The sequence below is a fragment of the Gopherus flavomarginatus genome, chromosome 13 (assembly GCF_025201925.1).
Source record: "Gopherus flavomarginatus isolate rGopFla2 chromosome 13, rGopFla2.mat.asm, whole genome shotgun sequence".
Lineage (NCBI taxonomy): Eukaryota > Metazoa > Chordata > Testudines > Testudinidae > Gopherus > Gopherus flavomarginatus.
In genome coordinates this window covers 6,119,400-6,189,822 of record NC_066629.1, presented here as the reverse complement: position 1 = coordinate 6,189,822, position 70,423 = coordinate 6,119,400, and the positions used below count along the sequence as shown (strand labels likewise).

At 51.9% G+C, this 70,423-nt stretch overlaps 2 protein-coding genes and 1 pseudogene across 2 annotated transcripts in view; 2 read left to right on the top strand and 1 right to left on the bottom strand.

Annotated features, from left to right (window-relative positions):
• Nucleotides 1–660, top strand: part of LOC127033658 (coxsackievirus and adenovirus receptor homolog) — a 5,049-nt gene extending 4,389 nt beyond the window's left edge. The window contains exons 5-6 of the mRNA XM_050921740.1: nucleotides 1–64; nucleotides 471–660. The exon at nucleotides 1–64 is cut by the window's left edge and continues 75 nt beyond it. Of these exons, the coding sequence (XP_050777697.1) occupies nucleotides 1–64; nucleotides 471–660 (254 nt within the window). The remainder of the gene's footprint in view (nucleotides 65–470) is intronic.
• A 34,565-nt stretch (nucleotides 661–35,225) lies between these two features.
• LOC127033542 (uncharacterized) lies at nucleotides 35,226–53,223 on the top strand. The gene is made up of 5 exons (XM_050921481.1): nucleotides 35,226–35,269; nucleotides 36,484–37,055; nucleotides 37,416–37,589; nucleotides 52,659–52,772; nucleotides 53,147–53,223. The coding sequence occupies exons 1-5, from the start codon at nucleotides 35,235–35,237 to the stop codon at nucleotides 53,221–53,223; spliced, it is 972 nt and encodes a 323-aa protein (XP_050777438.1). The 5' UTR covers nucleotides 35,226–35,234.
• Nucleotides 53,224–57,274: 4,051 nt separating this feature from the next.
• The window catches only part of LOC127033541 (uncharacterized), an 18,215-nt pseudogene continuing 5,066 nt past the window's right edge, over nucleotides 57,275–70,423 (bottom strand).

Here is a 70,423-nt window from a genome sequence, read left to right as displayed (position 1 = left end):
TCTTCTGTTGCTGTAAGAAACGTAAAGAGAAAAAATATGAAGAAGAAGTGCGTCATGATATTAGGTAATGGCCCATCATCTTTACCCTTTGAACTATAATATCTGAAATTAGAAAATAACTTCCTCTTAATGTTTTCTTGTGGGTAATATATTCATTATGGCTGATTAGAATTCTGCATTGACGTAAGCCAGTACATTAAACCAGTGTGACAGCTAAGCCTAAAACCTTATGCTTTTAATGTAGTATACATTAATATGCCTGTATCCTATTTTCTGATATTTCAATATTTTGTTCAGTTAAAAAGGATTCTGAAAGTGGTAAATATTTGAATTTTTTTTTAAAGTAAAACAATATTACTGTTTTTACACTTTTATTTTTGTAATAGAAAAAAACAGTAGAAATTTTATAAATCTCTCAAAGCACCAATAAATTCTTGGTTTAAACCATTTTTATTTTTAACTATTTTCAGAGTGGATGCTTCTCCTCCAAAGAGTCGTACTTCAACAGCCCGCAGCTATATAGGCAGCAATCGTTCCTCTCTGGGTTCAATGTCTCCCGCCAATATGGAAGGATATGCCACAACTCCATATAATCAAGTACCAAGTGAAGACCTTAAACGTTCTCCTGGTCAAAACCCAAACTTTCCACATCAAAGGTAGCTGCACCTAATCTAAGTAGAATGGGAGCTGTCCCTGTGATGATTCCAGCACAAAGCAAGGATGGGTCCATAGTATAGAATGGTGTTAATTTATGCTTTTTTTTTTATTCTATGCAAATATTAAAAAAAACCAAACACAACAAAACCTTGTTCCAACTTACATTCAAAAAGTGCACAAAATTGTCCTTAAAGAAAATAAACAGTTTGTTTGAACAACCATCACTTTTGCTTATTAATTTTGAACTGTTATTAAAATATATTAATTAATTGCTTCAGCAAAAGCATTTAAGTTCTGAATGAGACATAAAACGATGGAGGTATTTGTTTTTTCATCTAAAATTCACCATATCAGCTAGATGTGGAATTCTGAATATGAAACACAACGTTGTATGTTTTTGACAGTGAAAAGACATTGCAACTGTACTCCATGAAATTAGATTTCCAGAGACTTCACCCTCAAAATTTTGAATGACTTAAATATTTTGACTCCTTTAGCCATTCTGTGATAATGGCCACAGTGGCTGAAGTACTTGAATGATCTAAATATTTGACTGAAAGTCTGTGGAAATCTTTAACTTTTGTAATGTGCTTTTGGGGTGTTGGGGACCCTTGTACCCCAAACGGCAAAGTTGGTTGTCTGACCGCGAGAGACAGGCAACACTAGCAAGGTTCAATAAAATGCTCTTTACTGAAGGGTGCACAACGACAATAGAGAGCAAGCTCATCTCTTAAGAGAACCAGCTTACCCCTCACAAAAGAAACTAAGCATATATAGACAGTTTCGTTGCGTCACTGTGCATCACTGATTATTCAATTAAGTAACCTAAGCAATTAGAAACTAATAACTACTATACATGCATTCTTATGTTTTACAAGATTCAGTGAGTCACTTGATTAATGATACTTTAACAATCAGGAATGTAATGATTGAGAATAAACAAAGAACAAAAACAGAGTTTTTATTGCCCAGGGAGTCTGGGGTCTGGGGCTTCTCATCAGTTCCTTACACAAACTGTTCCTGACACAGTACTTCCTGTGTTAAGAAAGAAATGACATTTCCAGTTTCTCATGGTTACCTAACTCTGTGAAAGACAGGCAACTCCCAGGTGTTTCCCACCTTTTAATTACCCAGAACCCTCTTTGAATTACCCAGAAACCTTGTTAGCCTAACTTTGTTCAGGCTGCCATAACTGGCTTTGTGCTACACTCGTATTCAGGCCTAACAATCCCCCCTTTGTCCCTAGAGGACCGTAACGGGACTCTTGGGACAACCAATTTATGGTGTAGAGCACAGTCAGGTGCCTATCCAACAGCCACCTTTGATTATAACGTAGAGAACTGTAAGCCCACAGATTATTACAACTGCGCTACAGAGCAAGTTGTGCAGCCATCCACCTATATTTGGGAACCAATTATATAAGTCTCTCCACCAAGACTCAGTTCGCTCCCCTCCGTGATCCTATGCCACCTGTATGATGTGATTTGCCCTTTCCCATGTGGCATTGTACATATCAGGGATATAGACACAGCACTCTTGTCCGATTAATGCACATGTCCCCCTTGTGAGGCAAGCAGGATATCTAGCGCCAGGTGATTCTGGAGGACCATTTGCCTTAGTTTTTTCTGTTCAGTTGCCAAACCTACCAGGGCAGTGGCAGTATCATTGGCCATGATTTCTAAAAACCCCTGGAGTCTCATCACTCCTTCCCCAATTCGCCAAGTGGTTCCCCCACAAGCAAACACAAATCCTGCATACGCACCTGTTCAATCATTCAGAGCCCGCCAAGTAAGGGGATGATATTTTTTGACATCCTTCTCCGCCCCTCTTACATTCCTAATTTTCCCTCTGGGCAAATGTGAGCGGTAAACTATAGGTGGCTCCAACCAGGCTAAATAACAAGATCCACTCCATGCGGGAGGAAGAGCCAGATATGCCTTGTTACCGCATACTCAATATACTCCAAAGAGAGTGGGAAGAATCTTGGCTGTCTTGCAATGACTTATCCACTTATACCATCCTGTCCATGCTGAAAAAAGGGAGAATTCGGCTGGGGAAGAAGTGCTAATACCCATGGAAGAGTTAGCAGTACACAAACATAAAGTACGATTTGGGAAATTATACTGGAGCGTGCAAGTGAAGATATAATCTTCTATCAACTTGTGATCTTCATACAAGAAATGATGTTCTCCATGTATGATACACTTATTACCAGGAAAACTATGCCATGCAGAGGAGCAAGACTTTGCCCCATCCAAAAGAGATATGTTAGGACCCCGCTTCACTCCATAGTGAGTGCCGTTGTAATAAGCCTTACACTCACTATTTCCTAGGGCTATTCTCCGTTCACTTAGAATGCATCACTGGCCAACCCTTTTCCAAACCATTAGGTACCTATCTTCGGAGATACCAGCGTCAGCCCAGGTAATATTCAAATCCCCTGAGGTATCCTTCCAAGAGGGAGTCCTTGTCATATTCATACACTAAGGGGAATAGGGAGCATGGGGAGACCTTTTTGGCTATCGGCTGGCATTGGTGAACACACCCAGCATGAGGTATTCAGCAAAGCTGGCATTCAAGCTTTCATTTCATGGGCAAGATGTATAAATGTGTTAGAACTATGGGATTCTAAAGTTTCAACTTGCCAGAACCCCAAAAAAGGATAACAATAAACAAAATAAAAACAGGAAGACCCATGCTAATAAGTTGGGCCGTCCTTTTGGAAAAAGACACAACCAGGTTATGGTTTCTTCAGTTGCAGTCGAAGCTTCAGGTTGCCCACAGGGGTAACGGTCCATTGGTCTGAAGCTCTGATGCCGTCTGTTTCTGGTTCACCCAGTTCACGGTGGGGTGACCGTGCGTGGCTCCCTTGAAGTCCGACGTCATCTGCTTCTGGGGAACCCTTTACCAGGTCAAGTTCCCGAGCAGTGCTCCTCTTGATTCTGGTGTGATGAATCCAAGTGGGTAGCTCCTTCACTCGAATGGCAGCAGGGCTTACCAGGAGGATCTCGAAAGGTCCCAACCACTGTGGTTGAAGTGAAGTTTTCTTGTATGCTTTTACCCACATGGAATCACCTGGTAAAAAAGAATGAACAGCTTCCCACAGTGGTAAGGATTGGGAATGTGCAGAGTGCTGTTGTAATGTCACTAGATGGCGCTGTAACTCCTTTACATAGATTTCTTTTTCATTTGTCATGTTGGAGTCTCTAGGAACTGATATCAAAGGAGCAAAGGTTGGAGGCACATGTCCAAACAACAGTTCATAGGGGGCCAGCCTAGTCCTAGCATTAGGAGTTGTTCGGATAGTATAGAGTGCAAGAAGTAGAACCTTAGTCCATTTCAGCTTGAGCTCTTGGCACAGTTTTGTCAAAAGATTTTTTAAGGTTCCATTCATATGCTCCACTTGGCCCGAGCTCTGGGAGTGCCAGGGAGTGTGAAAAGCCCATTTTGTTCCTACGGCTGCGGTAAGTTCTTTACAAATCCTTGCTGTGAAATGAGTGCCTTGATCAGAGTCAATTACCTCAGGAGGGCCAAACCTTGGGATTACTTCATTAAGTAAGATTTTGCATACAGTAGTTGCAGTAGCTTGGGCTGTAGGATAGGCTTCCACCCATCCCATAAGCTGGTCGACTATAACTAGCAAATGCCACTTCCCTTCAGAGGGAGGTAAATCAGTGAAATCAATCTGTAGGTGCTGCATAGGTCTGTGAGCCCATCTGCGTCCCCTAGGCGGTGCTTGTTTGCTCACCCCCTTTGGATTGCATTGCTGACGCAGAGCGCAGTTCTCTACTATTCTCCTGGCTACCTCATAACGTCCTGGAGAAACAAACTTTTAGGACAATTTGGGCCATTTTATTTGCTCCCAAGTGTGTTGTTGTGAATCTGTTGCACTACCTCACTCTGATAACTTTTAGGCAACACATAGCGACCATCACATTCCCAAAGCCCTGTTGAGTTAGGCTTAGCTCCCCACTTTTCCCAGATTGTCTTTTCACCCTCCGAGGCTTGCTGTTGCCAATTTAGAAGAGGAGAAATTGCAGTCAATTGTGTATTTTGTAGGGCAGCTGCCTTAGCAGCTTCATCTGCAAGCTGGTTTCCTGCTGATACAGGATCAGTTTGTTTAGTATGCGCTTGGCAGTGAATAACCGCAATCTCTTTAGGGGCTTGAATAGCTTGCAACAATTTAGCTATTTCTTTTCCATGGGCAATCTGTGATCCTGAGGAAGTAATGAATCCTCGCTCCTTCCAAATGGCTCCAGTAGCATGACACACCCCAAAAGCATATTTAGTCAGTATAAATGTTAACCCTTTTCCCTCTAGCGTACAAACAGGCAGCTGTTAAAGCCTGTAATTCAGTAGACTGAGCGCTTGTCCCCAGTGACAAAGGTTTTCCTATCAGTACTGTGCGACCATCTGTAACAATATCCAGAGTGTCAATCGCCATTCTGCACAAAGGCAGAACCATCTACAAACAACTCTAGCTCAGGATCAATTAGAGAAACATCAGTCAAATCAGATCGCGGAATAGAGACCTGATCCAAAACCTGCAAACAATCATGTATTGTTTCCAGACTCCCTTCATGAGGTAGCAAGGAAGCTGGGTTTAAATTTGCACACCTTTTTAAGGTAACCCCATGAGTCATTAGTAGAGTCACTTTGTATTTTGACAACCTTTGATTAGTTAGATGTTTGTGCTGCTGTGAATTTAACAAGCTTGCCACTGCATGGGGAGTGTGCACTGTTAAAGGATGTCCCAAGACAATCTCCTGAGCTTTCTCCACTAATAATGCTGCTGCTGCCACATTCCTACGGCAGCCAAGGTGTCCCTTAGCCACTGGATCCAGCTGTCCTGAAAGGTACACCACTGGTCTCTAAGCATTTCCAAATGACTGCGTCAGTACTCCCGAGGCTACCCCTTCACTTCATGTACATACAAATCAAAAGGCTTACTGTAATTGGGTAGCCCTAACGCAGGAGCTCGAATGAGAGATTCTTTCAGTGATTTAAAGGCTTTTAGTTGCTCAGAGTTTGGACGTAGGGGCTCTTCAGCCTCCTCCTTCATTAGTTCATGTAATGGCTTCAGCCAGTCTCCTGCTGAAATAATCCAAGGGCGACAGAACTCAATCATGCCAATAAAACCCCGCATGCCTCGCTTAGTGATAGGGAATGGGATATTAACAATAGCTTCAATTCGTTTGGAGTCCAAACTACGCACCCCGGGTGTCCCCGAGATACTTTACTCCTGTTGGGCCCATTGCAACTTTGTGGGGCTGACCTGATGTCCTTTCACTGCCAACTGATTGAGTAAATAGATAAGAGTCAATTTCATTATTCTCTCGAGTCCTTGAAGCGACCAAAATATCTTCAACACAGGTCACTAGGGTAGAAGCAGCTGGACATCTTTTAAATCCTCTGCTAAAACTCTGGCAAAGACACCCGGGGTTTCCACACAACCCTGAGGCATTCTAGTGCAAGTGAGTTGTCTGGGGAAGACCTTTCATTTTTTCCTGCTGTGCCAGGGATTCCCCAAGTGAATGCAAAAAGGTACTGTTTTTCTGTGGCCACTGGTACAGAGAAAAAGGCATTTATCAAGTCCATACATGTAAACCATTCCGCTTCAGGTGGCACCATTGCGAAAATAGTACTTGGGTTTGGTACCACAGGATGTTCTGCAATCACATACTGATTAATAAGTCATAGGTCCTGAACCATGCTATATACAGGTTTTCCATCAGGGCCAAGCTGTGGTGTTTTTACAGCCAGAATGGGAGTATTACATGGGGAAACACATGGCACTAAGAGTCCTTTGTTCCTGAAATCCTGCACAAGGGGCTCAAGTCCACGTATAGCCTCAATTTTAAGAGGATATTGCCTCTGAGCTGGTGGAGGCATATTAGCTTTTATCGTCGGATTTAAAGGTGAGGCAGACTTTACCAATCCCATATCATACTTTCCCCCTCACATTATAGGATTAACTTCATTCTGGACTCGGAGGGGAAGCATTTCACAATTGCTATCAGTTAACTGCATTAACAGATAAGCTTTTTCCACCGGGAATCGAAGAGAAATACTTTCAGGAGTACAGAAGATTTGAGCATGCAGTTTACACAACAAATCCCTTCCCAGCAGATTCACTGGACTATTCATTAGCAGAAAGGAATGCTGAACTGAAATAGGACCTAAGGTAGCCATACAACCATTTGTCATAAAATGCCATTCAGGCTTCCCAGTAACCCCTATTTTTCAGCATTTTTCAGTTCTGGTTTTTGGTGCCGCTCCCTTGGGTATAGCCGAATGAGTGGCCCCTGTATCTACTAACAATTCAAAAGTCTTTTGTCCTAATTTCAGGAGGACTACTGGGAATCATGCAGCACATTTAAATTGTACCATTCCGGCTTCATAAACCTCAGGGCCCCAGGGGAGCGGCGCCTCCCTTCATTCATGATCCACAGAGAACTGACCCGCTACAGGTTTGCAATCAGCTCTTAGTCTGAGGGGGCATTCTCTCTGCCAGTTTCCTTCTTCACTACACTGATAACACCCGGTATTACAGAAGCTCACACCTCCACCTCGTCCATGTCCCCTTCCGAATCCACCTCCTCGTCCACCCCTGAAACCATGATTCCAGCCCCGGCCCCTTGTCTGCCTCCCGTCATAGCCACTGCCAACAAGGATGCTTGATCTTTTAGATCCTTCTGTTTTTCCTTTTTTCTTTCCTTTTCTTTTAATTCTTCTCTCCCATTAAACACTCTGGTAGCAATGCTCACCACTTCAGACAAACTTTTCCCTTGCATCCCATCCGGGTGTTCCCTGAACCTTTTTGCAATATCCTCTGCACATTGTGCCATATATACCAGCTTAATCATTTCTTTCCCAGAGTCTGATTCTAAGTCCAAATTACTGTGCTTTCTCATTTCACTTGTCAATCGAGTGCAAAACTCAGAGGGATGTTCGTTTGGAAATTGAACACATGCAGTAACCTTACTCCAATTAGGGGTAACCTCCCCTGCTGCTTTTAACCCATGCAAAACAGCCTGTCGGTATTGACTCAATTCTTCCTTACCCCCATCTGTATTTGGGTCCCAACCTGGATCATCTCTAGGCATTGCTTTATTGTGAGACCTGTCATAAACTGCAGCAGCTTTTTCCTTGATTTTTTGATGCTCATCCTCAGTTAGCAGGGTATCTAATAATTGATTCACATCTGCCCATGTTGGTAAGTGAATAGAGAATATAGTTCGAAACATTCTTTCCACTGCCTCGGGATCATCCCGAAGACGTGGCATAGATTTCTGCCAATTTAGCAAATCTACAGTTGGGAATGGCGTGTGTGTGTGGACACCATCAAGGGCAACCCATTAGTCCAAGGTACAGGATAAGCTCGTAAAGGAGCCTGAAGTGTTGTTTCACCCCTAGAAGCTGTCCTTCCTTCCCGAGCCCCCTCTTCCGTCTCTGCTTTACCACCATCATCCTTATCCCTTAATCTAGAGCTTCGTTGTAAAGGAACTCCGATTGGAATATATCTAACTTCTTCTTCTGCCTGAGCTACCGGGGCATAGGGTGGGGGTTTCTTAACAGAGTCATCCAGGCAAACTGCTTCAAAGGCTGTGCGTCCTTTCTTTGGCTTATAATTATACCAGACAAATAAATAGTCCATTTGTCCAGGTCTAAGATCAACCAGAATATCCCTTAGGGGATTCATCCTGTCTGCGGAAAAGGTTCCGCAGCTCGGCCAGTCCTTAGTCGGGGACAAATGAGCAGTAAAGGAAGGCCATTGAATTTGACATAAATTTCTCATTTCAGATTTAGCTAAACCAGTAGTCCCAGAAATTTCCTTCCAATCCCTAAGTATCAGAGACAGTGGAGTGTCCCCCGGGCACTTACTGCCAAATTGTCCCATTTTGATGAAGGGACTCTGACCCCTTTTTCCCGCGTTGAGGTAAAGGGACTTTAACCCCCACCTCCCTGTGTCGAGTGCTCGCTTACCTCTCCAGGGACTCGAACACCTGGACTGCGACTCAAACCCAGAGAAGGATCCTGCACAAACCCGGATTGGGACTCAAACCCAGGCAACCTGGATCCTGCTCAAGGGGTAGGTAGACGTTGCTGGATTATTTTTACGAGCTTCAGCTGGTTCACAGAACTCACCTTATCGCCGACACAGAGATCAGATCACCAGGCAAGGCTCCTCTAAGCCAGAGGATGCGCGCTGTGTTGCCTCAGTGTCCGATCCCCTGCTGGAGAGTCAGATGAGTCCCGGCGGAGTCGCCAGAGTTGTTGGGGACCCTTGTACCCCAAACGGCAAAGTTCGTTGTCTGACCACGAGAGACAGGTAACACCAGCAAGGTTCAATAAAATGCTCTTTATTGAAGGGTGCACAACGACAATAGAGAGCAAGCTCGTCTCCTAAGAGAACCAGCTTACCCCTCACAACAGAACCTAAACATATATAGACAGTTTCGTTGCGTCACTGCACATCACTGATTATTCAATTAAGTAACCTAAAGAATTAGAAACTAATAACTTCTACTATACATGCATTCTTATGTCTTACAAGATTCAATGAATTACTTGATTAATGATACTTTAACAATCAGGAATGTAACGTTTAGGAATAAACAAAGAACAAAAACAGGGAGTTTTTATTGCCCGGGAAGCCTGGGAGTCTGGGGTCTGGGGCTTGTCATCAGTTCCGAACTGTTCCTGACACAGTACTTCCTGTGTTAAACTGGGAATGTCGTTTCTTTCTTATCTCATGGTTGCCTAACTCTGTGAAAGTCAGGCAACTCCCAGATGTTTTACAACTTTTAATTACCCAGAACCCTCTTTGAATTACCCAGAAACCTCGTTAGCCTAACTTTGTCCAGGCTGCCGTAACTGGCTTTGTGCTGCATTCTTATTCAGGCCTAACACCATATATGGAAAGATTAACTCTGATTGGTTAGAGGTTCATGTTATGTAACTTATTATGTAAGTGCCATGTGCTCTAAAATAGCAAGGGGAGGGGCTCCTTGCTGGAGGGAGCTGCCTGAGCTTTGTACCAGGGGCTCTCCTTTTGTTTACACAGGTGTGTGCGGAGGGGCATCCGGGCCAAACCTGCATGGCACTGCCCCGGGACCTCTGCAATTCCAGCAGGCTCTGTGCTCCAAACATTTCTCCTGTTGCTGGCAAATGCACTTTAACACAGGACTCTGGGGCAAGAGAGGGGCTGTTTGTGAAGTGACACCCCTCCCTCCTTGAAGGGAAGGGCACGAGCCAGGAGCTGAGGGGTTCCCAGTGGATTCTTTACCGAGCACTGCCAGTGTGCTCAGCGCTGCACGGGGCCATCTCTGTCCCAGTCCCCCAGACCAGCCATGCAGCTCTGCCCCGGGCTTCATCTCCCACCAGCCGCGAGGAGGGCTGCGGGGGAGCGGGTTTGCAGGTGTGATCTGACCACAGAGAGGACGGTCACTGGGCCTGGCCGTCGGGGCCCAGCAAGAAGCAGAAGGCAGGGAGTGTGGGCTGGGAGCGAAGGGCTGACACCGCCTTTAGGATGATGTGCTGCTCCTGCTGCTGGGACCCAGACTCCATCCATGTCAGCTGCCTGGCGAGCTTTCTTCCCTGGGACACAGCCCGGCTCTGGCCTTGCCGAGGGTGGCTCCCGTGTGATCCCCAGTATGAGAGCAAATGCCTCCAGCCCCTCAGCCAGGGAGTTCACAGGCCACTCACCTCTCCAGTTCCTTGGGCACCAGCTTTTACTGATCCCTGAGCTGCTCGCAGGGCAGAATAACTCCGCATGTCCCTGGGCACCAAGCAGGGAGGGATGGGAGGAAATGGAGAAGTATCTACCCAGGGTATTTATCCAGCTCCCTTGACTGGCTAAGCATCTCTCCTGGATTTAAATCCATGCCCCTGTAAGGTGGGGCAGTGCCCTTCTCCCCTGTACAGATGAGCGCTTGTGGTTGTGAAGAAAAGCTTGAAAAATGGCCCAAGCATGGCCAACATAGCCCCCATCTGCCTGAGTCTGCAGAGAGCCTGAGCCTATCACTGTGCGGGTGGAGCTGCCCCACATGACTGACAGAGCGATGCTGCCCAACTCTGCGGACAGCCCAAACAAGGAAGAGTGTCCAGTGAATCTCAAAGGGGTGATAATAGCAAGCCCGATTGCTCTGGGGGCACCTATCCCACCCCAGCAGTGACAGCCCAGGTCCTGGGGGAAAGAACTGGGGGCCCCTGCTGCTCCCAGCGGGAGAGGGACTCAGCTACCCATCCTGGGGGGAAGAAGGAACCCTGTGCAGCTGTCCCTGCCTTTCCAAGACGTTTAACTGAAATCGATTAGGAACAGGTTGGAACTGGTCTGTCCCGAGCCCCTCTGAAACCCAAATCAGAGCATCCACATGGCCTTTGCTCCGGTTTCAGTTTGCCCCATTGGTCAAACTGTTGACACTTTCCCATGCAGAGAAGATCTGAGAGTAAAGGCTTGAAACCCCGGGGAGCCTCTGGCTCAGTGAGGGGGCTGGCTGTTCTCAGAGTGCCTGAGAACCACACCCCCACGAGTCCTGATGTCCCTCTGCTCTGCCCATGGGGATGTACAGCTCTGAATCCTGCTGAGCATGGGGTGAGCGGGGTGGGCCAGGGACACATGGGGGAGCACAGGAGCGACAGGCCCGGAGTGGGGGGCTGGTGTAAAGGGGTTACTCCATGTTAGCCCATAGGATCCTGACACCCCCTTGCCTGCCACCCAGGCCTGGATGGGGCCATGCTTTCGCCCTCCAGGCTCTGCTACACTGCTGTGGGCGTGGCTAACGCAGTGGGCGGAGGCCTTGGGAGCCAGACATGTGGCAGGCAGCTTGGGGCAGGCTGCAGGCAGCTGTGTCTGGAGTCAGTTCTGGGACAGAGGTAAGGGCAGCTGGCTGGGGGCCTCTGGCAGGGGCCTGGTCTGAAATGCAGGGCTGGTGCTGCCCGCTCCCCAGCTGGTTTAAAAGCTCCCCTGGAGGAAGCAGCCCTGGTAGGGGTGCCTGGTGCTGGCTCCACACGGGGGGCTGAACCCATGATGGCTCCAGCCCCACATGGCCTGAGTTTGTCTTGGGGGGCGCTGGACACTGTGTAACACTGGCAGGGCTGGAGCCAGGCGGCTGTGGAAGATGCCAGCAGGATGGGCTGGGTGCTGGGGGGAGATCAGCCTGGATTCCCTGCCCCCAGCTGGGCCTTTGGCCCCAGTCTGGATGGGCTGGGGTGATTCTCCTGAGGGGCCAGCTGGCTTCTGCTCTCCCAGCACCACCTGGTTAGGGGCAGGGGGTTGGAGCGAGCGAGTTTAGGGGCCTGGGGCTCATGGGCTGTGCTTGTGTAGGCCTCGCCCTGGCTTGTTGGTGTAGCTGGCCGCTGGGCTGCAATTCAGTCAATGCTGAAATGTCAGGGAATATTCCAGGCACCCCGGCTGATCTGGGGGCACATGGAGCCCTGCCCCTGCCATCTCTTTAGCCCACCAGAGCTCCAGCTACCTGGGCAGTTGCCTAGAGCTCAGACTGGCTGATTGCACCCATTAGCCCCTCGCAGGATAACAGTAGCCGGCCCATCCTCCCGCACACTGAATGCTTATCTCCCCAGGGTGGGGGAATGGGGGCATGGCCTGGGCACACCCTACTTTGGCTGGGGGAGGCTGGTGTGGAGGGAAGGGGCCTGGGGGACCCAGAAAGGTGAGAATGGGGGTGCACACAGACACCCGGGTCTGGGAAAGGGGGTGCAGACAGCTGCTGGCATGAGCCTGGTATGGGAGGGAGCACACAGCCCCCTGTCAGGGGGAGTAGTGGGGAGTCCCTGGAATAATAGGGGGCAGGGAGGGGGGCTCCTGGAAGGAACGGGGAGATGCATGGCACCCCGGTTACGCAGTAAGCTCTGCGGCATGGCCCCTTGGCACTTTTCTGAGGGCATTAGCACCAGCACCTGCAGGCCTCTGAGCAGCCAGCCCCTGTGTGGGGACTGGCCAGCCCCCGCCGCATGGCTGCACTGACCATGTAATCCAGGGCTTGCCCCTCCTTGGGTCCCAGCATCTCCGCTGGTGGCTTGCCCTGCGAGCTCCCTGGGTGCAGACACCCCCTGACGCTTTCCTGCCTCCCCCACAACTGCAGCCGCTGCACCGTGGCCCCATGAGCCAGACTCAGCTCCAGATCCTGGTGCTCTGCCCCGAGGCCTCTGGGAAATCCACCATGACCAGACGCCTGCTCTGCGAAGAGGGCGACAGCTGGAAGAGTCTGGAGACAGCCCAGAAAGAGGTAACTGTGGCCAGGGCGTGTCCGCAGGCAGACGAGTGTCCTTTAGCCCCGTTCCCCACCTCTCGCTACCAGAGCCTGGGCTGGACGGTGTGGGTGGGAGCTCTACCATGAGACAGTCCATGAGGTCCCTCGGCCTAACGCCCGTTCTATGGTGGACCCACAAACAGCGGGGCTGGGGTTAGGCCCCTCGCTGCTGCCTGGACAGGCAAAGTGAGCCTCAGCCTCCACGTCAAAGAGAAGTGTTTCCACAGCGCCCCCCTTGCTGGCAGAGTGACCCGGGGTCTCCCTTCTCTGGGCAGCTGGAGTCACTGGGCGATGCTCTGGAACTGCTCCCCACCAAGCCAGGCAGGACTCTGGGGAGCCTCCTCTCCCTTGGAGCAGACTTGTTCAGGGCAATAAGCTCACACGTCTTCACCTCCTGGGTCTCTCCTTGGAGCATTCAGCATCCTCTGCCCCTCCGTGTGCTTCCCACCGCGAGCCCGCCCCAGCGAGGTCCTGGGGAAGCCACAGGGTCCTGCACCCCCACTTTGCAGTCAGATGTGATTCAGCCAGCCAGTAAAACAGAGATTTATTCGATGACAGGAACACGATCTAAAACAGAACTTGTAGATACAACGAACCGGACCCCTCAGCCGGGTCCATTCCGGGGGGCAGTGAGCCAGACCCCCACATCTGCACTTCACTCCTCATCCCCAGCCAGCTCCAGACTAACAACTCCCTCCAGCCCCTCCTCTCTGCTCAGCTCCTTTCCCGGGCCAGGAGGTCACCAGACCTCTTTGTCTCCAACACCTGCAGCTGGCACCTTTGCAGGGGAGGGGCCCAGGCCATCAGTTGCTAGGAGACAGAGTGTCAGGCATTTAGGTGCACTGGCCCCTTCCTCTGCAGCAATCACACACCCTTATTCCACCACCTAGATATTAAGAACTGCATAGGGGACACTGAGGCACCAACACAGTATTCAGAGAAAACGTTAAGAACATTCCCAGTTCATCACAGTCCTGCCAAGTGAGGATTTCTCAGCCCTCACGCCAAGGGGAAGGGGAGTGGGAGCCTGACAGAGCTCTTGTCTAACACAATTGCAACCCTTCCAATGTGGCAGGCAGCTAGTCTCAGCCCGAGAATAGTGTCTGTGCAACTGTACCGACAGCTATTCTCCGAGGGGGCGAGTAACTGGGGTTGTGTCAAGGGGTGGCTCTGGCCATTTCGCTGCCCCAAGCACGGCGGCACGCCACAGGGGGTGCACTGCCAGTCGCCAGTCCCATGGCTCTGGTGGACCTCCCGCAGACGTGCCTGCGGAGGGTCCGCTGGTCCCGCGACTCCGATGGACCTCCCACAAGCGTGCCTGCGGATGCTTCACCGAAGCCGCGGGACCAGCAGACCCTCCACAGGGACGCCTGTGGGAGGCCCACTGGAGCCGCCTGCCACCCTCCCGGCGACTGGCAGAGCGCCCCCAACGGCGTGCCGCCCCAAGCATGCACTTGGTGTGCTGGGGTCTGGAGCCACCCCTGGTTTTGCCAGTGTAACTCTTACGGTCAAAATCACCCCTCACCGGCAGCAATGCCCCAGGACGAGGTCTGTGCCTAGAGCAGGCTAGTGAAACAGACGGGCCAAACAAAAGTGGGTTAGGAGCTGTGAAATTGACTCCCCTCGAGGCCTGAGCTGGGGGTCGCTTCTTTGGCCTTGGAGTTCCAGGAGCTCCCCAGTTGCCCAGGGAGGTTCCCAGGGAAATGAGGCTTCCCTTTCAAGTGTAACAAAACTGAACACTTGGTGCTGGAACACCCTGCCCAGCCTCCATCCAGCACAGCAGCGAGTAGCCACAAGAGCCCAGTGTTTCCCCTTCTGTGGAGCTTTGCAGCCCCAGCCCCTGGCTGGGCGAGGATGGCCCGTCTGCTCTCTGTAGCGCATGGGGAGGGGAAGATCAGTAGTTCTGGGTGCCACAGACCTGGCTGAGCCCCTGGGGGCGTGACTCTGAGGTCCACGCTTGAGAATCGAGCCCAAGCATGTCTCAAAATGCATGCCCCGAACCAGTGCCCACCGCTGGGAATTCAGCCCCAAGACCAGTGCTTCATTTGGGCCAGGGCTGAGCCCTGACACCTCTGGGTTTGCTGCATCAATTATGAATGTAAAACAACTGCTTAAGCCCCGCCACCTCTTTCCTTACAAATTAAGCACTGCCCAGGGCCAGCAGCTGGTGGCAGAAGCAGGAGCAGAACCACCGACTCCTAGGCCCATGTGTGTTTTTCAGCCAAGCTGCCCCAGCGTGAGCTCGCTGTCCCATAGTGAGAGAACATCCCGGTTGTGCCAGGTGCATCAGACAAAAGGCAACTTTCCCGAGGAGATTGGTCTCTGGGACACCCACAAGGTCCCCATTCCCAGAGACTCCTGGCATGGAGACACCATGGGTGGCATGTCTACTGCATGCCAGGGAGGGGGTGGGTAATGAGCAGGGGAGTGAAAGGAGGCTGAGTTTTGCTGTGGCTGGTTGCTTTGCGAGCACCTCATCTAAGACAGGTGGCTCTCATTGGCTTCTACGAGAACTGTAACCAGCGTCCTCCCCATGCAGACAGGGAAGAGCCCCTCCACGCCTGCCCGGATGCTGGACAGGCCAAGAGCAGAACAGCGACAGGGCACAGCCCCTAGTCACCTCCTGCAGCCCTTCAAGACCCCAAAGCACGAGGTCATTGTTGTCGATTCCCTGGAGCCTGGGGTCTGCCCGGTAACCCGTTCTCAGGCAGCGCTCCGGTAAGTGCCAGGCCGGAGGGTGCATTACCAGAATGGCTGGGGCTGGCTGGTTGGTGGGGAGCTCACTGACAAACCCAGGATCAGCTGGCTGGGTGCTGACGCAGGATAGAAACTCACCCAGGGCTGTGGGGGCAAGGAGCGTGGTCTTCCAGCACTTGGAGGCTCTGTCAAGGCTGGGTCTCCGGCAGAAGGCTGGCTGGGAAGATTTAACCATCTCTTCCGGCCTCAAAACTCTAGATCTTGCTTTAAATGCTTCCCGCCGCTAACCCGCTTTAACCTGTGTCCGTGTGCTGGTTATCGGAACGCTGGCCAAGGCTCGGTCAGATGCTGGGCCGTGGCCACCCAGGTACCTCTCACAGCTGAAAAGGGGGCTCGGCCATGGTGCCTTTTGTCTGACCAGCCATCTCTTGGCTGACGGTAATTCTGCTGCTGCCCTTTAATTCCCCCCCCCCGGGAGGTCGTGGGGCACGTGGCCCTAGCAGTAAATAAATGTTCAGGGCGGATGTGCAGGGTGTGTTGTCAGGCCATGGCTGGTGGCCCTTGGCTTCTCTACTGCTTCCTCCCCGCCACACACCTCATTCGTGTCTCCTTCCTCCATTTCCTCTTCTCTAGGGGAAAAAGGGGTTTGCCCCCCTAGTCACTGTGCCCCTCACCCAGCACTCCCAGCCCACCCCAAAGAGGGTATCTGCATCCTGCCCTGCAGCAGAATCCCTACACCTGCCTCCCTGCCCTGTGGCCGTGCCCGGCACCGGATCAAGCACCCAGCCCCAGTGGGTGTGGGCCACGCACCCAGCACGAGGCCCCAGTGGGCGTGGGCTGCTCTGTGCTCTGGATGGGCGGCTGTTACGTAGCTGGTGCGTTACCCCAGCGCTCATGTCTGTGTTTCCCTGGCTTCGTGTGCATCGCGTCTGTGACACTCGGGTTGCTCTGGGCATTAACCAGTTCTCGTCTCCCCCAGGCCAGCGCTGCTGTGCTGCTGGTCCCTGCGGCCAGGGGACAGCATGAGGCCAGCTGCGTTGTCATCTGCCAGCAGGTCCTCTTGGCCTGCAATCTGCCAGCCAAGCAGCTCGTCGTCTGTGTGAACAAGATGGATGCCACGGATCCTCCCTACAGTTGCCAGCGCTACCAGGAGATTGGCCAGGAAGTGTGCGCCTGCCTCCGGCAGCTGGGCAAGAACCCAGCAACTGTGGCTTATCTCCCAATCTCGGGCTTGCATGGGGACAACCTGCTGGAACCCAGCTCCAGGGTAAGTCTGGGGCCTAGCCACCCTGGGAAGGGCTGCAGGGCATTGGGCCAGACAGCCCCCCTTGTTGGAATGGCTTAGCCAGGCCGCTGGCTTGTCCGTCCTAGCGGCTGTCTAAGACTGGCTTTCATGATGCCACGTCTCTTTGCCTGCAGGCCCGGTGCCTTGGGGAAAGCAGGGGCTGGTACCGTGGTTCCCAGGCCAGCTGCATGCAGAGGAGGTGGTGCTGCGGGCCCAGACCCACTGAGGCATTTAGGCACCTAGCACTCACCAAAATCAATGGGTGCCAAGCAGCAGGGTACCTCTGGGGAGCAGGACCGTAATGCCGAGTCTGTCTCCTGTCCCTGGTCCTCCAGGCCGCAGCATTAAACTGGCCCTGCTGTGCCGGCCGGCCCACCAGCCAGGGCCCAGTCTCTCCTGTTCCAAGCACAGGAGGCCTGTGGCTCTGAGGGGAAACAGGTTCCTGACCCTGGCTCTCAGCTGGCCACCCTTCTCCCTGGTCACCCTCCACAGTGTGTCCGCAGAGCTTCCTGGGGCAGGAACTGTCTGGGCTGTGTCTGTGACGGGCCTTGGGCCACCGCTGGGGCTGCTAGACGTGCCAGGGAGTCAGTAGTATTGTCTCCTCTCCCTCGCCACACAGAGGCCATTAAACCCCGGGAGAGGTCAGGGGCATAACGCATGGCTGGAAGGAGCTTGATGCTATGGTGATGGGCACGGGATGGAAACCTCCGTGGGTTAATAGATCCCTAGATTCCAAGGCCAGAAGGGACCACTGTGATCTGTGACCTCAAGAGACCTGCCTTGAAATAATTCCTACAGCAGATCATAAGAACGACCAGACTGGGTCAGACCAAAGGTCCATCGAGCCCAGTGTCCTGTCTGCCGACAGTGGCCAATGCCAAGTGCCCCAGAGGGAGTGAACAGAACAGGGCAACTTATCAAGTGATCCATCCCGTCGCCCATTCCCAGCTTCTGGCAGTGAGAATTTTAGGGACACCCAGAGCATGGGGCTGTGCCACTGACCATTGATGGACCTGTCCTCCAGGAACTGATCTAGGTCTTTTTTGAACCCTGTTATAGTCTTGGCCTTCACAACATCCTCTGGCAAGGAGTTTCCTTTTGTTTGTTTTTAAACCTGCTGCCAATTAATTTCACTGAGTGTCCCTGGTTCTTGTGTTTATGAGAAGAAAAGCATCCAATCTGGATTTGAAACTGGTCAGTGATGGAGAATCCATTATGACCCTTGGTTCCGATGGTTAATAACCCTCACAGTCAAAAATATACACTTTGTTCTAATCTGAATGTGTCTAGCTTCGACTTGCAGCCATTGAGCCATTCCAGCAGGCGGAGGAGACGAGATCATTGACTGGGCGAGGTTCCCCTCAAGCTCGGGAATCTGCCCTCGTTACCCAGACAGTAACACTGAAATCCTGCCCTTTGCAGATGCCCTGGTTCCGAGGCTGGGCAGGCACTAGGAAGCGAGGTGGTACCATGGCCACCAGCCTGCAACAGGTCCTGGATTCTCTTGTCCCTGGGTGGCCCCAGAGGGACTCCAACTACACATGTGGAGGTGGGTGGTAATTTGCCTTGTTAGGCTGGCGGGAGGGGGTGGGGGTCTCCTGCACAATGCTGGGGACGGGCCTGAGTCGCACACGCTCACAGGAAAGTCTGCTTGGGCTGCAGTGACTGATGTGGCCACCCGTGGGCCTAGAGGTGCTATATCACCAGTTAGCTTCATTCACTTCCAAAGCTAAACTTGGAATAAATCACTCAATTCAGAATAAGAGCGTTCACACGGGAAGCTAATCCAGAATAACTATTCTGCCTTAAATTTGTACCCACCCTTAATCTGAATTAACCTCTCAGTGGAGACAAGCCCTTTATGACCTGGCATTAATATGTGGAGGGACAGATGGCTGGCACGGCGGGGGTGGCTGCCTGCTGTTCTCCTCAGAAGACTCTGGCCATGTACGTACCAAGCCCAGACAGTCCCACGAGCACTGACTGACACCAGGCTCCCAGAGAAGTGCCAGCCCCAGGCAAAGATCTGAGCGAGTGGGCCCTGAAGCTGGGACCCCTGTGGAGTAGTGGGGGAAGCCAGGCCTGGCCCAGGGCCTTGCTCTGAGGCAATTCTTGTGACTGTCTGCTCATGTGCCCCATCAAATCTCGCCTGCGAGGCTGGGCGCTCCAAGGGGCAGGACACCCCAGGAAAATCAGCCTGGGGAACTGCACCTGGAAACCCCACCCCCAGCCTGGGCCTGGCTTTTAATGGCGCCCTGGGAGGGAAGCCCCTGACTTAACTGGGCCTTTGTATGGGGCTGTAGGAAGGCAGGGGGCCTTGTCCCAGCAAGGGACAGGACAGGGCAGGCTGAGCTCCTGCTCCTGCCTCCAGGGGCGGCTCCAGGCACCAGCACGCCAAGCACGTGCCTGAGACAGCAAGCCACAAGGGGCGCTCTGCCGGTCGCCGCGAGAGCAGCAGACAGGTTGCCTTTGGTGGCATGCCTGTGGAGGGTCCACTGATCCCACGCTTCGGCAGACCTCCCGCAGGCGCGCCGCTGAATCCGCGGGACCAGGGACATCCCGCAGGCATGCCACCGAAGGCAGCCTGCCTGCCGTGCTTGGGGCAGCAAAATACCTAGAGCTGCTCCTGCCTGCCTCTGCCTGTGACTGACAGGCAACTCAGGCCAGTGCCATCCGAAAACGGCCACTGGCTTCGGCTGCCTTGTAAGCCCAGCTCGAGACCCCAGGGGCCTGACTTCTCAGGTGTCCAAAAGCAGATGCACCCGAGTGCCAGGGCTGTAAACCCAGTGGGACGGGCTGTGTTCCCAGGCGGCTCAGTCGGGCCTGAGCCTGCCTGGGGCCTGCAGGCGTTGTCGTAACACAGCCAGCCTGTGTCTGCGCACGATCGCTAGCTCCTGCTCTGGATCCTCACCCTGGTCTCTGCTTCTCCGCAGGACTGGAGGGTGACCCTGTGAGAATGAGCAGCACCCCCATGTCCTGCTTAGAGGAGCCACTGACCCTCCCATCCTCCCTCATGGTACCACGTCAGCCGGCCTGAAGAGGAAGGACTTGGAGAGCCCTGTTCTGCAGCTGCTGAAGAAGCCCCGAGGGGAATCCCTTCACACTGGCATGCAGTGGCTGGCACCATCCCAGGCGAGTGACCTTGACACAGCACTAAACTGGGAAAAACAGATCCTGGAGACCCAGTGCCCCCTCGCTTCCACCCCACTCACACAGCCCTCCCACTGGCTGCAGGCCCCACCTCTCCAGCTCCCATCCTCCCCCACCCGCTGGCCGCAGGACCCACCTCTCCAGCTCCCATCCTCCCCCACCCGCTGGCCACAGGCCCCACCTCTCCAGCTCCCATCCTCCCCCACCCGCTGGCCGCAGGACCCACCTCTCCAGCTCCCATCCTCCCCCACCCGCTGGCCGCAGGACCCACCTCTCCAGCTCCCATCCTCCCCCACCCGCTGGCCGCAGGACCCACCTCTCCAGCTCCCATCCTCCCCCACCCGCTGGCCGCAGGACCCACCTCTCCAGCTCCCATCCTCCCCCACCCGCTGGCCGTAGAACCCACCTCTCCAGCTCCCATCCTCCCCCACCCGCTGGCCGCAGGGCCCACCGCTCCAGCTCCCATCCTCCCCCACCCGCTGGCCGCAGGGCCCACCGCTCCAGCTCCCATCCTCCCCCACCCGCTGGCCGCAGGACCCACCCCTCCAGCTCCCATCCTCCCCCACCCGCTGGCCGCAGGACCCACCTCTCCAGCTCCCATCCTCCCCCACCCGCTGGCTGCAGAACCCACTTCTCCAGCTCCCATCCTCCCCCACCCGCTGGCCGCAGGCCCCTCCTCTCCAGCTCCCATCCTCCCCCACCCGCTGGCCGCAGGACCCACCTCTCCAGCTCCCATCCTCCCCCACCCGCTGGCCGCAGGACCCACCCCTCCAGCTCCCATCCTCCCCCACCCGCTGGCCGCAGGACCCACCTCTCCAGCTCCCATCCTCCCCCACCCGCTGGCCGCAGGACCCACTTCTCCAGCTCCCATCCTCCCCCACCCGCTGGCCGCAGGCCCCTCCTCTCCAGCTCCCATCCTCCCCCACCCGCTGGCCGCAGGACCCACCTCTCCAGCTCCCATCCTCCCCCACCCGCTGACCGCAGGACCCACCTCTCCAGCTCCCATCCTCCCCCACCCGCTGACCGCAGGACCCACCTCTCCAGCTCCCATCCTCCCCCACCCGCTGACCGCAGGACCCACCTCTCCAGCTCACCTCCTCCCCCACCCGCTGGCCGCAGGACCCACCTCTCCAGCTCACCTCCTCCCCCACCCGCTGGCCGCAGGACCCACCTCTCCAGCTCCCATTCTCCCCCACCCGCTGGCCGCAGGACCCTCCTTTCCAGCTCCCATCCTCCCCCACCCGCTGGCCGCAGGACCCACCTCTCCAGCTCCCATCCTCCCCCACCCGCTGGCCGCAGGACCCACCCCTCCAGCTCCCATCCTCCCCCACCCGCTGGCCGCAGGACCCACCTCTCCAGCTCCCATCCTCCCCCACCCGCTGGCCACAGGCCCCTCCTCTCCAGCTCCCATCCTCCCCCACCCGCTGGCCGCAGGACCCACCTCTCCAGCTCCCATCCTCCCCCACCCGCTGACCGCAGGACCCACCTCTCCAGCTCCCATCCTCCCCCACCCGCTGACCGCAGGACCCACCTCTCCAGCTCACCTCCTCCCCCACCCGCTGGCCGCAGGACCCACCTCTCCAGCTCCCATTCTCCCCCACCCGCTGGCCGCAGGACCCTCCTTTCCAGCTCCCATCCTCCCCCACCCGCTGGCCGCAGGACCCACTTCTCCAGCTCCCATCCTCCCCCACCCGCTGGCCGCAGGCCCCTCCTCTCCAGCTCCCATCCTCCCCCACCCGCTGGCCGCAGGACCCACCTCTCCAGCTCCCATCCTCCCCCACCCGCTGACCGCAGGACCCACCTCTCCAGCTCCCATCCTCCCCCACCCGCTGACCGCAGGACCCACCTCTCCAGCTCACCTCCTCCCCCACCCGCTGGCCGCAGGACCCACCTCTCCAGCTCCCATTCTCCCCCACCCGCTGGCCGCAGGACCCTCCTTTCCAGCTCCCATCCTCCCCCACCCGCTGGCCGCAGGACCCACTTCTCCAGCTCCCATCCTCCCCCACCCGCTGGCCGCAGGCCCCTCCTCTCCAGCTCCCATCCTCCCCCACCCGCTGGCCGCAGGACCCACCTCTCCAGCTCCCATCCTCCCCCACCCGCTGACCGCAGGACCCACCTCTCCAGCTCCCATCCTCCCCCACCCGCTGACCGCAGGACCCACCTCTCCAGCTCACCTCCTCCCCCACCCGCTGGCCGCAGGACCCACCTCTCCAGCTCCCATTCTCCCCCACCCGCTGGCCGCAGGACCCTCCTTTCCAGCTCCCATCCTCCCCCACCCGCTGGCCACAGGACCCACCCCTCCAGCTCCCATCCTCCCCCACCCGCTGGCCGCAGGACCCACCCCTCCAGCTCCCATCCTCCCCCACCCGCTGGCCGCAGGACCCACCTCTCCAGCTCCCATCCTCCCCCACCCGCTGGCCGCAGGACCCACCTCTCCAGCTCCCATCCTCCCCCACCCGCTGGCCGCAGGACCCACCCCTTCAGCTCCCATCCTCCCCCACCCGCTGGCCGCAGGACCCACCCCTCCAGCTCCCATCCTCCCCCACCCGCTGGCCGCAGGACCCACCTCTCCAGCTCCCATCCTCCCCCACCCGCTGGCCGCAGGACCCACCCCTTCAGCTCCCATCCTCCCCCACCCGCTGGCCGCAGGACCCACCCCTTCAGCTCCCATCCTCCCCCACCCACTGGCCGCAGGACCCACCCCTCCAGCTCCCATCCTCCCCCACCCGCTGGCCGCAGGCCCCTCCTCTCCAGCTCCCATCCTCCCCCACCTGCTACCCGCAGGCCCCTCCCCTCCAGCTCCCATCCTCCCCCACCCGCTGGCCGCAGGCCCCTCAGTTGTGCCACCAGTGCACCTCCCTGCTCCTAGCCTGGTCAAGGCAGCACTGGCAGGCCCCACCTCAGCAGCTGCCCCCGCAGCCAGAGCAGCACAAGCAGGCCCTTCCCGTGCATCCCAAGTACACGCAGTTGCTCCCAGTCCCGTCCTGGCCACCCAATCTGCTGCAGCTGGCGGCTTCCACTCTCCAGTGTCTGTCCCCTCCGCAGCCCTGCCAGCTGGCCCTGTCTCCCCCGGCGCCCCAGCACCCGCAGCCAAGGCCTGCCTGCTCGAACATCCCTTCTCGACAGCCGCCCCTTGCTGCAGGCTCTCTGCAGGTCACTCAGTACCACTGACCTGCCCTGATGGCTCGGGTGCTGGCTCGCAGGCTGGACTTGCCAGGGCATTGCCCCCCACAGGCAGCCAAGGGCTGTGCCTTGCATCCCTCCAGTCCTGCTCAGGCCCCCTGGGCTCTAGCCGGGGGAAGGGGCTCTTGGAGCTGGCTCTGGGCCGGGCAGGGGTACTCCACGCTGGTGAATCTGGCCCCAAATGGCCACAGGACAGCCGCGGCTCAGGCCTGCAGGTTGGTGGCTTCCAGCTGTGCTTTGTGTTGGTTAGTGACAATAAAGTGTTTTCCAAAGTCCTGGCTCTGGGATTTTCTGCCTCCCTCTATCCCACACCAGCTGAGGGCAAATAGAGGCTTGCTCAGCCCTAGCCACGATAGAGACAATCACAGGGGCCAGGGCTCCGGCACAGCCACCAAGTGTTCACATGTGGGACAGAGGTGGGGTTTGGCTGCCCCTTTGGCCGATGAGTGCCAGAAGCTGAGCTGGAGGGTAAGTGCAGTGGGGCAGGGACTTGTGGTCACTGAAGGGGGCTGGACTCCTGAAGGAGGCTTCTAGCTGTCACTGCAAAACACACGGCTACTGGCACGGGCGTCCCTTAGGGCTGGACTCAGCAGTGCTGAGCACCCACCTGTGAGGACCCGCACCTCTCAAATTAGGCCTTTCCATGGCAGCACAGTCCAGCTGCCCCATGCTCTCTGCTGTGCTCCTGTGCAGGAACAAAGGGGGTTCAGCTGGCGGAGAGCTGGGATGCCTTTTGGCTGGGAGTCAGGACTCCTAGGTCCTGCTCTTCGCACTGGAGTGGTCTGCAGGGCATGGCTGTGTCTGTGCACCCAGCTGCCATGGGCTACCAGCCTGGGAGATGTACTAAGGAGAACAACTACAAACCTCCCTGCAAGGGTCTGGCTGAGCCCTCCCTATGCCAGGCTCTCTGCCTCTGCCACCCTGGCTGCCCCTGTGAGAGCTGAGTGCCTAATGGCAGACACCTAGCCCTAGAGTGGGCATCTTGCCAAACAGCCTGCTGCATAGAGGGGCTGTGCCTCAGTTTCCCCCTCAGTTACACCATGGTTTTGCTGGCTCTACTGCTATGTTGATGCTTAATGAGATGAGCAATGGGCCCTGCCCAGAGTTCACAACCCAGTGGCACCGTTCACCCTCCCATGGGTCTGTTCCTGTGGCTGGGGGGAGGGGGCTGAAGGAATCATTGGGGATGTGAGTGCAAATCCCTCCATGCTTTGCCTGGGGAGAGCTGGCTGCTTTAACCCTTTGTACACCAGCTCTTCTTGTGCCAGCCAGGGAGTGCTGGCCTGCCCTGGAGCAGGCCACCAGTCTATCTATCTATCATTCATTCACATGCAAGGGGACAGATCCCCAGGGCTCTGCACTGGGACCAGTGCTGTTCACATAGCTATCAATGATCTGGAAAACGGGGTAAACAGTCAGCTGGGGTAGGCTGCAGATGATACAAAGTTACTCAAGATAGTCAAGTCCAAAGTCGACTTCGAGGAGTTACAAAGGGACCTCACGTGACTGGGTAACACAACAGATGACATTCAGTGCTGATAAATGCAAAGGAATGCACGCTGGAAAAATCCCAACTGTACATATAAAATGATGGGTCTACATTAGCTGTTACCGCTCAAGAAAGAGATCTTGGAGTCTTTGTGGCTAGTTCTCTGAAAACATCCACTCAGCATGCAGCGGGAGTCAAGAAAGCAAACAGAATGTCAGGAACAATTAGGGACGTGCTGGATAATAAGACAGAAAATATCATAATGCCAGTAAATAAATCCATGGTACACCCACATCTTGAACAGGCATGCAGTTTTGGTTGCTCTGTAAAAATTGGGGTATGGAACAGCTTCTCTGTGAAAAGGGATTAATAAGACTGGGACTGTATGGCTTGGAAAAGAGATGACTAAGGGGGCATATGCTAGAGGTCTATAAAATTATGAACAGTGTGGAGAAAGTGAATAAGGAAGTATTTTTACCCCATCACATAATACAAGAACCAGGGGTCACCCAATGAAATTAACAGGCAGCAGTTTTAAAACAAACAAAGGGAAGTATTTCTTCACACAATACACAGTCAACCTGTGGAACTCCTTGCCAAGGGATGTTGTGAAGGGCAAAAGTATAACTGGGTTAATAAAAGAACTAGGTAAGTTCATGGTGGACAGGTCTATTAATGGCTATTCACCAAGATGGTCAGTGATGCCACCTCATGCTCTGGGTGTCCCTAAACCTCTGGCTGCCGGAAGCTGGGAGTGGGCAACAGGGGATGGATCACTAGATAATTGCCCTGTTCTGTTCATTTCCTCTGAAGCATCTAGCACTGGCTACTGTTGGTAGACAGAATACTGGGCTGGATGGACCATTGGTCTCACCCAGTGTGGCCATTCTTATGCTGTGCTGTCCTACAGGCATATCTTCATTAATGATCTGGAGGATGGCTCAGATTGCAGCCTCAGCAAGTTTGCAGATGACATTAAACTGGGAGGAGTGGTAGATACACTGGAGGGTAGGGATAAGTATAGAAGGACCCAGACAGATTAGAGGACTAGGCCAAAAGAAATCTGATGAGGTTGTCACAGAGTCCCTGGGCGATGCTCTGAAACTGCTCCCCACAAAGCCAGTCAGGACTTTGGGGAGCCTCCTCTCCTTCGGAGCAGACTGTCTTCAGGGCAAGAAGCTCACATGGCTTCACCTCCTGGGTCACTCCTAGGAGCATTCAGCATCCTCTGCCCCTCCGTGCGCTTCCCCCAGCGAGTCTGCCCAGGCAGGGTCCTGGGGAAGCCACAGGGTCCTGCACCCCCACTTTGCAGTCAGACGTGACTCTCAGCCAGCCAGTAAAACAGAGGTTTATTTAGATGACATGAACACAGTTCAGAACAGGTCTTGTCAGTACAGATAACAGGACCCCCTTTAGTTAGGTCCATCTGGGGCCCCAGGGAGGCCACAGCCCCGTTGAGAGGCCCGAGCCCCATCAGGTGCCACTCTCCATTTCCCAGCCAGCTCCAAACTGAAAAACTCCCCCCAGCCTCTCACTCAGCCTTTGTTCAGTTCCCAGGCAAAGTTGTCACCTGGCCTCTAACCCCTTCCTGGGTTCTCATGTTACATGCTCAGGTAGTCTCCCTCCAGGCCAGTCTCCCATCCCCCAATGTAGACCAGCCTCCCAGGACAACACTCCCCACTCAGCATTCACAGATCACATTAAGAATAGTCCCAGTTCATCACAGAGGTTCAACAAGGACAAGTGCAGAGTCCTGCACTTAGGATGTAAGAATCCCATGCACTGCTACCTACTAGGAACCGAGTGGCTAGGAAGCAGTTCTGCAGAAAAGGACCTAGGGGTTACAGTGGATGAGAAGCTGGATATGAGTCAGCAGTGTGCCCCTGTTGCCAAGAAGGCTAATGGCATTTTGGGCTGCATATGTAGGGGCATTGCCAGCAGATCGAGGGATGTGATCATTCCCCTCTATTCAGCACTGGTGAGGCTCATCTGGAGTACTGTGTCCAGTTTTGGGCCCCACACTACAAGAAAGATGTGGAAAAATTGGAAAGAGTCCAGCGGAGGACAACAAGAATGATTAGGGGGCTGGAGCACATGACTTATGAGGAGAGGCTGAGGGAGCTGGGATTGTTTAGTCTGCAGAAGGGAAGAATGAGGGGGAATTTGATAGCCGCTTTCAACTATCTGAAAGGGGGTTCCAAAGAGGATGGATCTAGACTGCTCTCAGTGGTACCAGATGACAGAACAAGGAGTAATGGTCTCAAGTTGCAGTGGGGAAGGTTTAGTCGGATATTAGGAAAAACTTTTTCACTAGAAGAGTGGTGAAGCACTGGAATGGGTTCCCTAGGGAGGTGGTGGAATCTCCTTCCTTAGAGGTTTTTCCTGTCTGGGATGATTTAGTTGGGGTTGATCCTGCTTTGAGCAGGGGGTTTGACTAGATACCTCCTGAGGTCCCTTCCAATCCTGATATTCTATGATTCTATGAAAACTTTGTATCAAAGCCTCATGTAGAAACTTTGCATTGCCCTTGGTATAATGTTATAGTCCTTAAGGATAGAATCAGATAGAAGAAAAATGATTTAGTTGGGGATTGGTCTTGCTTTGAGCAGGAGGTTGGACTGGATGACCTCCTGAGGTCCCTTCCAACCCTGATATTCTATGATCAGGCAACTGAGAACCAAGCCAGGTCCTGTCCCAGCAGCAAAGGGATTGGGTTTGGTCCTGCAGCACACACCCAGCATGGCACTCAGGGCCAGGCCCCAGATGGGCATAACCCACAGCTGCTCTGCAGAATAGCCAGGGACCCTGGAGTGCCCCTCTGTCACACACATCCCCAGGGGGCCGGGGGTATGGATGCCCTGGAAAGCTCTAGCCAAGCAGTGGGATGGCTTAGCACTGGCCAGCCCTTTAATAACTGAAGGTACTTTAAGGTCAGGACAGAGATGCCTGCAGTGGGACTCCAGCCAGCGAGCAGGGCAGGCCTGTATGTGCCCCGAGAGCAGCCAGGGTTAAACATGGCCCTTTCTCCCCTACAGAACACTGTGAGCTCTCCCCTTCCTGTGGTAGAGCCACTTGGGACAGGGGCATCCCCCTTCCCCCAGGGCTCCTCACGGGTAGGAATCTCAGCGGCTGTGGGAGTAGGGCTCTGCGTTAACTGAGGATACTTTGCCCTCTGCTCACATCTGCAGGGGGAACCCAAACCTAGGAGCTGCCCCACACATACCGGGTACCTATCCCTGCTTCTCTGGGGGCTCACAAACTGCAGGCAGCTGCAGCTCCTCATATGGTTGCCCCCTCCCCAGGTGCAGGTCCTCAGGCCTCTGGGTGCACCGCTGGCCCCACTACCAGCCCCTCCCAGCTCACAGCCATTTGTTCCCCTGCACAGGCCTGGCCAGATTCAACCAGGCCTGTAGCAGGATGGTTCCTGGAGGGGCTGCTCCTAGCCCAGCTGGGGAGGGGGGAGTTGTGCTCCTGGGGGCCCTGCAGCCCCTATTCTGCCTGCTCATCCCCTGTGTGGTTCTGCTCTTCTCCTGCTCCACTGGCTTGCTGCCTGTCAGAGGGAGAGGTGGCTGCACTGGCAGAGGCTGCTAGGAGACAAGAGCCTCCCAGCTAGGGCAAGTATCAAAGGGGTAGCTGTGTTAGTCTGAATCTGTAAAAGCAGCAAAGAATCCTGTGGCACCTTATAGACTAACAGACGTTTTGGAGCATGAGCTTTCGTGGGTGAATACCCACTTCCTCAGATGCATGTAGTGGAAATTTCCAGGGGCAGGTATATATATGCAGGCAAGCTAGAGATAATGAGGTAGTTCAATTAGGGAGGATGAGGCCCTGTTCTAGCAGTTGAGGTGTGAAAACCAAGAGAGGAGAAACTGGTTCTGTAGTTGGCAAGCCATTCACAGTCTTTGTTCAATCCTGAGCTGATGGTGTCAAATTTACAGATGAACTGAAGCTCAGCAGTTTCTCTTTGAAGTCTGGTCCTGAAGTTTTTTTGCTGCAGGATGGCCACCTTAAGGTCTGCTATAGTGTGGCCAGGGAGGTTGAAGTGTTCTCCTACAGGTTTTTGTATATTGCCATTCCTAATATCTGATTTGTGTCCATTTATCCTTTTCCATAGCGACTGTCCAGTTTGGCCGATGTACACAGCAGAGGGGCATTGGTGGCATATGATGGCGTATATTACATTGGTGGACGTGCAGGTGAATGAACTGGTGATGGTGTGGCTGATCTGGTTAGGTCCTGTGATGGTGTCGCTGGTGTAGATATGTGGGCAGAGTTGGCATCGAGGTTTGTTGCATAGATTGGTTCCTGAGCTAGAGTTATTACGGTGCGGTGTGTAGTTACTGGTGAGAATATGTTTCAGGTTGGCAGGTTGCCTGTGGGCAAGGACTGGCCTGCCACCCAAGGCCTGTGAAAGTGTGGGATCATTGTCCAGGATGGGTTGTAGATCCCTGATGATGCGCTGGAGAGGTTTTAGCTAGGGCAGTGTCTGCTCCCATGGCCCAGGCCCTGCTGTAGGTCTCAGGGGCAGCACTCCCTGCTCTGAGGAAGGAGTGGGTGCTCCCAGAGGCTGCCCTGCAATTCCAGGAGTCCTCCTGGAAACCTGCTGCAGCCAGGCTCAGCAAAGGGCTGATCAGGGCAACTCAAGAGACTGTCTCTTCCAGTGACCCAGATGCATGTCCCCTGCCATGGCTTTGGGCTCTGGGGTAAGTAACCACTGGGGAGCAGGGATTGCACAGCCTAGCTCCTGTCTATTCTGCAGCTCCCCTTCCTGGGCCCACATCCCAGGGTGCTGCCTGGGTCCTGTCTCAGTTCCACCCCCAGCCCATCCTTGGGGTAGCTGCTCCCAGCCTCCCACATCTGTCGGGTACCAGCCCTGCTCCCTTCGGTTCCCTGGCTGTGGCTAGCACTGCCCCCTGCTGGTGGGCTGAACCAGGGGCAGCCCCAATGCCATTTGGGGTGTAAGCCCCCTGTCTCAGAACCTGTGGTGGGGGCAGGGGGCTGGCTGCTTGGGGACCCTCTGGCAACCCTGAAGCTTGGCTTTCCCTGGCTGCAGGGGAGGAGGCTTAGCAGCTATTAAAGCTGGGGTGGGCGGGGTAGCGAAGGGAGCTGGCAGAACTGGGCCCCAGGTGGTAAATGCCAGCCTCTCCCTCTGGGGTCTGTCTGGCTCAGGGGCCCTGCTCTGACAGTGGCAGCCTCAACTGCTTTGGAGGAAGGTGCCAGACCCCATGTGGGAGCAGCAGTGGGCTAATCTGACCCCAGGGAGTCTCCTCCCAAACCCAGCCAAGCCCTAAAGCATCAGGCTTCCAGCCCTTCCCAGCATTGTAACACCTGGGAACCCCAGTCATGGCCAAGGCCCTGTGGTGCTGTGCAGAGATCCCTGCCCCAAAGGGTTTGCAGTCTAAGTAGTTGCTATGCAACATCTGGCTAGTCTTGTGTCCATGCAAACCCCTCTCTGAACTGCACCTCGCTCTTGGCCTCCACGACATCCTGTGGCAATGAGTAGCACAGGCCAGTTGGCTGTTGGGCGGGGGGGGGGGGGGTTTCTTCATCCATTTGGAATGTGTCCTTTGCGTTTTGTGGAGTGTCCTATTGCTCTTGGGTTATGGGAAGTGGATGACTATTTCTGCGCCTGCCCTGAGGATCCCTGTAATGGGGGAAGGGGGCAGCAGACAGGGCAGCTGCTGACCTGCCCCCTGTCTGCACAGGATCATGGAGGTGGGTTGCTCAGTGCTGAGATGGCAGGTGGGCTGTCTTTTGGCATCTTCCCCACCCCCACCCTCCTTGGGGTCCTGGCTGTAATCTAATCCAGACACTTACTGCCTGTCTCCCCAGAATACGTTCCCCTGAGTTGCTGGCTGGAGGGTGGGACTGGGCACACGCATGTACTGGCTGCTGGATGGAGGGGTGCATGGGAAGCACTCTGCATCTGCCCCCAGGGACCACTGCCACTTGTTCCAGAGCTGGGGGGTGCTGGGTCTCTTCAAGGCACCGGGCCTTCACTTCCCAGCCATGCTGTCCTGGCCCCAGAGCTGTATCTTACATCCCATCTGCTCCCGCGGCAGGTCACCCCACAGGGGACGTTCCCCCAGAGAGAGGCTTGCACCACCCACCCCACCTTCCCCACTCCCGTGGGCTCAGTGCCTTTTAAGTATGGTGGCAGCAGCATCTGGCAGGGGGATGAGGAGATGGCCTCACTGAACTCTGCCGACTTCACCGCCAGGCATGGCAAGAGACTTTGGAGCCAGTGTCGGTGAGCTGCTCACCAGCCCTGAGCTGGGGGTGGGGAAAGGGGCTCGCCTGGGAGCTAGCAGGCTTGGGTCTTCCTAGCCCATGGGCGGATGCTGTCTGGCCTCCTGGCGGGCTGTCTTCCCCCATGAGCCCAGCTCATTGGCTGGGGCTGGAGTCCTGCAAGAGCTGTGCCAGCCAGTGTGGGGCTTGGCAGAATCTCTCCTCTTTGGGGCAAGAGAGGAGATGGGGATTTTAACTCTTAAATGCTCCTTGGCTGCCTGTGTTGGATTTAAAGGGATCCTGTGGACTTGGGTATCTAAGGGCTTGTCTGCAGTACCACTTTCGCCGATGTAACGTGTGTTGCTCAGGACAGGGTGTGACTCTCTTGCTGTCTGCCTGTCCTAGCTAGCACAGCTGTAATTGCCAGCATCAATGCTGTGCGGGCCCCACCCTTTGCCTACAGCCCAAGCTGGGAGGGATGAGAACTAGGTGGCTGTCCACCTGCCTTTCTGGCATCTCCACCTTGTGTCCCGCAGGCGTCTCACTGCGGGTTGTGTCATCGGACAGCAAGGCAGGTGCTGGCATGGTGGGGAATTGCCCACAGGCCTTGTGAGGGCTGGAGTGGGACTACCATGACCCAAGCTACAAGAGGAGACAAGCCGGGCTCTGCCGGCCCCCCCAGCTGCCTCTCACCTGCAGCAAGCAGTACTGGCTGTAGCCGTTGCAGGGGATGGACTCAAGGCTGAGCCTCTGGAATGGCAGCGTGGCCACACCATCTGGTAGCCAGCCGCCTCCCCGAAGAGCTGGCCTGGACACAGGAGGATATTGGTTTTACTGTGAGTTTTATCTTACTGTATCCCAGCTGACTTGGGCTCTGGCTTGTAAAGAGCATTGCAACGGAGCCCCTGAATGTCTGTCATTGCCTACGTATTGTGCATGCCAGTGTATCTCCCTCCCCCTCCGACACACACACCAGTGCCCATCACGCCACCGGCAGCCCTTCCTCAGACACAGCCCATCCTCCCTGATCACTGCCACGAACCCAGCACTGTCCACCCAGCACAGCCTCTAAACCACTTTGTGTGGCTAAGGCTGCTGGGCTGCCAGAACTCTCTCTCCTTTCCCACTGGGGTTGCTCTAGATTTGGGTCCCCATTTCGCTGGAAGCATCTGGAAGGACACAATCTGTGGTCACACTCCCAAGCTCACAGCCCTACTCACAACCAGGAGCCCTATCAGAAAACATCCCAAACCACTGGGGCAGAGGAAGAGTCCTTGTAAATATTTGTCTTTCTTCTCTATTGAATTCAAGCTGTTGGAGCTTTTATTACTAGCGTGTGGGCTCTTCTCTCCGTGGGGAGGGGAACTCAAGATCACTAACCAGAAATGTGACTGGAAACTAGCCCCAGGGCTGCCAGGTTGGCTGGCTTTATTTTTAACAGCCCAAGAACTAGAAAGTGAAAGTCGTGCGTCTCTGCCTAAGCAGCAGCTCTGACACAAGGACAAGCTCTCCTCTGCTGTTAAAAACAGAAGGAAAAAGGGTAGGAATAAAGAATTTGCCAGACTGGGCCGGCTCCGGTGTCCATCTAGTTTGGTATCCTGTCTGACAGTGGACCAGAGCAGCTGCTTCAGAGGAAGGGGCAAGAAATGCCACCGTAAGCAAATGAGGGATAATCCACCCCTGACATCATAGTTTTCTAATTGATCACTAGCTGTTCACTTCAACCTGACAGGTTTCATTTGATCACCTTTCCAAAACTAATTAACATTAAAACTCTAGATAGCTTTGGGGATAAAATGTCCCATTTCTTTTGGGATCTTGCTAATCTTGGTCCGACTTCCTGAGGCAGAGAGTTCCACAGTCTAGTCACATGGGTAGGAAAATGTCCTTTGAGCGGTTCTCAAATTCCCACTTTGTTGTGTGGGAGGCATGCAGGCTGGCCATTTCTGATCTCCCTTCACTAGACGTGTCCTTGATGAGAAGTAAGATCCCCTCTCTAAGGCCATATCTGTCTGTGGAGCACTGACACAGGTAGGCAGGGTGGTACAGGACGTTATCAGGAAAGCACTCCTCGTGTGCCTGCAGCTTAGACTGCCACTGCTGCACTCTCACCAGGCCAGCTTATTGTGCGTACACCCAAACGAAACCAGCTAGGGCAGAGACAATCTATCTGCATCTGCACTATGGATATTTTCCAGCACCCCTGACCTACAGGGCTGTGGTGGTAGCAGTGTGTAGTGCCAACCTGGCCTCAAACTAAAAAGTAACCGTTTTCATGGGCATTTTTCCAGGCCTCCTACTCGCTCTCATAGCCTGGCTCTGAACCCCACTGAATTCTGCTCTATCCTATTGGGGGGAGGGGGCGCGAGCAGGATTGTGCCATGGACAGGAAGGGATGTTGAGAGGTCTCTAGTCCAGTCCCCTGCCCTGAAGCAGAACTTAGTATTATCTAAACCAGGGGTTCTCAAACTGGGGGTTGGGACCCCTCTGGGGGTCCTGAGTTTGTTACAGGGGGGGTCATGAGCTGTCAGTCTCCACCCCAAGCCCTGCTTTGCCTCCAGCATTTATAATAGTGTTAAATATAAATTAAAACCACTTCTTTTAATATAAGGGGGGGTTGCACTCCAAGGCTTCCTATGTGAAAGGGGTCACCAGTACAAAAGTTGGAGAACTACTGAGCTAGCCCGTCCTCAAGAGGTGTTTGTCCAACCTGCTCTTAAACCTCCAGTGAGAATCGGTTTCAGAGGGGTTGCCATGTTAGTCTGTATCAGCCAAAACAACGGCCACCTTAGTGACTAACAAATTTATTTGAGTATAAGGTTTTGTGGGCTAGAACTCACTTCATCAGGTGCATGGAGTGGAAAATACAGAAGCAGGTATAAATACATGAAAAGATGGGAGCTGCCTTTCCAAGTGTGACATTTTTTTTTTCAGTGAGATTCTGTAACTTTCCTAGCTAATTTATTCCACTTCTTAAGTACTCTGACAGTTAGGAAGTTTTTCCTAATGGCCAACCTAAACCTCTCTTGCTGAAGTTTCTGAGCTCATTACTGCTTGCTCTGTCCTCAGTGGTTAAGGAAAACAATCTATCACTCTCCTCTTTATGACTGTGTTTTATGTACTTGAAGACTTATGTCCCCCTCAGTCTTCTCTTCTCCAGACTAAACAAACCCGGTGTTTTCAATCTTCCCCCACAGCTCATGTCTTCTAGACCTTTCATTATTTTTGTTGCTGATCTTGGCCCCTGTGTGTGTGGGCAGCGCCCGGCCCCACGGGGCCCTTATCTCGGCCGTCGGGTGTCTGCGGACAGCGCCCGGCCCAATGGGGCCCCAATCTCGGCCATCGCGTGTGTGTGGGCAGCGCCCGGCCTGACGAGGCACCAATCTCAGTCGCCAAGTGTGTGGGGGCAGTGCCCGACTCGACGGGGCCTCGATCTCAGCTGCCGGAGGTGTGGGGGGGCAGCGCCTGGCCCGACGAGGCACCAAACTCAGTCGCCAAGTCTGTGGGGGCAGTGCCCAGCGTGATGGGGGTGTGTGGGGGCAGTGCCAGGCCCCACAGGGCTCTGAACTTGGTTGCCAGGTGTGCGTGGGCAGCGCCCAGCCCCACGGGCCCCAATCTTGGCTGCAGGCTGGGTTTGGGGGCAGCGCCCAGCCCAACAGGGCCTCAATCTTGGCCACCGGGGTGTGTGTGGGGAGGTACTCAGCCCAACGGGGCCCCAAACTCGGTCACCGTGTGTGCGTGCGCAGCGCCTGGCCCCACGGGGCCCCAATCTTGGCTGCCGGGGGTGTGGGGGGAGGCAGCGCCTGGCCCGACGGGGCCTCGATCTCTGCCACCGGTGGTGTGGGGGGGGGGCAGCCGGTGAAGCCCAGCCCCTAGGGCGGCATGCCCCTTCTGCCCCAGCCCCCCACCCCCTCCGGGCCATATGGCTTGCTCCGGAAAGCCCGGTGAGCGGCTGCTGTGCTTCCCCCCACCCCCCCAGCGTGTGAGCTGCGTGGTGCAACACCACTCCCCGCCCCCCCCCCACTCAGCGTGTCAGCTGAGTATTGCAGTCCCGCTCCCCCCCAGGGTGTGAGCCGGGTGGTGCAGTCCCGCGCCCCCCCTCCAACGTGGTGCAGTCTGCCCCCCCGCCCCAGCCCCAGGACAGGGCCGGGAAGCAGAACGGAGCCGAATCTGCATAGGCCCCGCCCCTTTCCCCGATGACCACACCCCTGTCCCAGCCCCGCCCTGTGAGTGGGTTTCTGCTGTGTGCGGTGCTGCGGCATCAGCGACCATGGAGAAACCGAGCGAGGCCGCCGAGAGCGAGGGGTGAGGGGCGCTGCCCTCCCCTCCATCCCAGAGCCACCTACGGGCTCCTGCACCCAATAAACGCCTGGTGCTCCATGACCCCCTCCAACCCATAGACCCCTGGCCTCCCATGGAGCAGCCCAGCCAGGTCCTCTAGTCCATTCTGGGACCCCCTCCACCCCATAAACCCCCACATCGCCTATGGGACCCCCTGCACTCAATAGCCCTCTAGTGCCCCATGAGAACCCCCAGCCAGGGAATCTTCAGTCCCTCCCGGGACCCCCCCCATAACCCCCCAAGTCACCTATGGGACCCCCTGCACCCAATAGCCCTCCAGTGCCCCATGAGAACCCCCAGCCAGGGAATCTTCAGTCCCTCCTGGACCCCCCCCCATAGCCCCCCAAGTCACCTATGGGACCCCCTGCACCCAATAGCCCTCCAGTGCCCCATGAGAACTCCCAGCCAGGGAATCTTCAGTCCCTCCTGGGTCCCCACCCATAACCCTCCAAGTCACCTATGGGACCCCCTGCACCCAATAACCCTCCGGTGCCTCATGAGAACCCCCAGCCATGGAATTTTCAGTCCCTCCTGGGACCCCCCTCTACCCCATAAACCCCCAGGCCTCAACAGGATCCCCTCCTCCACCGCATAGACTCCCCCGACCATAGAGCACATGACCCCTCTCCAGCCCCATACAGCCCCAGCCAGGAACTCCCTGCCCTGCACAGGACCCCCCTTCCTCCATGCCATAGACCCCCCAACCATGGACCACCTACTCTCCATGGAACCCTCTCCTCCATTCCCAGAGACAATCCTGCCTGTCATCAGAACCCCCATCCAGCCTCATAGACCCCCTGCCGCACATGGGAACTCCCCTTCCAGCTTCATAGACTCTCCTCCTCCAGCCCCACCAAGCCAGGCCACCTCCTCCCACAAACACCCCATCTGTCAGCCCCCTTAGTCAGGACCACCCTCCCCCGCAGTCCCCACAGGGAAACCCCATCCTATCCACACAGCCATCCCCAATCCTACACATACTCAGACTCTCGCCTTCCCCACAGAGACAGCCCCCTGCCAAATTCATATGCCCCACAAACCCCCATACAGACCACTGCCCCTTTCTCTACAGACACCCATTTCACCCCATAGCCGCAATCCCCTGTCTCCAGAATTCCCATCTGTTGGAGGGGGTGATATCGCTCTCTCTATTACCCTCTTTTCTGTTCCCCCCACAGCTCCCTCCAGCCCAGAGAGCCCAGCCCCACAGGGCCACCCACCTCGGACCAGGACATGGTGGAGACGATGCCCGTTCTGCCCTCCAACCCCCTCCCCATCTCTGCCACACTTTGGATCCTGGATCACCCATCCACCAGGGGCCTGTCTTCCATCACAGTGCCTATCCGGCTGGATTCCGTCACCTTCCTGCTCAACCAGGCCCTCCTGGGGGCTTCCGTGCCCAGGAGCCTGATGCCCCTCTCTGATGGCCAAGGGCTACTGGTTGGAGGCCATGGTGGAACTACGCCACATGCGATAGGCAGCAGGTGCCAGCCACACTACTGCTGCAGCCCCCAGTGGCCTTGTGCCAATCCCCTGCAGCCCAGTGGCACCCAGCCACCTTCGGTGGGCTTCTGTGGGTCTGGATCCATGGGGCAGAGCAGCACTCGTTCCCAAGAGATATCCAGGGGCCGTGCCGATTGGCAGAACTCCTTTCCAAGATGGGATCAGCGTGGGTCTGCCTTGGCTGTGGGGATAATTGGGAAACAGGGAGGAAGAAAGATTTTATTTGGCCCTTGGGGGGCTGGAAGCCGTGGGGCAAGGTGGGCTCCACCCCATAGAAGGCAGGACTTGGAGGTTCATTGAATGGTCCAGGGCTCAGGTTATGCACCCAGGAAGCGGAAACACGATGGCCACCCATTGGGCACCGCAGAGACCAAGAGATGGCCGGGGAGACTGGACTCTGGAGCAGAAGAAAGTGAGCCAGCCAAAGCCGCGGGGGAAGGTTAAGAGGGGGATTACAAGGGGTCCGCCTCCCGAGGGAGTGTCTTGGAGGAAGCCACGTCTTCCTAACCCAACCTCCCTGCTTCCCAAGGAGAAGACAACTGGGAAATGGAATATGAAGAGTCCTGAGAGCCCCCGAAATCAGCACCAGCCATTCCCCCTCTTCCAGAGGTGGCTTCAAAGGCTCAAACAGCTCCCCTCCAGGAGAAGACAACTCCCCTACCACCTAGCAAAGATGGCTACTACAACTATCTCGAGAACCTCTTCACTGACCTGCCCAAGAAGTCTAGCACCGTCTCAGATCCACGCCTGGAGAGACAGCCCCACGAGGACGCTGCCGAAAGTGGGATACGTTCCCCAGAAGAAGGAGGACAACATGGCCAGGTTTCGGCCAAGCTTGGTGATTTTTCCCATTCTGGCATGTAGACCCTTCTGCTCTGCTATGGAGAACGAGGACAGATTGTGAGCCCTGGGCCATGGAAAGGCTCGTGTCTGTTCCTAAGCTGGGATCTTGTGGTTCTCCTGTTAAACTGCACATCCATTGACAGCTCCACCAGCCTGCTGGGCTCAGCCCAAAGGCCCCAGCACTGGGCTGGGGACAGTTTCAGCCAAGGGTTGGTTTGTTAGTAACCAAGTTCTTTCTCATCCTTCAGACCCTCCATCCATTCCTTGCCTTCTACTCATGATCCTCCATTCCCAAACTCTGTCTTTCTCTGTCCAAAGATTTTGATGTTGAATTAGGTTTAAAACTGAGACGTGCCTAAAAAACAAAAACTAGATCCCGATTTCTGTTGTTTGTTTCTCTTAATTTGTTTCATTCCAAGATTTGGTTTAAAAAAAAACCCTAAACGCCAAACCCAAATCCCATATATTCTCCCCTAGCAGAGTGTCAGTTCATGGGGGTTTGTATCATTTAGTTAGAAACTCGAAGGTTTGCTTTTTTGTTCAGGTTAGAAAATGAAGCTCGAATGAGTGCCCCATATTCTGCTAATTTACAATGTGGTTTACGGGTTTATAAATCCCCCAGATGGCAAATACTTAGCATGTGCTTAGTGGACGTGTTACCCAGGGCACTCAAGTTAACTCCTGCCTAATTTTTCAAGATTAAGGCCTACATTTTTAAACTCGGAGATCTGGGGATTAGTCCTAGGTTTAAAACCCGCCCCAAATATCCCATGTATTTTTACCAATCTCCACACCCCATCCCTGATTTTGTATCATCACATTTGGAATTTCTCAAGATTTGTGCTTTTCTTTCTAGGTTTAAAAAAAACACCCAAAGAACCAGGGTGTTTTGCAGTCTTACTACAGTTGTTCACCTGAAAGTGTTAAGTTGTGCTTGTAAATACAGTTGGATTTCGAGTTGTTTGAATAAGTTGAAATGTTTCTCTGTTTGGCAATGTTTGTCTCTGTGGTGATTTAACACTTTGAATTCAGCTCTCTGTATCAGTCTGTATTGACCTGCTAGCTACACCGGAATTCAGAGCGTAAAGTGGAGGGTTTGACTGATTGCTAAACTATAGATGTTAGACATGCAATACAGTTTCTCTTGACTGTATAGAGATTTAAAAAGTGAATTTAATTTATCACATATGCTGTATATGTCATATCTGCAATGTAACTTCTGTGCACTACAAAGGAAAAAATTGTGAATTTAACTTACTACATTTATGGTTTATCAGTCATTCAAATTGCCCATTTTCACCTCTCTGTATTCCAGAGAAATGTTATTGCACTTAGAACGACATAGAGGTTAAATTTCAATATGATTGGTTGCATATATGACATACAGGTGTAACAATAGAAATTTGCTAGTTTAATCTATATAACCCAGACATTATATTGCATATGATAAAGAGAGAGAGAGGACAGAAAAATTATATTGCTGTTATCTATATGAAAAATAATTCTACCTAAAACCATTTCTGTGCCATGTGTAGAGATTAGAACAGTGAATGTGAATTATTGCATATATATTTATTTTTGTATTACTGCATATGTACCCCAGACAAATTATATTACACATAGAACTATATCTTGTGATATGTGTAAATTAAAATGTTAATATGACTTATTGCAAATATGACATAGATGCATTAATGGAAATTCACCATTTTATTCTATCTAATATATACATTATATCACTTATATGATATATCTAGCACTGAAATTATATTGCTATGATCTCAACATATATGCAATATAATTTCTGTGCTATGTAGAGATTAAAAAAGGTGAATTTGACCTATGCATAGACACATTGCATATATTATTTGCATATTATGTCATCATATATCTGCAGTCAAATTTCCCATTTGAATGTATAGCACAGAGAAATTGTGTGATATGTGCATCTTTAGCAATAAGTAAATTCACTGTTTAACTCCTTGTATAGTGGAGAGAAATTATACTGCATATGTGAATATATATTCCGGCAATGGCATCTGACCTCAAAGAATGATTCATCAAAGATCCATGTGTATGAACACCAGGGAGCATTATTATTGGATTATGGCTTGGGGGGTTATTTTTAACAGAGGCCGTGAGGTATTAAGAGCAAAAGATGCTTTCAGATTCATCATGAAACCCGTCCTTTTGAAATCCAATGAGCGAAGCGTCACCCTTTGGTTACGGTGTTTGGCGATTTGTTTTAAAAAAAGCATTGGGCTCATGTGTGTGGTTTGTGTCAAGAAACAGCCTCAGATCTTCAGAGCAAAAGCCCAAGAGTTGAATTGGGTGTTTTGTCTTGAAAGGGGACCAGTGTTGGATCTCTCAGGATGGGAGACGGCGACCACAGTGGGACCCCCACGATGTCAATATTGGCTGTGTTCTGAGGAGGCTTCATAATAACTGTAACTGAATGTAACTTAGGACCGGTTGGCATTGGTTCAGTTCTCTGCAGTTGTGAATAAAGGTTTTGTTCCTATTTCAGCTGTGTTGTGGTTTGAGGGATTATATTTTGGTAGGACTTTACTTGGAGGATTTGGGAAAGTTAAAGGATTGGAGAATGGGACATGGGGCCTTTCCCCTCTAGGAGGCACTGGCTCTGATCCAGCCCCAGGATGAGGCCTGGCTGGCTCAGGGGTGCTGGAACTGAGGTGAAAAACGGCCTGTATTTTCAACAGGCCAGTTCCTATAGAAGCAGCAACAGACTTTCTTGGAGTGCTGGCTCCTACATAGCCCGTCACTGAGCTGGTGTCTATGAGTAGCAGGGAGAAGCACAAGTGTTTGGGATCAAATTAGCACCGTACAGAGAAAATTGAAGGGTATCAGGAAGGGCTCTGTGCCCGACTCCAGAGGGGCTGCATCTCAGCACCAGGTGAGGGATCCCAGTGTAAACCGCCTCCACCCCAGGAGTGGCTGCCTCTCAGCACCAAGAGAGAGAATTCTGTATGAAACCTGGACACCTTTCTCCACCACGCTGCCAGGGATGCCCCTGTCTGGCCACGCAAGGCTCTCAATGGAACTGACTGATTTGTCAAGTTGTGTTGAGTGTCCCTTGGGGCAGGATTGCTGGAACTGCAGATCCGGGCTTTCTCAAACCACCTGCTCCCTGCCATGCCCACCCCCACCCCCTGCCATACCCATCCCCTGGCGTTAAGTCCTGTAGTGGGTGATTTACATCAGTGGGAGCTACATTTTAGTGCAGATGCTTACAGAGTTAGGTTGACACCGGGGCGGCTCTAGGCATTTTGCCTCTCCAAGCATGGCAGGCAGGCTGCCTTCGGCGGCTTGCCTGCGGAGGGACCGCTGGTCCTGCAGCTTCATCCCAGGGTGGTGGTTGTGGGGGCGGTGAGGGGACAAGGAGCAGGATGGGTTGGGGATTCTGAGAGGAACAGTCAGGGGGCAGGAAGTGGGTGGGGGTCAGATAGGGGGCAGGTCCAGGCTGTTTGGGGGGGGGGCACAGCCTTCCCTACCCTAAAGCTCATTCAGCAGTTTGAGGCTTGCAGACAGCTATTTAACACAAAGAGCCAAGCTTTTATCTTTTCCCTTAGGGCTACCATCCCTTTCACTTCTCAAATGCCAAATTATAGTCTACATTTAATTTCAGTGCCACAGGGAGATTCATGTCAGGGGAGGGTAGTTTCATTTCAAAGTAGCCACTTTAGATTAACAGTGATAGAGCCAGGAGAGCCACAGGGAGGGATCACATAAGAGCAATATCCTACACCACCTACCTCCTTCCCAACCCTACCAAGGGAGACCCCCTTCCCCTGCATTCCCCGAGGCTCCAGAGGGGTTAATTCAGTGGTTCTCAAACTTTTGTACTGGTGACCCCTTTCACATAGCAAACCTCTGAGTGCGACCCCCCCCTTATAAATTAAAAACACTTTTTAATATATTTAACACTATTATAAATGCTGGAGGCAAAGTGTGGTTTGAGGTGGAGGCTAACAGCTTGCAACCCCCAGTAATAACCTCGTGACCCCCGAGGGGTCCTGACCCCCAGTTTGAGAACCCCTGCGTTAATTTAATTTTGGCACCCTGTGTCCATTCACACGCATGTGCTATTTTGAGCATTTCAGTTTTCACAACATAGGCTCGTCCCAGATTCTGGAACAAGCTGAAATGCTCTGTTCATGGAGTATGTACATAAGCTATACTAAAGACAAACCCACGGTAACCATCTCCAGTTTGTGAGGGTCCCCATGGAGCCAGTGTCTAGGAAACAGATAAATGCATGGAGGTAAAGTCCATCAATGGCTATTAGCCAGGATGGGTAAGGAATGGAGTCCCTAGCCTCTGTTTGCCAGAGGGTGGAGATGGATGGCAGGAGAGAGATCACTTGACCATTACCTGTTAGATTCACTCCCTCTGGGGCACTTGGCATTGGCCACTGTCAGTAGACATGACACTGAGCTGGATGGACCTTTGGCCTGACCCAGTGTGGCCATTCTTATGTACTTACATTCTAATCTAAACGAACCCAAAGTTATGGAGAGAGATATGAGTCAAGGAAGCCAGCAGAGTATCAGAAACCTGGGAAAATCTCTGACTGGATGGGCTCAGGTGCTTGGTCACAAGCTGAGGTGGTTCAAAAGTTTTGGATTTTTTTAAGCAATTTTTTTTATTGTTTCTTTAAACAATCAAACACAGCAAGCAGCAAATATTTGACCACACATTTCTGAAACCCCAAACCATGTTCAGGTTTTGGCAGACTAATTTCAGATTTTCAATTAAAAAAACACAACAAATTTTGAAGGAAAGCAGACATTTCCTTGATTTTTTTCTGCTTTTAACCCCCCCTAGTTTTCGATCCAAAAAAAGTTTTGACAGAAAATATTTGTCCAACCCCTTTAATGAGCTTTAGTACCTTTTAGCACTAGCTGATGCTGAGAACCAGTGATACTTTGTAAAGGTGACTTGAAAAGAAGTTTTCTCAAAACTGGGTTTGTGCTGAGATGCAGAAGGTTTTTAAATGTTTATTTTTCCCAGGGCCGCCCGGGGGAGGGGAGCAAGTGGGGCAATTTGCCCCGGGGCTACAGGGGTCCCCACACGAATATAGTATTTTATAGTATTGCAACTTTTTTTTTTATGAAAGGCTCCCAAAATTGCTTTGCCCCAGGGCCCCTGAATCCTCTGGGTGGCCTTGCTCCCCTCCTCCACTCCTTGTAGGCTTTCTGCTTGTTCTTTATCAGTCTAGGAATTGGGAGGCCTGTGCCTTTAAGAACCCAGCCCCAGGAACCTGCCCTCTGCTCAGGGGCTAACATGCAGCATCCTATGAGGAGACCGAAAAAAGCCTCTGTGCCCCCAAACCCCTAGATCTGCAAGCACAGCAGGTGGCTCATCCCATGGGGTCACTGTTCCCCCCTCTTGCCCTCCCTGGATGGGGGTTTTGTCCCCATACAGGATCTGGCAGCATCTCCCCCCTGGGCTTGAGCCAGGCTCTCACATCCCACCCCTGCTTTTTCCCCTCTAGCCCCTCTTCTGCCTCTACCTACTGTGAAAGCTGGCTGACCTCCCTTAATAGATTACAAGCGGCCAGTAGGTGGGAGGGGTGAGTACTGCTCATGGACACAGCAGCCTGAACTTTTTCACTATCTCTTTTCCTCTGCCTCAAAGCAGGAAGATCCTGCTCCAAACCAGTCAGTACTACCCAGATAAGGGGAACATGAGATTTTACACTTACCAATCAAGTATTAACACACAAGGGTCTTTGTCTGAATGTGTATAAAAGGTTTGTGAAATTTGTGTAAGAGAGAGTCTTTTGTACCAAGGTACAGGCTCTCCTTTTTCTGAAGAATAAAGCATTTTTCCTTATCCCTGTCAGGCTGTTAATTTGCTCTCAGCTAGGCAAACCCAATATTTCGGTAACAGTTTCTGGCGACTCCGCCGGGACTCTCCTAGCTTGGACATTGGACTCCGGACGGCTGCAGCGAACTAGAAGTGGTGCCACTGGAGTGCTTAACCCCTCTTCCTCACTTCTCCGCAGCCCCTGGGGTTCATGATCCGATAAGGTGAGCCCTAATAAAATAAAAAAATACTATCTGGTTCTGGTTAGAGGCGAGCCTGTTATCTGGTTCTGGTGCACTATCTGGTTCTGGTTCTAGTTCTGTTCTGTTTAACCGGTTACTGTTGTTTTTCTGCTCTGTATACATTTGAGCGTTAGGAGTGTGGGCGGAACTGAACCTCTCATTCGTAATTCCTCAGAGTGAAAGCCATGCGTGCGAGGAAGCTCTAAGGTAAAATTAAAATCCTTCTGTCCCGTCCCCTGTAGCGGTCAATATAATAAAAATAAAAAAATCTAAATTAAACTGTAATTTTTCGGTAACACTACAGTAGCTTGATACCCCCGACCAGTACATTTCTGCCCCCTGCTCAGACCCTGACAGCCGCCCCACTGTGATTTCCCCCTTTGATCCTTTTTAAGCCCTCCAAAGAGCCGGTGTGAGGTTTTATTTTATTTTACTTAGTAATTCATTTTGTTCTATCTGTTACTACTTGGAACCAGTTAAATCCTACTTTCTGTTTTTAATAAAATCACTTTTTACTTATTAAGTGAAAGGTGGATGCAGTGGGAGAATTAGCTGGGCTTGCAGACTCTTATGAGCAAGCACAAGCTGCAGTCAAACATAAAGCACTGGCAGAGGGGTCCAGGGTTGGGGGGAAGCAGAATCACCGTTTTGCCCCTGGGAAGGAGGAGGCTGGGCGGTCACCTCCCCATTCCCCTGGTACTGGTCCCAAATTTCCTGTGCAAGCAGAGGAGGCCTAGAGGTGCTAGCATTGTAAGTCCACTGAGCACCTGAGGAGTAAGTGTCCCATGCTGAGTGGGAACAAGCAGCAAGTAACTCATGAAACTGCTGCTTCTCAGAGCCCAGCTGCTGCCTCTCTCCACACAGGATTTGTAAAGCTTGCTTCCACACAACCAGGCAATGAGCATATGCACACTGTTAAATTGAATGGTGAAGTGCTTCTGGGATTGAGGGACACAGGTGCTGAGATTCCCGTGGTCAGGAGGGACCTGATCCAGGAGAAGGATTCGTTGCCAGGTAAAATGGCAGAATTAGAGCTGGTTGGGGGTTACAAAGTCCTTGCAGCTTTAGCTAAGGTACACACGCAAACTCGGGATTTGCGGGCTGAACTGACTGTTGCAATGGTGGCACACAATTTTGCACCATTTCTACTTGGGAATGATTTCTTCAATGTGGTAGAATCTGTCCCAGGGGTTGGTTAGCAGGGAGCAGGAATCTTGTGCTAACAGCCTCGGGGTGGGGGGGTGTTGAAGTCACAGGGACTTCTGGGGGAATAGGAGGGTGTCTCTTAGATTCCTCTCCAGCAGTAAAGGATGCAGCTTCGGGGGCAAGAATGGTTGTGGCCAGTTCCTGAGCCTGAGGGCTCCAGGCAAGTTCCAGAGGGAGGGGCTGGACAAAGCCAGCTCCTGTCCCGTAATCATCTCCCTGGGGGAGGGGGATGTACCACCTTGTAACAAGGAAGCCACCCCGGCTGCTGACTGCCAGGAATTTGCAGGTCAGCAGAGGGCAGGGCCTGTCCTGGGGTGCACAGAGACATGTGTCCTGAAGGTGAGGGTTGGGGTCCCGGTGATAGCTGGTAGCTGTGAGCCCACAGCTGGACCAGGATCACCTTCCCTTTTGGGGGACACAGGGATGTCTGACCCAGAGGGGAGCCCCGAGAGGGAAGCCCAGCCAGAAGGTGAGGGGGGGAGGGGGAGGTTCCACCCACCTTTTGTAGGGAGGGACTTTCCCAGAAGGAGGATGAAAAGTCTGCATTTCAAATGCCAGCCCCCTCTCCTGTGGATCAGGTTTTAAGGGAAACTGGGGGGTCAGGTCTCCTGGGGTGGGGGGGGGTACATCCAGCTGTCCTGTTGGGAACAGAAATTGGGGTGCCCAAAGGGGTCCAGAGCACCCCATTGAAAGATGTTGTTCTTGCTACACTTGTAAGAGATAAAACTCTCCCTCCAAGATTGGGGGTGGGAGGGATCTCTGCATGGGTGGAGCTTCACAAGTGTGTGGGGTCCAGCACAGAGAAATTCCAGAGGGAGGAGCTGAAATCAGGCATGGTTGCAGTGCACCCTTTCCTGGCCAAAACCCTAAACACAGGCCTGAATTAGAATCCTTCCCAAAGAGGCAGAAGAATCTGCATCAGAGTGTGTACCAGAGGGCACAGAGAACTGGGAAAATGCAACAGACACTAAACAAGTCAAACTGAGTGAAAGAAGTCTGTCCAGCGTAGATTTGCTGTTAACCTTGTGTCTTTTGCAAATTCACCTATGGGATAAAACAAAGGAATTCATACTTCATAAAGCCTTTTACAATGTGGGACGTACCTGATTTGTGGAAGAAACTGTTGTACATGCTAGGGATGGTGACAAGACAGCCCCACAAGCATGATCCTTTTCAGCCTATACCTGTAAAGAGACTGGAAGCTTGGCACAGCAGCAAAAGCACAACAGGCCCATGCTGTTGTGTAGAAGGGGAAACTGAGGCACACCGCCTCATGGCATTGGTGTCTAAATGCCAAGACACCTACACTTTAACAGATACTACTGTCTGCGTTCTGTTAGCAATACTACACCCCGTCCTGTTTTCAGGTCTCTGGGGACCAGGAACCCCCAAACTGGCGGGGACACATGAATGACATCATATGGGTTAAAGGTACAGAAAAGGAGTGTGAGACACAAACAGCATCCCTCCCCTTTTGCAACTAGTTGTAGTTTCACTATACTGTGTCAGGGTTCCCTCCCCACTTTGAACTCTGGGGTAGAATTGAGGGGACCCGCATGAAAGATCCCCTAAGCTTATTTCTACCAGCTTAGCTTAAAAACTTCCCCACGGCACAAATTCTTCCTTGCTCTTGGACGGTAAACTGCCACCACCAAGTGAGTTAGACAAAGATTCAAGGAAAAGAACCACTTGCAGTTCCTCTTCCCCAAAATATTCCCCCCAAGTCCCTTCACCCCCTTTCCTGGGGAGGCTTGAGAATAATATCCTCACCAATTGGTACAATTTCCTCCCTAGGGCAATTCCTTCCTCTAATATTCTGCTCTCATGATATACCTGAGGCATGGGAGCCAGATCACCAGCTGTGGAAATCAGCATTGCATCCTAGCCCTGAGAGTGCTGTGCATTCAGTGACTGACCCAAATCCTGCTCAAGTCAACGAAAGTCTTAATGGGCTTTGCATAAGGCCCATACAGCAGTGGTTTTCAACCTTTTTTCATCTGAGGATCCCTAAAACGTTTTAAATGGAGGTGCAGATCCCTTTGGAAATTTAGACAGTATGCAGACCACAGGGGTCCATGGACCACAAGTGGAAAACCACTGCCCTAGAGAGATCACGGTATCGGAGGAGAGATCTGAATGTGGATTGACAGGAGTACATTACAATTGTTCCCATTATAATTACTTTGTTACGAGAAATGGTAATTGGCTGGCATCTCATCCCTCCTGGAGTATGAGTTCTATCCTGTGATGGTAAGTGTGTAGGAGCTGGGATCATATCTTTATGTCTGGTGGGCACTAGTACAGTAATAAAACTTAGAATAAGAGAGAATAACTACATTGACAAATGCATGGTGAAGAGCACATCATGTGACCACTATTTATTTTCATAAACACGAGGTATTTCAAAATGCTCTAAGAAGCAGCACTAAATGCACTTCCTTGGAAGAAATTAAAAATGGAACTTTGCAGCTAGCCAGTTCTATGCACCAAACGTTAACAAATACATCAACTGGAAGAAACAGGCTAGGACAAGGCATATTTAGTAAATTTCTTTACAAAAGTTTTCTTAGTACAAAAAAGTGATACAGTAATATCTGCTCCCAACTTTCAGAACTCATTTTTATATGAAAATATAAGTATCAAATGTAGCTATGTCTCAGCATCATACTAAAGTATGCACTGTACTAATTCTTACCCTGCCTGGATAAGAGAGATTAACAGTATATTTGTATACAAAAACATGCTCCTCAAACACTGAGGTATTACTATACTTAGGTATGGACTTCCAGTCGAATACTGGTAGCAAGAGCCACCTCTCATAATCCAAAACAGGTACAAAAGGCAAGTGTGGACGTCATGTTGACAGAAAATTCCCACAGAGGTACAAATGGTAATTCCTGAAGTTACATCTGGTAGAACATAAGCACCATTCAAAATTAGGAATGAATGTTTTTAAACTGAACTAGGTGCCATCAGTAGCTCCAAATGCTCACAATTTTTAAAGAACATCTATAGTTCTTAAGAAACAGCACGAGGGCAGTGCATCGTTTGGCAGTCTGTTGAACTCCTTGCAAGAACATCCATGTGCTCTGTACCTGGATAATATAGTTCTTCAACTACTTCAAGGATCAGATCAAAAGTATAACCAACATTAACATCAGAAAACACCATTTTTTAAAAAAGAATCAGTTGTGCAAAGTGGCAGTGTCATAGATAGTAGAAGTTAATAAAACAGAAGTACTTTATATCTCTTTTGCCTGTAAAGGGTTAACAAGATCAGTGAGCCTGGCTGTCACGTGACCAGAGGACCAATCAGAGGACAGGATACTTTCAAATCTTGAGGGAGGGAAGTTTTTTGTGGGTGCTGTTAGGTTTTGGTTGTTGTTCACTCTGGGGGCTCAGAGGGACCAGATGTGCAACCAGGTTTCTCTCCAATCTCTCCAATCCAGGCTCTTATAAGTTCAGAATAGTGAGTACTAGGTAGATAAGGCGAGTTAGGATTATGTTTGTTTTTTTTATTTGCAAATGTGTATTTGGCTGGGAGGAGTTCAAATTTGTATTTTACTGAAAGGATTTTAATTTGTACTTGTATACTTAGGCTGGGAGGGTATTCCCAGTGTCTATAGCTGAAAGACCCTGTAACATATTCCATCTTAAATTTACAAAGATAATTTTACTGTTTTTCTCTCTTTAATTAAAAGCTTTTCTTGTTTAAGAACCTGATTGTTTTTTTATTCTGGTGAGACCCCAGGGGACTGGGTCTCGATCCACCAGGGAATTGGTGGGGAGAAAGGAGGGAAGGGGGAGAGAGAGGTTAATTTCTCTCTGTGTTAGGATTACTTTCTCTCTCAGGGAGAGTCTAGGAGGGGGAGAGAGAAGGAGGAGGAAAGGTGATTTTTCCTCTCTGTTTTAAGATTCAAGGAGTTTGAATCACAGTAATCTTCCAGGGTAACCCAGGGAGGGGAAGCCTGGGAGAGGCAATGGTGAGGGGAAGGGTTTATTTTCTTTGTGTTAAGATCCAGAGGGACTGGATCTTGGGGGTCCCCAGGCAAGGTTTTGGGGGGACCAGAGTGTACCAGGCACTGGAATTCCTGGTTGGTGGCAGCACTACAAGTACTAAGCTGGTAATTGAGCTTAGAGGAATTCATGCTGGTACCCCATCTTTTGGACGCTAAGGTTCAGAGTGGGGAATTATACCATGACAGGCAGTGACTCTTCAGGGCAGGTAAAAAAAAGTTTAGGAAGTCTCCATGTGTTCTATTCCCTTTAGCAACTGCTGTTGTCTGGCCTGCAATTTCCTTTTCTAGCAATAACTTGTGTTCCTCTGCCTGAAAGGAATGGATATAATCAATGGCTTTAGTCAAGATGTGTATTTTTGCAGTTTTCTCATCTTTAACCAGTTCAAGTACATGGTCCCTTAACGTGAGTAAACTAGACCGCAGAGCCTTATTCCAGTGATGTTGCAGACTGTTGTGGCGTAGACGTTTGCTATTCTCTGACTCTGCATTTCGAGGACTTGAACTCTTAGGCTCTGGTTAGATCACAGGTTTTATGACATGGGGCACCTCCTTTTTTAGCTTTTCCTGCAGCGAGGCATCTTCACTTTCAATGTATGGGGAAAAGTAATAATAACAGTTGTGAATTGGGGTGCAATGCTTTAGAACAGGGATCCCCAACGCGTTGCCTGTGGGTGCCATGGTGCCCACTGGGGCGCCTAAGTGTGCCCGTTTACTGGCTGGTGGACAAGCATCCGCCGAAATGCCGCCGAATTTTGGTAGCATTTCAGCAGCGATGCCCCTGGATGACGCCGCTTGCCGCTGACAAGCAGTGTCATCCAGAGGCGTCGACACTGAAATGCCACTGAAATTCAGCAGCATTTCTGTGGTGACACCTCTGGATGACGCCGCTTGTCGGCGGCATTTCAGCAGATGCTTGTTCACCACCATGATCCTCTGTGGCTTATTTTCTGGCACCCACCAAATGAAAAAGGTTGGGGACCACTGCTTTAGAACAATATTCATAACAGTCTTCTTGGAGGAAAAGTGCCTTTTCTCCACTGCTAGAACCTCAATGTCTTCCACTTCATCCTCTTCCTCATCTTTCGAAATACAAAATATAAAGAAAGTTCTCTCCAAACTATATTCACACAGGACCTTGACATTTAAAAACTAGTAACATATCTGTGTGGATTCTCAGGACAAACAGCAAGCCAGAGCTTTTTAAGTGTTCAAAATACGCACTAAAAGCCACAATGCAGTAATTGAGGATAAAAATAGGGGGCATATACTAACTCTCTACAGAGAGGAGATAGACAGTTACACACACACAATGCGTACACTCACACCCAGACACAATAAGTGGGTATCTCTGCAAAATTTAAATTAGAACCCTAAAACAGTTAGTTTTCTGCACTTTCAAGCTGTACAATAGGAGGACACAAGAAGGTGCAACCCAAATAAACACACTAGAGGACACAGTATTAGAGAAAATGCCCTAATTTATACTTTAACCATCAAACTGAGGCACAGACACACATGCATGCATGCACACACAAACACACACTCGTGCACGCACACATAATATCACAACACCTCCCTTGCTTGATCAAAAAGGAACCAGAAAACTAAAGACACTGGATTTGTTCTGCTGCAGAATGTGAAGCCGTTCCAGTCTGAGAGTCTCAGTAAGATAGTGTTCTGGGTTACTGCCAAGAAGATCGCTCCCGTTGGGAGAAAGTGCTGCCTCACCAAAAGCTGTCCTGTCACAGACATTAAAGGGACATTGAAACAGGAGACTTGCCATCAAGTTTAGGATAATGATCATATAGATCTACTCATTTATGTACGAGAAACTGTGCTTACAGTTGAACTGGGCTTCTCCTTTGCAACTACAGATGGGTTTTTTATATGAGGGGATTTTTTTTAGCATTCTGGATTTTTCTCTCTGTCTTAATCCAAAAACCCAAAGTCAAACATTTGCCTGCTAAATTATTAGTCTGCCCAGCTGTTTAAAAGCCGTGTACGGTGCAGGATTATTTTACACTAAAAACGCATATCGGCAATGCACTATTTACACAATACATGCTGCATAAGCTGCATTTATTTGGCACATGAATGAATTCTGAGAGAAATCACACTGTAGGCTTTGGCGTGGGAGAAGATTAAAAAAACAAACAAACTCACTCTAGTTCATCCAGCATCTGTTAGGTAAAAACGTGCCCAGGATAGGATGCCCTTTCGTTATATACCACTGTCTGCTTTATCATCAGCTGCCTGTAGAAGGACCCCTTCAAGGAATCCTTTCCAAAAGGCAACGCCCTGCGACAAGCATGCTGCTACCTATGGCACACCTATATACCAGCTAGAACTGGGAGGGGGAAAAACACCTGCACCCCACTTGGACAGTGACGGGTTTAGTTCCCGGCTATGTTTTTCTTAATAAAGAAAAGCAAGTGAGAGTGGTCTGGGATTTACAAGCTTTCCCCTCTTCCAGACTAACTTTCATGGCACCATATATCCCTCTGACCTCTTCTGAAGCTGCTGCTGGTGGATTCTCTCCCAGCCTCCCCTCTCTTCAGCTGCAGGAGTTCCCAGGCCTTAAGGTAGGGGTAGTCGAGAGGAAGCCCATGGGCCAAATCTGGCCCACCAGAGGTTTTTGAACAGACCCCATCATCTTTTTATGAACTTGTTGTCACCATTAGCGGTGTTATTTTGTGTATTATTTTCTCTGGAGTCTGGACCTTGACCAAGACCTTTGGACTTTGACAAAATAGAATTGATGACCCTTGCCCTAGGGCTCACACCACTGTCACATTCTGCAATAGCTGTTCTTCTCCAGCTCCACCCATCTCCCCTCGCTTCAGCTGCCATTTTACTTACCCCCTCCTCTCTTGCGCTGCACAAGGCAGGGGGGCTTCCTCAAGCACTGAAGAATACAGCCACCCACTTTTCCTCAAGCTTTTTTTTTAATTAACTCACTGAGATTCAAGAAACAAAGGAAAGGGGTAAGACCTAGGGCAGGGGTGGGCAAACTTTTTGGTGCAAGCTCTGGCTGGGGGTGTGGGCTCTGCACGTTCCAGCAGCAGGCGGGATGCATCTGTGTTCCTTGGTGGTTCCAGTCCAACAGAGCTGCAGGACTCGCCTACTGTACTTCCAATTCCTGCCCCACCCCTCGGCTTCCAGCAGGGTGGGCATGGCTTTCAGGGTTCTGCACGAGAGAGGCCCTGTTGCGATCCTTCCCTTGCACTCTCTGTGGGAGGCCACACCTCATTGCTACAGTCACATAGTCCACAGCTAGAGTGTGAGAGAGCCATTCACCTCCATGGACATGCTAATTTCATCCCCGTCCCTCCACTTATCCCAGCTTTCCTCTCTGCATTAATTCTCACTCACACACAGGATCTCTGTGCACCTCCCTTCCTGGGACTGGCTACACATGTGGGGAGGGCTCAGGTGGTTCTGACACAGGCAGGGGTTTAACACCACAGCTGTGTGTGGCTCAGCAAGTCCCCCAAAGCCCACAGACCTTGAGAACTCCTAGTGAGGGTGTGACAGCTCTCCCAGAGATTGGCCTCTCCCATGAGGGCTCAATGTCCATGTTTCCATCTGTTCAGATCCCGCAACCCCCAGCAAATCATGGGGTCATTCAAAACTGAAGATGTGCCTTTTGTGACAAATACTCCACAAATCCTCAGTGCACTCTGCTCATGACTGATTTCACCCCCTGAGCAGGACTCCCCATTTCCAAACCTGACCTGATCGCCTGGCTGGAAGCAGGGGAAGATCCATGGGTCCCAAATCTCCAGGCCTCCAAGCAAATCAGCATCACAAGAGGCACCTCCACAGGTGAGGAGTCAGTGATACTGACACAGAAACTATCTGGCAAATGAAGGAAAAAGCTGAAAATCCCCAAAATGTGCTATGAGCCCCCCTCAGTTCTGCATCATCTCACCCAGGTCAGGCTCTGCTCAGCAGCACGTGTGGTATCATCATGGCAGATATCGCTCATGGCTTCCCACACACCCTGTTCGCTATCAGGAGTTTTCTCCCTGATTTCGCTTCCCTGTGAGTATTTGGATTCTGTCTCTACACGCCACCCAATTTCTCAGTCTCACAACAGTTACCACATTGTGTTTTCCCTCTTTACTACTCCCCTTTGTGTCCTTTCTGCCAGCCCAGGCACTGACTCCTGCCTGGATTCTCTCTCTCTCCCCCAACAGGTGACGAGACAATGAGTGAGAATGAGGAGGGGAATCCACAGCAAGAAGGTCCTGAGAACTGCAGGGGAGGTTTCTGAGAAGAGCAGATGGGAATTTTTCCCAGTGCTGGGAACAAAGAAAAGTCTGCAGTAATTGGGACAGGTCAGAGAAGAAGCTGGGAAACCACCCAAGAAAGCAAGTGCATGACTCCTTAGAATGTGAGGGAGGAGACAAGGATCCCAAAGAAACCACAACCCCACAGACAAATCCCAAGGAAAAGAAACCCTATACATGCTTGGACTGCAGGAAAATCTTCAACTGGCTCTCAACTCTTACTATCCATCCGAGACTGCATGTAAGAGAGAGACCCTATAGATGTATCGAGTGTGGGAAAAGCTTCAGCAACAGATCACAGCTTGTTAGACACCAGCGAACTCACACAGAGGAGAGACCGTATAAATGTTTGGACTGTGGGAAAAGCTTCAGTCAGAGCTCAAGTCTTAAAACTCTTTGGAGACTGCACCCGGGAGAGAAACCATATAAATGCCTTCAGTGTGGGAAAAGCTTCATTAATGGATCAAATCTCATTTCACATCAGAGAACCCACATGGGAGAGAAACCCTATAAAAGCCTTGAGTGTGGGAAAAGCTTCACTGACAGATGAAGACCCATTAAACATCACAGAAGCCACACAGGAGAAAAACCCTATAAATGTCTCCACTGTGGGAAAAGTTTCAGTCCGCGCTCAAATCTTATTAGACATCAGACAATCTACACACGAGAGAAACTCCATAAATAACTGGATTGTGGGAAAAGCTTCAACAACTGCATGAAAACATTTAATCTGAGCTCACACATTGTTCCCCATTGAAAAACTCACAGAAATAAGACCTTGAATGTGTGGGAAGCGTTATCTGGTGCTTGCAGGGCATCAAGCCTCAGCAAATTGATACAGGGAAGAGCCCTCTCAGATGTCCTTAGCATGGAAAATGCTTCAGTTGGAGCTAACACCACATTGGACACCAGAGACTCCTCCACACAAGGGAGAAATTCAGTGTCCTGACTAGAGCTGGCCATAGGAAAAACTCCATTTCCTAATTCCCACACACATTGGTGGTACTTAGCTCCCAAGTATCCAGCTGCCCATGTCTGGGGGCAGGTTCCAGCAGCAGCTGACCAGAGCTGTGGAGTGACCCTCTGATTTTGCCTGGTCTAAGCTAATGGCATGCAGAGGAGGAGAAGCCCCAATCAGCCCCTCCTCCCTGCCACAGCCCTGGGCCTTTCTGCCTCCTCCTAACCAGCTGGGGGAAGGGAGAGAGAAACTCCTCCAGAAGCTCCCTCTGCCTGGACAAAGTCCCCCCTCCCTTCCCCAAACATCTTATATTTTCTGAACCCCCCAATGAGCAGAGTGTTTATTAGAGTCTTGTGACCACCTGGTCTCACATTGCTCCAGGTGACACCAAAAACCATTCATTTTTTGTAGATTGACTCCCACAGAGACCAGGATTAAATAGAGTCTAAAAGTGCTGGAGCGGGGATAGGAAAACAGGGTGGTTTGGGTTCTGTGTTATCTGAGGGTGATGAAGTGAGTTGGAGGGATTCCCTCCTCCTCCCTTCACTGTCACGCTCCACTCCGACACAGCAGAATCTCTCCAAGCCTTGGAGAGTTCATCCTCTCCTCACTCTGCCCCCCACTTCCCAGCATGGCACTTGCCACAACGTTCTGTGTTCTCCGTGCTTAGGAATCACACTCTCATTTCTTTGACCCTGACTCAGACACCTGAGGCTACGGATGGAAGTGTCCCAGACCTGGAGAAGGAACTGAAATGAACCCCAAAGCTGTCTGAGCTTTCTGAGCTTAACTCCCTATTTCCATCTATTGGTAAAGTGGCGTCTGGGCTTTTTCTAGCCAAGTCCAGAACATCTAGAGATGGGAAGATTTTGGCAATAGTTTGTTTTTCTTCCTTTGTTCATTAGGATGATGCTAAAACTTCTGTAAATGACACAACCAGATAATGAGGAGGTGCTGAGTACAGCAGGTTTAACCAGTTTAGAAGAAAATGGATGAATTTGTTTTCTTTCTTTGGGGAGTTATGATGGTGTGAGATTTCACTTTATGGACCTGGAAGTGTCCTGCAGCCTACTGTGTAGTGTTGGGTTTTCTCTCTTGCTCGAGGCTGCTTGGTCCCATCATTTGACGTTAGTTTAGTTTGACAGGATGTAGCACAGCAGAGTGAAGGCAGGGCCTGAGAGAAGAGGCGGAGCAGTGGCAGGATGAGGCGGAGTGAGGACCAGGTCTGGGGGAAGAGGTGGAGCGGTGGAGGGATGAGGCGGAGTGAGGGCGGAGCCTCAGGGGAACAGGCGGAGCAGTGGAGGGGTGAGGCTGAGTGAGGGCAGAGCCTCAGGTGAAGAGGCGGAGCGGTGGGGGGATGAGGCGGAGTGAAGGCGGGGCCTGGGAGAAGAGGCGGAGCGGTGGAGGGATGAGGTAGAGTGAGGGCAGGGCCTGGGGGAACAGGTAGAGCAGTGGGGGGATGAGGCAGAGTGAGGGCGGGGCCTGAGGGAAGAGGCGAAGTGGTGGGGGGATGAGGCAGAGTGAGGGCGGGGCCTGGGGGGAAGAGGCAGAGCGGTGGCAGGATGAGGTAGAGTGAGGGCAGGGCCTGGGGGAAGAGGCAGAGCAGTGGTGGGATGAGGTGGAGTGAGGGCAGGGCCTGGGGGAAGAGGCAGAGTGGTGGGAGGATGAGGCAGAGTGAGGGCGGGGCCTGGGGGAAGAGGCGAAGTGGTGGGGGGATGAGGTGGAGTGAGGACAGAGCATCAGGGGAAGAGGCGGAGTGGTGGAGGGATGAGATGGAGTGAGGGCGGGGCCTGGGGGAAGAGGCAGAGCAGTGGAAGGATGAGGCGGAGTGAGGACAGGGCCTGGGGGAAGAGGCAGAGCGGTGGGGGGATGAGGCAGAGTGAGGGCGGAGGCTCAGGGGAAGAGGCAGAGGAGTGGAGGGATGAGGCGGAGTGAGGGCAGGGCCTAGGGGAAGAGGTGGAGCAGTGGAGGGATGAGGAAGAGTGAGGGCGGGTCCTGGGGGAAGAGGCAGAGCCATGGGGGGAGGAGGCAGAATGAGGGTGGAGCCTCAGGGGAAGAGGCGGAGTGGTGGAAAGATGAGGCGGAGTGAGGGCAGGGCCTGGGGGAAGAGGCGGAGCAGTGGAGGGAAGAGGCAGAGTGAGGGCGGAGCCTCAGGGGCACAGGTGGATCAGTGGGGGGATGAGGTGGAGTGAGAGCAGGGCCTGGAGGAAGAGGCAGAGCGGTGGGGGGATGAGGCAGAGTGAGGACAGAGGCTCAGGGGAAGAGGCGGAACAGTGGAGGGATGAGGCGGAATGAGGGCGGAGGCTCAGGGGAAGAGGCGGAGCGGTGGAGGGATGAAGCGGAGTGAGGGTGGGGCCTGGGGGAAGAGGCAGAGCGGTGGAGGAATGAGGCAGAGTGAGGGCAGGGCCTGGGAGAAGAGGTGGAGCCGTGGGGTGATGAGGCAGAGTGAGAGCAGAGCCTCAGGGAAAGAGGCCAATCAGTGGGGGGATGAGGTGGAGTGAGGGTGAGGCCTGGGGGAAGAGGTGGAGCAGTGGAGGGATGTGGCAGAATGAGGGCAGGGCCTGGGGGAAGAGGCAGATCAGTGGGGGGATGAGGTGGAGTGAGGGCAGGGCCTGGGGAAGAGGCAGATCTGTGGGAGGATGAGGTGGAGTGAAGGCGGAGCATCAGGGGCAGAGGTGGATCAGTGGGGGGATGAGGCGGAGTGAGGGTGGGGCCTGGGGGAAGAGGCGGATCAGTGGGGGGATGAGGCAGAGTGAGGGCGGAGCCTCAGGGGAAGGGGCGGATCAGTGGGGGGATGAGGCGGAATGTGGGCGGAGCCTCAGGGGAAGAGACGGATCAGTGGGGGGATGAGGCGGAGTGCGGGTGGAGCCTCAAGGGAAGAGGCGCAGCGGTGGCAGAATGAGGCAGAGTGAGGGCAGAGCCTCAGGGGAAGAGGCAGAGTGCTAGAGGGATGAGGTGGAGTGAGGGCGGAGCCTCAGGGGAAGAAGCGGAGCGGTGGAGGGATGAGGTGGAGTGAGGGCGGGTCCTGGGGGAAGAGGCGGAGTGGTGGAAAGATGAGGCGGAGTGAGGGCAGAGCCTCAGAGGAAGAGGTGGATCAGTGGAGGGATGAGGCAGAGTGAGGGCGGGTCCTGGGGGAAGAGGCAGAGTGGTGGCGGGATGAGGCGGAGTGAGGGCGGGTCCTGGGGGAAGAGGCAGACTGGTGGCGGGATGAGGCGGAGTGAGGGCAGGGCCTGGGGAAGAGGCGGAGCAATGGAGGGATGAGGTAGAGTGAGGGTGGAGCCTCAGGGGAAGAGGCTGCCACATCCCAGGGGCAATGCAGACTGGGCAGAGCAGACACACCAGCTTTTGCGAACTGATCCCAAGAGGGAGACTCTATTTCTGAGTAAAATTAAGCCTCCGTCAGGATCTCCTGGTAGATCTCTCAAATGGCAGGATTATTTTCCACCTGAGGCACATTCTTAAAATGGGTTTCCAGCCAAGCAGTTCCTGCACAGCACTTGGAAAGCCAATGAGAAACCTCTTACACAGCAGGTAAACAGAGCTAACGTGTGTGTGTGTGTGTGTGTGTGTGTGTGTGTGTGTGTGTGTGTGTGTGTGTGTGTGTGTGTGAGACAGAGAGAGAGAGAGAGAGGAACAGGGAGGGGCCAACCCTCAAACACGCATTTTAATCACCTGGTGGGGAGGGGGAATCCTGACATTGGCGCATTCTAAAAGTGAGGCTTAAATGTTACTTTGAAATCTTGTCAGCTGCCCCAGATGTGGCAGGGCTCCAGCTACCTGGTCCAGGTGGCTGCTCCCCTGCTGTCCTGGGACATATGAGAAGGGACCCCAGTGCAGCCCCCCTCACCCCCTTCCTGGGAAGAGGGAAGAACCCTAAGGAGCAGAGATGAGACTGGGTACTTCAGGGGGCTGAACTGAGGCAGGTGGGGGCTGGTGGGTTCGGGGGGCTGCATTGATGGTGGATTCTGAGCAAATAGGGTGAGTGCTGGGAGGGTTCACTGAGTGTGGTAGGGGTCAGTGGGGCGGCGGGACAGGAGTGATGGGGTGGGGATGATGGCAACTGGGGGAGGCTGAATTGAGGGGTTGGGTGGGGACAGAACTGATGGGGGTTGGGGTGACAGGATTAATTGCTGGGCAGGAGACATGCACTTGTGGGGCCGAGAGCTCCTGTAGCAGGGACCAAAATCACCTTATCCAGTATGTGATTGAGTGGGCGACACTAATTCTCACATCGCACACCCTGAGCTCTGATGGGCAGGGGAGGCGAGTTCAAACAAGACTGACTTACAAACTCAGTATAAACTTTTATTAAAATCTCATGATTTCTGGGCCAATCTCGTGATTTTTGGAGGTTTGACTCACGATTTTCGTTCTCCTCAAATTGGCAACACTGCATTGATGGGCAGAGAGAGGTAGCAAATTATGACAGGACACTGTTGCCTGATTTTAGGAGGTTAATATTATGAGTTAGATAATAAGGGTTATAGGTTTGCCAATTGATAAGAAGATTCTTGTCCCAGAATCAGGCTAGACAGAGTTTGCGAGGACCCCTGGGATGTATGACAAGGACACTCACACGGAGACAAATGTAGCCTTAAAGACTTTTCCAGAGATCAATGGAATAGTAACCAAACAGCAATCAAGTGGTAAAATGATCAGAGTTACCAAGGCAACAACGTTGGTCTAGAGATATCAGTGATGCACTATCCAGCTTTTGATTAATATACTCACAGTCCTGCATTATAACCAGGGCTACTGACAGAATTGCCGGGCCCCTGGGCAAAGGGGGGGGATGGCTTTGTGCCCCCGGCAGGGGTGGAGCTGCAGGGGCTAGCTGGTAGGCTCCCTTTTCCCCCCTCCACCCATCAGCAGCTCTGGGTGCCCCACATGGCTGCTGGCCTGGCAAGCGATTTAAAAGCGTCCAGGAGCCCCGGGCTGCCAGGGGCACCGCTATTGTTTTTTAAAAGCAACAGGGAGCCCCCAGCTGTTGCTACACTGGCAGCCGCAGGCCCTTTTAAGTCACCCGGGCCCCTGGGCACTTGCCCCCCTTTATCCTGCCCCCAGCAGCCCTGGTTATAACCTGGAGGTGAGAGACCAAGCACCAGCCTCGCCTCTGGCATGCCAAGAGAGTCCAGATCGCTCAGCTCTCGAGTGGGAAGGACAGAGCTTAGGAGATCCAAGAGCTGGAGAAGACTGACCAAAATAACTTCAGAGTTTTACTGAACTGACTGACTTAAAACTCACAACTCAGAACTAACGGACTAACCAAGCAAAGGGCGATACACAAAGAACTAAGAAGTCTCTTAGGCATGGTGGGACCCCCTTGCCACAGAGCATGAACACCTGAACCCTCCTTCTATGTCCAAACTTCATTTCCTCTCCCACAGAAATACTGGGGTGCCCTCACTCCATAGGCTGGTGTGTCTGTATGTACTGATAACATATACCCACATATTAATGGCATTAGCTCATTCTCTGATTTCTGCCCTACCTGGTCATTTCAGTTCTTCTCCAAGTTGAGGCAAATCTGGTCAGTTGAAAGAGGGTATGTACTGAGGTAGCCCCCAAGACCACCCTGCTTCGACACATCCTTTATCTAGCTCTGTTAAAGGGTGCAACCATATATGGACCTTAAGCTTTTACTCATCACCAACTCTCGAGGTGAAAGGCCCTAAACACATGTACACTAACTTTGCCTTAGAACATACAGGATGTGGCCTGTAGGTCCCTTGCATTGCAGCCAAAACACTCTAATATACATCTCTAAACATATTATAACCTATTATAATAAAACAAATAGTCAAACTCATAAGAAAAGATATAGAGGCAAGTAAGCAAGCTAGCCCTATAGGCTTCAATATCCCCAATCGATCACAGCTCTCTACCCCTGGTCTAGGAGATAGGGGAAGGTAGAGAACAGGGAAAGGTCATTGTGTTGGGAATGTCCCCAGCCACCAGAATTTACCAGCCCTGGACCAAAGGATGGAGAGAGGCCGAGGTGGAAAAACGATGCTAGATGAACCCCATCCATCACAGTCTGTTACCCTTGGAGCAGAAAGTGGGGAAAGGTGAGAGGTACCAAACTGTGCTGGGAATGTCTCCATCCATCACAGCTTACTGCCCTGGAGCTGTAGGGTGGGGAAAGGCAGAAGCAGCAAATTGTGACAGGGCATGAAACTGCAGGGTAACAACTGTGGTATGTAACCTCTTGTTTAAATTAGCCTCTGCACTAGATGTCTGGCAAGTAGCTAACAATACCGATTTAAAAAAAAATAAAAGGCCTCAAGGCAATGCTGGAAATTACAGGCTGGTAAGCCTAACATCACAATCAGGCAAACTGGCTGAAACTGTGTTTCTGACAATTGTGTTCTTTACTATAGCTCAAGGGTAGTTAATTACTTTTTATCAAGGTCCAAATATCTTGGTCAAAACGTAGGCAAAGTCCAGTCTACAGAGGATGGAAGCCAGAGAGATGGGGGCTGCAGCGGAGGGGTGTGCCAGGGCTGAAGGTGCAGGGATGGGAGCTGGAGAGGAGGGGCCTGTGGCCAGCGGGTGGGGGAGGATGGGAGCTGGAGGGGTGAGGTCTTCGGCCAGCGAGTGGGGGAGGATGGGAGCTGGAGAGGAGGGGCCTGCGGCCAGTGGGTGGGGGAGGATGGGAGCTGGAGAGGTGGGGCCTGCGGCCAGCGGGTGGGGGAGGATGGGAGCTGGAGGGGTGGGGCTTGCGGCCAGCGGGTGGGGGAGGAGGTGAGCTGGAGAGGTGGGGCCTGCGGCCAGCGGGTGGGGGAGGATGGGAGCTGGAGGGGTGAGGCCTGTGGCCAGCGGGTGGGGGAGGATGGGAGCTGGAAGGGTGAGGCCTGCGGCCAGCGGGTGGGGGAGGATGGGAGCTGGAGAGGTGGGTCCTGCGGCCAGCGGGTGGGGGAGGATGGGAGCTGGAGAGGTGGGTCCTGCGGCCAGCGGGTGGGGGAGGATGGGAGCTGGAGGGGTGGGGCCTGCAGCCAGTGGGAGGGCTCTGTGAGTGGGGTGGAAGTGAGGGGGCACTGGGTCTCCAGGATCTGTTTTTGCCAGTTTAGTGCTGTGTCAAGGTCACTCGCCTGGGATGGTGCCAGCGGCTGCATGCCAGTGTGAAGGGATTCCCCTCGCAGCTTCTTCGGCAGCTGCAGGACGGGGCTCTCCGAGTCCTTCCTCTTCAGGCTGGCTGACGTGGTACCATCGAGGGAGGATGGGAGGATCAGGGGCTCCTCTAAGCAGGACACGGGGGTGCTGCTCATTCTCACAGGGTCACCCTCCAGTCCTGCGGAGGAGAAGCAGAGACCGGGGTGAGGATCCAGAGCAGGAGCTAGCGATCGTGCGCGGACACAGGCTGGCTGTGTTACGACAACGCCTGCAGGCCCCAGGCAGGCTCAGGCCTGACTGAGCCGCCTGGGAACACAGCCCGTCCCACTGGGTTTACAGCCCTGGTACTCGGGTGCATCTGCTTTTGGACACCTGAGAAGTCAGGCCCCTGGGGTCTCGAGCTGGGCTTACAAGGCAGCCGAAGCCAGTGGCCGTTTTCGGATGGCACTGGCCTGAGTTGCCTGTCAGTCACAGGCAGAGGCAGGCAGGTGCAGCTCTAGGCATTTTGCTGCCCCAAGCACGGCAGGCAGGCTGCCTTCGGCGGCATGCCTGCGGGATGTCCTTGGTCCCGCGGATTCAGCGGCGCACCTGCGGGAGGTCCGCCGAAGCCGTGGGATCAGTGGACTCTCCGCAGGCATGCCGCCAGAGGCAACCTGCCTGCTGCTCTCGCGGCGACCGGCAGAGCGCCCCTTGTGGCTTGATGTCCCAGGCATGCGCTTGGCGAGCTAGTGCCTGGAGCCGCCCCTGGAGGCAGGAGCAGGAGCTCAGCCTGCCGTGTCCTGTCCCTTGCTGGGACATGGCCCCCTGCCTTCCTACAGCCACCTGACAAAGGCCAAGTTAAGTCAGGGTCTTCCCTCCCAGCTGGCAGCTTTGGCCAGTGCCCCATTAAAAGCCAGACCCAGACTGGGGGTGGGGTTTCCAGGTGCAGTTCCCCGGGCTGATTTTGCTGCGGTGTCCTGCCCCTTGGAGCGCCCAGCCTCGCAGGTGAGATTTGATGGGGCACATGAGCAGACAGTCACAAGAATTGCCTCAGAGGAAGGCCCTGGGCCAGGCCTGGCTTCCCCCGCTACTCCACAGGGGCCCCAGCTGCAGGGCCCACTTGGTCAGATCTTTGCCTGGGGCTGGCACTTCTCTGGGAGCCTGGTGTCAGTCAATGCTCGTGGGACGGTCTGGGCTTGGTATGTACATGGCCAGAGACTTCTGAGAAGAACAGCAGGCAGCCACCCCCGCTGTGCCAGCCATCTGTCCCTCCACATGTTAATGCCAGGTCATAAAGGGCTTGTCTCCACTGAGAGGTTAATTCAGATTAAGGGTGGGTACAAATTTAAGGCAGAATAGTTATTCTGGATTAGCTTCCCGTGTGAACGCTCTTATTCTGAATTGAGTGATTTATTCCAAGTTTAGCTTTGGAAGTGAATGAAGCTAACTTGTTATATAGCACCTCTAGGCCAACGGGCGGCCACGTCAGTCACTTCAGCCCAAGCAGAGTTTCCTGTGAGCATGTGCGACTCAGGCCCATCCCCAGCACTGTGCAGGAGACCCCCAACCCCCTCCCGCCAGCCTAACAAGGCAAATTACCACCCACCTCCACATGTGTAGTTGGAGTCCCACTGGGACCACTCAGGGACAAGAGAATCCAGGACCTGCTGCAGGCTGGTGGCTATGGTACCACCTCGCTTCCTAGTGCCTGCCCAGCCTCGGAACCAGGGCATCTGCAAAGGACAGGATTTCAGTGTTACTGTCTGGGTAACAAGGGCAGATTTCCCAGCTTGAGGGGAACTTCACCCAGTCAATGATCTCGTCTCCTCCGCCTGCTGGAATGGCAAAAATGGCTGCAGGTCGAAGCTAGACACATTCAGATTAGAACAAGGTGTATATTTTTGACTGTGAGGGTTATTAACCATCGGAACCAAGGGTCGTAATGGATTCTCCATCACTAACCAGTTTCAAATCCAGATTGGATGCTTTTCTTCTCATAAACACAAGAACAAGGGACACCCAGTGAAATTAATTGGCAGCAGGTTTAAAAACAAACAAAAGGAAACTCCTTGCCAGAGGATGTTGTGAAGGCAAAGACTATAACAGGGTTCAAAAAAGACCTAGATCAGTTCCTGGAGGACAGATCCATCAATGGTCAGTGGCACAGCCCCATGCTCTGGGTGTCCCTAAAATTCTCACTGCCAGAAGTTGGGAATGGGCGACAGGGGATGGATCACTTGATAAGTTGCCCTGTTCTGTTCACTCCCTCTGGGGCACCTGGCAATGGCCTCTGTCGGCAGAGAGGACACTGGGCTTGATGGACCTTTGATCTGACCCAGTCTGGTCGTTCTTATGATCTGCTGTAGGAATTATTTCAAGGCAGGTCTCTTGAGGTCACAGGTCACAGTGGTCCCTTCTGGCCTTGGAATCTAGGGATCTATTAACCCACGGAGGTTTCCATCCTGTGCCCATCACCATAGCATCAAGCTCCTTCCAGCCATGCGTTATGCCCCTGGCCTCTCCTGGGGTTTAATGGCCTCTGTGTGGCGAGGGAGAGGAGACAATACTACTGACTCCCTGGCACGTCTAGCAGCCCCAGCGGTGGCCCAAGGCCTGTCACAGACACAGCCCAGACAGTTCCTGACCCAGGAAGCTCTACGGACACACTGTGGAGGGTGACCAGGGAGAAGGGTGGCCAGCTGAGAGCCAGGGTCAGGAACCTGTTTTCCCCTCAGAGCCACAGGCCTCCTGTGCTTGGAACAGGAGAGACTGGGCCCTGGCTGGTGGGCTGGCGGGCACAGCAGGGCCAGTTTAATGCTGCAGCCTGGAGGACCAGGGACAGGAGACAGACTCGGCATTACGGTCCTGCTCCCAGAGGTACACTGCTGCTTGGCACCCATTGATTTTGGTGAGCGCTAAGCACCCAAATTCCTCAGTGGGTCTGGGCCTGTGGCACCACCTCCTCTGCATGCAGCTGGCCTGGGAACCACGGTACCAGCCCCTGCTTTCCCCAAGGCACCGGGCCTGCAGGCAAAGAGACATGTCATCATGAAAGCCGGTCTTAGACAGCCGCTAGGACGGATAAGCCAGCGGCCTGGCTAAGCCATTCCCACAAGGGGGGCTGTCTGGCCCAATGCCCTGCAGCACTTCCCAGGGTGGCTAGGCCCCAGCCTTACCTTGGAGCTGGGTTCCAGCAGGTTGTCCCCATGCAAGCCCGAGATTGGGAGAAAAGCCACAGTTGCTGGGTTCTTGTCCAGCTGGCAGAGGCAGGCACACATTTCCTGGCTGATCTCCTGGTAGTGCTGGCAACTGTAGGGAGGCTCCGTGGCATCCATCTTGTTCACACAGATGACGAGCTGCTTGGCTGGCAGATTGCAGGCCAAGAGGACCTGCTGGCAGGTGGCAACGCAGCTGGCCTCATGCTGTCCCTCGGCTGCAGGGACCAGCAGCACGGCAGTGCTGGCCTGGGGGAGATGGTAACTAGTTAATGCCCACAGCAACCCGAGTGTCACAGACGTGATGCACACGAAGCCAGGGAACCACAGACGTGAGCACTGGGGTAACGCACCAGCTACGTAACAGCCGCCCATCCAGAGCACAGAGCAGCCCACGCCCATTGGGGCCTCGTGCTGGGTGCGTGGCCCACACCCACTGGGGCTGGGTGCTTGATCTGGTGCCGGGCATGGCCATGGGGCAGGGAGGCAGGTGTAGGGATTCCGCTGCAGGGCAGGATGCAGATACCCTCTTTGAGGTGGGCTGGGGGTGCTGGGTGAGGGGCACAGTGACTAGGGGGGCAAACCCCTTCTTCCCCCAGAGAAGAGGAAAGGGAGGAAGGAGACAGGAATGAGGTGTGTGGCGGGGAGGAAGCAGCAGAGAAGCCAAGGGCCACAAGCCATGCCCTGATGACACATCCTGCACATCAGCCCTGAACATTTACTTACTGCTAGGGCCACGTGCCCTGCGACCTCCCGGCGGGGAATTAAAGGGCAGCAGCAGAATTACCATCAGCCAAGAGATGGCTGGTCAGACAAAAGGTACCACGGCCGAGCCCCCTCCACCTGACCAGGACAGTAATAGTGATGATGAAATGCTAAGGGAAATTAGAGAGGCTATCAAAATTAAGAACCCAATAATAGTGGGGGATTTCAATTATCTCCATATTGACTGGGAACATTTCACCTCAGGACGAAATGCAGAGATGAAATTTCTCAATACTTTAAATGACTGCTTCATGGAACAACTGGTACAGGAACCCACAAGGGGAGAGGCAACTCTAGGTTTAATCCTGAGTGGAGCGCAGGAGCTGGTCCAAGAGGTAACTATAGCAGGACCGCTTGGAAATAGTGACCATAATACAACAGCATTCAACATCCCTGTGGGGGGAAGAACATCTCAACAGCCCAACACTGTGGCATTTAATTTCAAAAGAGGGAACTATACAAAAATGAGGGGGTTAGTTAAACAAAAGTTAAAAGGTACAGTGACTAAAGTGAAATCCCTGCAAGTTGCATGAGCCCTTTTTAAAGACACCATAATAGAGGTCCAACTTCAATATATACCCCAAATTAAGAAACAGTAAAAGAACTAAAAAAGAGCCACCGTGGCTTAACAACCATGTAAAAGAAGCAGTGAGAGATAAAAAGACTTCCTTTAAAAAGTGGAAGTCAAATCCTAGTGAGGCAAATAGAAAGGAGCACAAACACTGCCAGCTTAAGTGCAAGAGTGTAATAAGAAAAGCCAAAGAGGAGTTTGAAGAACAGCTAGCCAAAAACTCCAAAGGTAATAACAAAATGTTTTTAAGTGCATCAGAAGCAGGAAGCCTGCTAAACAACCAGTGGGGCCCCTTGACGATCAAAATACAAAAGGTGCACTTAAACACGATAAAGTCATTGCGGAGAAACTAAATTGATTCTTTGCTTCAGTCTTCATGGCTGAGGATGTTAGGGAGATTCCCAAACCTGAGCTGGCTTTTGTAGGTGACAAATCTGAGGAACTGTCACAAATTGAAGTGTCACTAGAGGAGGTTTTGGAATTAATTGATAAACTCAACATTAACAAGTCACTGGGACCAGATGGCATTCACCCAAGAGTTCTGAAAGAACTCAAATGTGAAGTTGTGGAACTATTAACTAAGGTTTGTAACCTGTTCTTTAAATCGGCTTCGGTACCCAATGACTGCAGGTTAGCTAATGTAACACCAATATTTAAAAAGGGCTCTAGAGGTGATCCCAGCAATTATAGACCGGTAAGTCTAATGTCGGTACCAGGCAAATTAGTCGAAACAATAGTTAAGAATAAAATTGTCAGACACATAGAAAAATAACTGTTGAGCAATAATCAACATGGTTTCTGTAAAGGGAAATCGTGTCTTACTAATCTATTAGAGTTCTTTGAAGGGGTTAACAAACATATGGACAAGGGGGATCCTGTGGACATAGTGTACTTAGATTTCCAGAAAGCCTTTGACAAGGTCCCGCACCAAAGGCTCTTACGTAAATTAAGCTGTCATGGGATAAAAGGGAAGGTCCTTTCATGGACTGAGAACTGGTTAAAAGTCAGGGAACAACGGGTAGGAATTAATGGTAAATTCTCAGAATGGAGAGGGGTAACTAGTGGTGTTCCCCAAGGGTCAGTCCTAGGACCAGTCCTATTCAATTTATTCATAAATGATCTGGAGAAAGGGGTAAACAGTGAGGTGGCAAAGTTTGCAGATGATACTAAGCTGCTCAAGATAGTTAAGACCAAAGCAGATTGTGAAGAACTTAAAAAAGATCTCACAAAACTAAGTGATTGGGCAACAAAATGGCAAATGAAATTTAATAGGGAGAAATGTAAAGTAATGCACATTGGAAAAAATAACCCCAACTATACATACAATATGAGGGGGGCTAATTTAGCTATAACGAGTCAGGAAAAATATCTTTGAGTCATCCTGGATAGTTCTCTGAAGATGTCCACGCAGTGCGCAGAGGCAGTCAAAAAAACAAACAGGACGTTAGGAATCGTTAAAAAGGGGATAGAGAATAAGACTGAGAATATATTATTGCCCTTCTATAAATCCATGGTACGCCCACATCTCAAATACTGTGTACAGATGTGGTGTCCTCACCTCAAAAAAGATATTCTAGCACTAGAAAAGGTTCAGAAAAGGGCAATTAAAATGATTAGGGGTTTGGAGAGGGTCCCATACGAGGAAAGATTAAAGAGGCTAGGCCTCTTCATCTTGGAAAAGAGGAGACTAAGGGGGGATATGATAGAGGTATATAAAATCATGAGTGATGTGGAGAAAGTGGATAAGGAAAAGTTATTTACTTATTCCCATAATAAAAGAACTAGGGAGCACCAAATGAAATTAATAGGTAGCAGGTTTAAAACAAATAAAAGGAAGTTCTTCTTCACACAGCGCACAGTCAACTTGTGGAACTCCTTACCTGAGGAGGTTGTGAAGGCTGGGACTATAACAATGTTTACAAGGGAACTGGATAAATTCATGGTGGCTAAGTCCATAAATGGCTATTAGCCAGGAAGGGTAAAGAATGGTGTCCCTAGCCTCTGTTCATCAGAGGATGGAGATGGATGGCAGGAGAGAGATCACTTGATCATTGCCTGTTAGCTTCACTCCTTCTGTGACACCTGGCACTGACCACTGTTGGTAGACAGATATTGGGCTAGATGGACCTTTGGTCTGACCCGGTATGGCTGTTCTTATGTTCTTATGGCTAAATGAAAAAAGTGTCTTCAGGTAGCCTGCTTTTCAAAGGGGTTTTCTTCTTTTCTAATCCACTGCCTTCATGGGGATGTTCCAAGTGGTTCTCACTAAAATCCCCATAGGAAAAAAACTTTTAAAACCTTTTTCTTAGTAAAGGTTTGTGGGTTTAGGCCTGGGATGCTTCTGCATGGACTTTTTTTTATTGAAACATCCTCATAAATAAAGAAATGTGTTTTCAGATAACCTGTTTTTCAAAGGGGTCGTCTTCTCTCTAATCCACTACCTTCAAGTTGTTCTTACTAAAAAATAACCATGTTAGTCTAAAACTTTTTTTACTTTTATAAACCTTTTTTTAACCCTAAACTGTTTCTGCAGACACACATTTTATTAAACCATCTATGCCTAAGGGGCCATATAGCCTATTTTTCAAAGGGGTCTTCTTTTCTAATCACTACCTTCAGAAGGCTCTTTTAAGTACTTCTTACTAAAACCTTCTTCTTGTCAGGTTTAGACCAGGGTGTTTTTTTATTGAAACACCCCTGTAAATAAAGGAGTGTCTTTAGGTGGGGTTTTTCTTCTAAAGTGTTTATTTAATAAGTTAAAACAGAGGGTATTTTAGGCATTACTTTACAAATAAGCACCCCTTTACTAGTGTGTGCTAGTTAGCATTTGTGACAGGGTTTTGTTGGTTTAGTTTAGAGCAAAGCAGGTGGCCTCTTAAAAAAACAAAAACAAAAGGCAAAAATCCTAGGCTCCATACCTTCGCTTTTTTAAACGTTAAGGGTAAGAAAGCTTTCATTTTATATAGTAAGCTTATTTACACTTAACATTCCTGTTCTTTTTAGTACAAGGCTTTCTTATCTCTAATTACAAAAGCTGCTTTTTTTACTTTGTTCTTACTAACCCTGTTAGCCTAAAACCTAGAAGAAAAACTTTTATAAACAGATTTTTAAACCTAAACTGTTTCTCCAAACTTACATTTTATTAAAACACTTATGCACATGGGGCTAAATAAAGAAGTGTTTATTCCTTTACAAAACTTTCACCTCTTTGTTAAAAAGTGGAAAAAAAACAAGCTTCTTCTCTCTAAATCAGTGGTTAACAAAATAAAAAATATATAAACTGTTACTAAATTGTGGGGTTTTAAACCTGGGGTACTCTATTTTATTAAAACACCCCTATAAATAAAGGGCTGTGTCTTTAAGTCAATATAAAGCAGAGCTTTATTCCATTACAAAACTTAATGTAACTAACTTATGTTGGTTAAAAATCAGCCTCCTTTTTAATCACAGCTATCATCTGCAAAAGCCCATTGTCTTTTATTGGGCTTAGAAGAAACAAAAAATAACCAGTGCTAGCCTAAAACGTAGAAAAAAACCTTTAAAATTGTTTGTTACTAAAAGCTTATGGTTTAAACTTTTATTAAAATCCCTTTGTAAAAAAAGTAGGTCTGATTGGCAGTTACAAGGAAGGTGGAGGGAAGGGGAGGAGGAGAAAAGGGAGTTGGCTCTTGTTTAAAATCTTGGGCCACTAAAATTGGTTCAGAAAATAAATTTTATAACGCGGTTGTAAAACCACCTCTGATTGGCCCAATCCAAGGGCGATGATAAACAGCCTGAAAGTTTCTAAACTGTGCCATTGCCTCATTTTACAGAAACACAGTCAAGGTAAAGCTCTCTCTGCCTCCGATTCAAACATGTGCTCTTTCTCTTTCCTTTGTTTTTTCTTTTAGCCCCTCTTTTTTCTTAACCTACTCTGATACTGAATGCTTTTTTATTATGTGCTTGCTAAATTTCCTAGCTTTTAATGTTTTTATTTACTTTTTTATTCTCTTTTTTATTAAGTGCTTGGTAAATTTCCTTTTTAAACCTAGTTTTAATGTTTTTTAGCCAGTTTTTTGGCTCTGTGCTTACTACATTTCCTTTTTAATCCTGTTTTTATAGCTTTTATTTACTTTTTGAGTCATGTGCTTAGTACATTTCCTTTTTAAACCTATCTTTTAATGTTTTTAGCCAGTTTTGGCTCTGTGCTTAGTAAATTTTCTTTTTAAATCTAGTTTTGTTTTTCGTCAGTTTTTCACCACGTGCTTACTAAATAGGTTTTGTCTTAGTTTTTAATACTGTTTAATGCTTTTGTTATTCACTTTATCATGTGCTTACTAATTTTTCTTTTTAATCCTGTTTTTATAGCTTTTAATGTAAGGTAAAGTGCATAGGGACTACAGGATTGGTTCAACAAGTTCATTCTGTGACCTAATTGTAAAACAGCCTCTGAGTGGTCCACCGAAAGAAGGGGCTAGCTTCCCAGGAGCGTGGCCCAAAACAGCTATCATTTCGCTACCAACAGTCAAGGGGGCAGGATGTTTTACTCTCCCTGTGTTCAGCAACACCAGCATTCTATTCGTTAATAACCTTCCCTTTACCAA

Excerpts from the sequence above, each read along its gene's own strand:
- LOC127033542 (XM_050921481.1), top strand. The coding sequence starts at position 35,235 with ATGGAGAAACCGAGCGAGGCCGCCGAGAGCGAGGG. Across the intron at positions 37,056-37,415 it reads CCCTTGGGGGGCTGGAAGCC|AGGTGGCTTCAAAGGCTCAA; the intron begins GTGGGGCAAGGT and ends CCCCTCTTCCAG. Across the intron at positions 52,773-53,146 it reads CACAAGAGGCACCTCCACAG|GTGACGAGACAATGAGTGAG; the intron begins GTGAGGAGTCAG and ends CTCCCCCAACAG.